Consider the following 72,089-nt stretch of genomic DNA (forward strand, 5'->3'; position numbering starts at 1 on the left):
AGTCGGCTTCTCCCTCTCCCTCTGCCCTTCTGCTTTCCTGTGCTCTCTCTCAAATAAATAAATAAAGTCTATTAAAAAAAGAAAGAAATTCTCCACCAATTGATATATAAATTTGATTTTATCTCAACCATAATCTGAGCAGACATGTTTGGAGAAATAGACCAGCTGATTCTAAACTTCATAAGCAATTAAAAGAACATAGAAGAGAGAGAGACATCTTTAATAAAATAGTAAAGTTGGGCTATTACACTGCCCATCTTACTGTGACACTACACTAATTGAGATGGTATAACATTGGCATAAAAATTGACCAGTAGATCACTGAAATGGAATTGAGAGTCCAGATATAGGATTACATTTGATTTTTGACAAAGGAACCAAAGGAAAGAAACCCATGGGGGAAAGAAGTGTTTTCTAAAGGCGGATCTGGAACTAGATACCCATACAAGGAAGAAGAAAGAGAAGAAAAAAGAGAAGAAAAATAAGAAAGACAAGAAGCAAGGAGGAGTAGTAACAGAAGAGGAGGAGGGGGAAAGAAGAAATAAATGTGAAAGAAGGAAGAGGAGGAGAGGTGGGGGAGGGGAAAGGATGGAAATGGGGTGATGGAGAGGGAAAGAAGGGAAGGGGGAAGAGAAATCTTTGATCTTTACGTAACAATACATAAAAAATGTCTGAGATGAGTTCTAGACCTAGATTTAAAAGCTAAAACAATAAAGAAACCATGAAACTATTTTATTTACTGGGGGTACTCTAAGGAATTTTAGGAAAAAAAAACACAATAATCATTAAAGAAAAAAGAATAAGTTAGGCTAAATCAAAATTAAAAGTTTCCATTCACAATAACTAAAAGGCAGAAAAAGCCCAAGTATGCATCAACAGATGAAGGGATAAATAAAATGTAGTATATATAAGACAATGTACTATTAGTCAAAGAAAAGATTGAAGTACTGATACATGCAACAACATGGATGAAACTCAAAGACATTATGCTAAGTAAAAGAAGCCAAGCACAAAGAGAGAAATATTGCATTATTCCTTTTATATTAAATATCCAGAAGAGATAAATCCATGGAGACAAAGGGCAGATTTTTGGCTGCCAGGAGCTATAGAGGGTGAGAAATAGGGGGTAACTGCTAAATGGGCATGGGATTTTCTTTTGGGAGTGATGAAAATGTTTTGAAACTAGATAGAAGCATAACATTGTGAATATACTGAATGTTACCCAATTGTACCCTTTAAAATGGATAATTTTATGTTATGTAAACCTAATCTCAGTTAGAAAGATGTAAAAAAAATAAAACCTTCTGTTCATCATGATGACATCGTTTAGAAAATCAAACCATTTTTTTTAAAGATTTTTATTTATTTATTTGACAGAGAGAGAGACAGCGAGAAGAGGAACACAAGCAGGGGGAGTGGGAGAGGGAGAAGCAGGCTTCCCGCAGAGCAGGGAGCCCGATGCGGGGCTCGATCCCAGGACCCTGGGACCATGACCTGAGCTGAAGGCAGACGCTTAATGACTGAGCCACCCAGGTGCCCAGAAAATCAAACCATTAAGTCAGAGTATTTCTATCCTAGATATACAAAGAACCTCTACAACAATTATCATTATTGTTATAAGAAGACAGACAACCTCCCCCCCCCAAAAAAACCTGGTAAAACATGTGAATAGACACTTCAGAAAAGGAAATGTACAATAGCCAAAAATTGTATGAAGAAATGGTCAAATGATTACTCACCAGAGAATTGCAAATTCAAACCACAAGGAGTTACCACAACATATCAATAAGCATGGCTAGAATTAAAAAAAAAATGAAAACACCAAACATTGGCAAGAACATGGAGTGATGTAACTTTCCATACACTCTCAATAAGAGTAAAAATGAACTAATACTATGCAAAATGACTGGCAGCTATTTAATAAAAAAATAAATATATACTCCCTATGGCTCATCCATTCCACACCTAGGTTTCAATCTAAGAAAATTAAATGCAGCACACAAAGAATGAGCAAGCAAGCAAACAAGCAAACACACAAACAAAAAAAAAACTTGACCAAGAATGTTCAGAGCAACTTTATTCATAATATCCTCAAACTGAAGAGAGCCCTGATACTTCTTGGGAAGAGAATTAGATAACCAAATATAAATATTGTATATTCACAAAATGGAATAACCACCAAGCAATAAAAATAACCAGTCTCCTAATACATACAATAACATGGATGAATCTCCAAATGATACACCATGTACAAAAAAAAAAAAAAAACTTTACTTAAAACAATATATACAATAGGATTCCCCTTTCTTTTTTTTTATGATTTTATTTATTTATTTGACAGAGAGAGAGAGCACAAGCAGAGGGAGCTGCAGAGGGAGAGGGAGAAGCAGGCTCCCCACTGAGCAGGGAGCCTGACCAATGGATGTGGGCTCCATCCCAGGACGCTGACATCATGACCTGAGCCAAAGGCAGATGCTTAACTGACTGAGCCACCCAGGCGCCCCCACTTCTATGAAATTCTAGAGCAGGCACAACTAATCTATGGCAAAGAAAAATTACAGCAATGGCTGCTTCTGTGGGGGTGGAGGTAACTGGGAAGAGGCAAGAGGGAACTTTCTGGGGTAATAATAAGGGTTTGTACCTAGAAGAGCTTTGGGTTACACAGGTTATGCATTTGTTAACCTGAGAACTCAAAGCTAGTAAGAATTTACATTGTCATAAACACTTTAAAATCCATATATATTATTTCATACTATTGAAGAAATGTGTATGCTTGACCCACTAATTAACTGCATTTCCAAATAGGTAACCATAATAAATACATCTTATATGCACCAGGATATATATATATATATACTAAAAAAAGCATTGTTTACAATTGCCTTAAATTGGAAACGACCTAAATTTAGGCCATCAGTAGTGGCATAGACAAATAAATTGTGGCATACAGTGAAATATATAACAATGTAAATGAATCATCTACAACTACACCCAACAATGTTGATGAGTCTTACAAATATAATTTTGAAAGAGAAAAGCAAAACACAAAATCCAATTACAGTGTGATTACATTTTTACAAGTCCTGGAAACAAGCAAACTAAGCCATATTATTTGAGGATACATTCGTAAATGCTAAAAATTCCTTTAAAGAAAGCAAGAACGTTATTGTAAAAATCAACACACTGGTGGGAGGTGATTGAGAAACAATACGGATTGCACAATACTGAACTGCAAGTAATGTCTTAATTATTCACGTTCTTGATATTTACTTTGGATTGGTGTTGTGTGTATAAAATCTTAATCTTTAACACTCATTTTAAAGTGAAAATCCTTGGTAAAATCTGTTATTATACCCCTTCATTACTTCCACAAATTTGTGTTAACTTACTGTCTGACAGAAACTGAATGGATATAATGTCAACATACTTATTTTTTTGAAAAAAACATAATTAAATAATAGCAATAGTTATGCCTATATTATATATATATAGGTTTATATATATTCCAGTGATCTATATCAACTGCTGAAATACAGATTACCATAAAACTGCAGAATAATACTTAAATAAGAAAATCAAATAAATACTTTACTATTCAGTGTGCTAATCTATGAGTCTTTTATGAATGAGATGAAAGATAGCTCTTTTTGCTTCCTCAGCAAATTTGTTTCCTCAGGTTATATACTAGTTATCACTTTATTCAAAATTAGCTGATAATTTTTAACACTTTTTTATGTATGTGTGTTAAAGCTCCTTTTAATATAGCTTCGTTAGTCTAGTTTTGTATACATGTGTCAGATAAGGTACTTTTAAATGTTAACTGGAAGAAATCAAGCATATTTTGAATGCTTCTGACTTCAAAACCAATGCTAAAATTGTAAACGGGATGGACTAAGGAGTTCTCTCCACTGTTGTTCTCTTTTCATAGGAAGAGGGCCTGAAAATAAACTACTTTCATATCTACTAGTTTGGCACCTCAATTCTATTCTTGAATTGATGGCTGTTTGACATTCCATGATGAATGGTATGTGGTCAGCTAGTTCAGATTTTTCCGTTACTAGAATTACATTTCTAATGTAAGGATGGGTTATTATTAGCTAAAGCTTTTATTTCCTGGGATTAGGTAAAATGAAAAGGGTTATTTCTGTTGATACACCCCATTTCACACTGCAATGCAACTATTCAACTGAAAACGTCCTTAGATTTCTATTTGAATGGTCAAGGAATGGCTGATTATGTGTTATTGGTCTTTAAAGGGCCAGTGTCACCAGTAGTCAAAACAAAGTTATTCACTAAATAATTCTATAGTCTTGAGAGTTATTTAAATTTTCTTTTCTCAAATTTTTCTTGCAGGAGTATTGAAAGATTTCAAGATTTTTTTTTTAAAATATGCAAAATAGAAACACTATACTATCTTTGGATTATGTCACATGAAATTTTATATTCATACGTAAAGACAATACTTGCTTACAACTAATCACCTATATTAAGAAATACTTATAAGCATTTGCCCTTACTCAGATGCATTACCTTATATAATAGCATGTTGCTTGCCACTGTTTGAGAAAGGATACAATAGATGCAGGAAGCAGCAAGGGATTTTTTATAGGACTAAAAATGTATCAGCATAGTTTATGGTGAAGATGGTTTATGAGAACAAGAGTTCTTCCTCTGTGAGTGGACAATGCTTTACTTCTATAACTGCCATACTTAGCACAGATAACTGGGCCCACATAATGCCAATACTATTAAAAATCATCACGTGCCTCCTGTTGTAAATAGTATTGCATGTGAAATAAAACATAAATTTCTGAAAAAAATGCGATAATCTCTCTGAATCACATGGCTATATAGAACATGGACACAGCAACATGGATATATAGAAACCACTACTCAGACTAGCACTTCAAAAGGAGGCAGTTACATCACTTAATGAAATGCCAACCTTGAATAACATTTAGACAGCAGGTTAAAAACATCATCAAATATGAAGAATAAAATCATAGGCATATAAGTAGTTGCTTTGAATATGCTTTATTCTTATATTTAAAATTAAATATTTTCTAAAAGTTGGGCAAATACATGAATGTGGCTAGAAAATATAATACCCAGAAACCATTCAGTAATCCTAAGTTTTCTGACAATAGCAATAAATTATTCAATAATAGCTAATCTGCATGTATAATGAATATAAAATAAGCTCAACTGCTACATTTCTTCTCATATTCAAAGTCATTAAAGATTAAACCAGGAAATATGCATCAATAATAGAAATTTAATGTAATGATACAAAAGTAACTTTTTAAACATCATCCTAAATGACTATAAGAGAAAGAGAAACCCAAGCCTTCATAAGCACAGGGACCATCTCATGATTCTTTCCTTTTTTCTGTTTTCATGTTAATCTGGACTCTGAAAGTGAGAGTTTAACATGAAAACAAGAGGGAGAAGTCTTTACAAGGACAAGAACGACTATATTTCTAACTTGCCTATCCAGTGCATTACGCATTACCTATCCTCCCGCTCCTTCAGATAACACGTGCTGGTTTCAGGCAGCTATTCTCCAAAGTGTGCTCTTTTAGCTCATGCAGAGGAAGAAAGGAAAAAAAAATTCCCTTTATAAGAAATGCCAACACCCCAGTCACCTTAGTTAGTCTAAGTCGATAACATGACTCCTCTGTTTTCCTTTTCAGTTTCTCCATATGAGCATGGCAACCTCAGAAGTCTGGGGAGGGTTTAGGTTTCAGCTAACCCACTGCAGACAAGTGAGTGACAACAGCGTCCTCTTAAATCTTTCTCTCTTCCCTCCCAATCAACCTCTCTGTGCCTCTCTCTCTGCTTCTCTCATTTCCTTTCTGAGTAGAAATTTGCTGGCCCAGGATTTTAAATACAGAAATGAGCATTTTTATAATATGAATTTTATGTTTCCCGGTGTTTTTTAATGATATGCTAATTTGAGGCTCTTGTATTACTTTGAAGGAGAGGCTACAGCTTTAATGCTGACCATATTCTTCTAATCTGTTCTTTAATTGAAGCCAAGACCAAAAAAACCTACATAGATGCTGAGGCAGCCCAGGAAAGGGAATTTCTTCTCTCCTTACATGGTGTTAATTTATTCATAGATTTAGATAGTACCCAGTCAATAAGCACATATGGGCTACTATTTGAACAGTATTTGGTAGTCTCTGAGGCTGATGGAGACTCCCCTCCTCCTCCTCCTCCGCAGACAGACAGACAGAAAGAAAGAAAGAAAGAAAGAAAGAAAGAAAGAAAGAAAGAGAAAAAGAAAGAAAAAGAAATTTAAGAACACCATCTCTACTTCCCTTGACAACAACATAGGAACAAAGCCAGGTAATAACTTTAAATATGCCTCCTCAGAACAAAATGAATGGATTCCAGGAATGGAGAAAAACAGAAGGGTGTAGAGGGGTGCACATGGGGTAATTCTATTCTTCTTAATGTCTTTATAATTTCTCCTTACTTTTTAAATTAGTTCATGTAAAGATCTAGCAATGGACAAAAACCATGTGCCTAACTGGCCTTCTCCATAACTGGCTGTACCCCCAATGACTATACTATTATCCATAACTGTGCCACAAGTATTATAAAAGAGATATTTTCCTCCATAATTATTACTCCAGAACTCATGCTCTCAAAAGTAAATAATCTAATAAACTTACTGAGTTATATGAAATTAAAACATACTGTTTCAAACTATGTTCAATATTGTTCTCTTTTTATTATATATTATTTTAAGGCTCCTACTCTTCTCAGAGCTACTTTAGGAAGAGGAAGGGCAATTTAAATGCAAAATGCCTTTTTTTTTCCAAAGAGGGTGTAAACCTATAAATGCATCATTGCACATGTGGATGAACCTTTCATAAAAATGGAAAGTGAGTAATGAGGTGCATCTATCTCCACAATATGATTACTTATGAAATTCTATGGCAGGCACATTCCTCTATGATTAGATAATTCTCAACAGTTCTCTGTCAAATTTTTTTAAAACTTACACACTACGGTTTTATTTGTGAATGTTTTTATACCAGATTCCATGAATTCAAAATTCCTCTTATCTCTCCCATGAATGAACTAAAATATGTCTCTTATCACTTCTTACAATTTACTTCTATAAGTAATAACTAATTTGGAGGCTGACGGTGCTCAAACATACTTCCTTATTTTGGAAGAGGTAGATGACGTTGGATTTTTAACATCCCCACCCCAGAAACAATTCATCACTTGAGATAAAAATATTCTTAAAATGTATATATGCTATACCTCACATCTTTATATTTATTTATCCAGATAGATCAATCTGTACTCAGAAAGTTCATGGACATGTTCTTTAGTCTTGAAGCATAGACTGGGCATGGCGATAGCAAAGTGTCCACTAGGGAGAGCTGCCTTCCAGCAGACGGACCAGAGCTACCAGCAAAGACACACTTGCTAGTTCTCCATCATCAGTAACAGTAATGGAAAACACAACGGTAGATTCCCCAACTATGTAAATTTAATAATAGCATCTTCCCAATACCCAATATCATTATGTGATTATATCTGTGATTCACAGGTATCTGGAACTGCACAAATCATCAATTTTGGACGTTACTACCATTTCACCATGGAACAAACCATGTTCCAAACCATTTTTACTTTCCAATTCTTCATTCCTCTTTGGCTGTGTAAAAGTAACTTTGTAACAATAATATCTTTGATTATAAGAAAAAATGGCTATGTGCATCACATTAAATATTGTAAAAAGTTGAGTTACTTAAGAAGAAAATAGATTTAGAGGAAAAGGAATAACTTTTAAAGGCAAAGCACTGTCTTCAAGTATTAAACATCTGTTGATAAGAAGACAACTCCAAAACTACATAGCTTCAATTGTAGAGCAGGGCAAATAAACTCTCCCACGATCTTTAAGAAAAGAGGGCATCTGTTTCAAAGATTATAATGCCATCCTTATAATCAAGGTTGGCACTTTCAAATCACTGTGTCCATGTTAAAGAAGAGAGAAAGTTTGTATTGGATTTTGTGTTTGAGGGTCATTTTAAGCACAAGTTGCTTTATCTCGAAAAAGGAATAACTAAGCCAAATCACTCAGTTTGGCTAGCAAAATAAAATTCCCCACCGAATATGCAGAATTTAGACATACCTCGTAAGACTGGATGTGTTTAAAAACATAGCATCACTGATTTTATCATGTCAAACCTCCTAAATTATAATATTTAAAAATATTACAACTTGAAATTATTTTGGTTGAATATATTACATCATTGGCCTCACTGGCATGTGCCTGTTGATCTGTGTACAACATTTACTAGTCCTTTTTTCTCGTTCTTTCTCTCTGGTTTTACTTATTACCCTTCCACATCATTTAGCTTTGGTTCTCGCCTGACAATTTTTCTATTTTGCAATCGAGTTTAAGGAGAAATGTTATTAAATCGGGGAATTCCATAAATATTGGTTAAAAGTTATAAATAGGCTGTCTTCGGTATTTGTCAACATCAAGTTCTTTCAATTAAAATATTTCCTGGCTACCACAGCGTGGAAGCTGCGGAAATTGGCTCCACATCCAGCTGGCTGATTCAGTAAGAAATCAGCTGGCCTCAATTTAGATTTCTTTTCTTTTAAAGCAGTGCCAAATTGAGGATTAGTACATTGTGGAGAGGGAGGCGGGCAGCTCCACCCCGATCAGCCATTCTTCATTCCCTAGAATGGGCTTGCCTTCCCAGCCCCAGCTGTGCACTGAATTAATCTACACAGGGAGCTTCTATATCTACACCGTTTTCAACATGCTCATCAAGGTCCTGCATCACTTCTGACAAAAGTAAAATGTGGCTCTGCTGCCTTGATTTGGGAGACTTGACTCAGGCTTAAATGTAAACAGCCGTATGCCCGCACACATGTGCGCTCACACGCACACGCACACACAGAACAGAACTGTAATTGCGTATTATGAAGATAGTCAACAGTTGACACCGAATCTTAGGAAAATCGAGTAAGAGAATGATAGACAAGGGCAGTTCTGAAGAAATAGGTCCATCTCAGGGAATGAGTGTGATTTTACTTTCCCAGAAATTATTCTTCCAAACTAAGTGTGTGATGATAGTTATGTTAGCGACTTGCCCGAGAAAGGACACTTATTCTTTCCGTGGTCATGTGCCAATATTTATGTTAGTAGCCCATCACTGCCCTCTTACCATAGCTTATACTCAAATCACCCAGGTCAATGTCTGTCTAGCACAGTAACATTTTCATGCTCTGCTTTGCAGCTTTTCAGACCCCATGAATCAACTAAGTGGCTTTTTGAACTAATCTCACTTTTACATCAATAAGGGTGATCACACGTATACAATTTTCTTGTGTGTTATTGTTCTTATAAACTGTGACATTTTGTACAAAATTCTTATTTCTTATTTTGGAAGTACTATTGATGATAAGGTCTAACAAAATTGTTATGCCCTCACTCAAACTGTGAGCCAAGTATCCCATCTTTGTTTAAGTTTAGTATTGTTTTATATAATCACCTATCTGTAGACTTTGAAAGTCATTTGTTGTCTCTATTTTTTATAAATAGCCACAAAAGTCACTCTATTCATATGAATTAAGATATTTTTAAAGGAAAGACAATAAAAAAGAATTTGGGCAGAGAGTGTCTTTATTTCAGCTCCTTTTCCTGATAGCTTAGGATTTACTTTTCAATCTGTGTAAGTGAAAAGAAAATCTACATCTAGAAGAGCTCTTGATTAGTCATCCTATGAGGACCTACAGCAATCATACTAGTGGAATTAATATCCTGATAAAAACATATTAATATAAAAAGATATTAATAATGACAAATATTTATAAGTATTTGCAGGCCTTGCTCATATGTGCCTATACCTACGAATACATTTCATATATTCCCTCAGTTCTGTTTCTTAATAACCACTGGTTCTTAAACCTGTTCCAGGGCCAACGTCAATAGCTACTGCTCTTTACCAGCAAAACTAAGTCACTGAAAGTTGTTTTAGCTTTCAGGTTTTTCTTGCGAATTCCACAGTTTTGTAATAATAGGTCATAAAGTTATCAAAACTTTATCTATGAAAAATTTATCTAAAGTGGTTGAAGAATGCCTGGGTGGCTCAGTTGGTTAAGCGTCTGCCTTTGGCTCAGGTCATGGTCTCAGGGTCCTGGGATTGAGCCCCGCATCGGGCTCCCTGCTCAGCAGGGAGCCTGCTTCTCCCTCTCCCACTCCCCTTGCTGTGGCTCTCTCTCTCAAATAAATAAATAATATCTTCAAAAAAAATAAAGTGGTTGAAAATAAACTGGAGATGCAGCTGAAAATGTCAGGTTATATGTATTGACATAAAATAAGAATTACATAAAGAAATGAAAAGTAGAATGTTAGTCATATTGTTGGTTTCCGCTTATCATTCCTGGCTGAAATAGAAACTTCAAATTAAAGAACTGACTCGTAAATGGGAATGTTAACTCAGTTTATACCAAAAGCATATTTGCCTCCCAACTCTTTTCAGAGGTGAATTCTTAAGTCTGTATTATATTTGCGTTTGGATAGAAACAAAAACAATAGCAAGAAAAAAACAGGAAAATAAATGTATCTATGGATCAAAAAGCAATTTCGATTGCAGTTGCTTCTGGGGAGATAAAATAGTTTCTGGTGCCAGACTAATAGTAGAAAAGAGTCATTTGGATCCTTTGCCACTGTGGTGTTGCATGTGATCCCATAGGAAAACAAAGGGAAGTGCTTTTCATTTTTGGCCAGAGTGCCTGAAAATATACAAGGAATGAGGGTGACATCAATGGTCATAAAAATGTGACCTTCACCTTGATAGAATAAGACAAATATAAAAGGTTTCCACAGCACCTGGCATTTAAACATTAAAGGAAGTTGTAAGGACAGCCTACTGTTTTACAATGGGCCCAAGTATTATTGTGTGTTTCCAAATATTCCTGATATTCACCTTTGTGAGTCACTGGACACTTAGCACGCCCCCTCAGAGAAAGACAAAACCCTCACAAGGGATATTGAACATGAGTCGTTGATGCCACTTTGGTTAAAAACACTATGAATTTGTATCGGATAACTCTGTCTCCCATTGGTAATAGTCTGGTCCTTCTGCCAAGTGCCTGTCCCACCAATAAGTGATGCTCAATACACCAGCTACCATCTCTCTGCCTGGAACAGAAACTTCCACACGGGATGAGAAAACTGGAGATCCTGGGGCTGATTTAATCTTAAGGAATTGTCCCTCGGTTTCTGCTACTGTGGACTCGGGATCCGTAGAGCTGTCCTGACTTCAGTACTTTTCAAATTTTCCCTTCACTCATGTTCATAACTTCCCTGTAAGTTTTTCTGTTTACTTAAGCTGTCCAGGGTTAACTTCTAAGACCAAAGAAGGAAAAGTGACACGAAGTAGGTAACTTTGTAAACATCGATAAAATGACAAGGACAGCTTTATTAAGTCAAAGAATAAGGTGTTAACTATACTATGAATCGAATGCCTTTATTCTATTTGAATTTAGTGCTCTCTTAGCAAATTCATAATAATAGTAATAGTAATCATAATAATAACAAAAAAAAAAAAGCTAGCATGTCCCTTTTTATGTGATCCCACTTTGGAAGAACACTTACCTAATTATATCCTCCTGACTTGTTCAGACAGAACAGGGTTTTGCTGGAGAAATTAAGAACTAGTAGCTTTTAAGGAAAGATGCTTTTATCTGGACGTAGACTAGCCCTCAGAGTTTTTTTTTTTTTATTAGAAGTGGTCTCATTATAATCTTTTCTTTACACTATATTTGAAATATGAGAAAATTAAAATTTGTCGGATCATGCTTAAGGAGAAAAAAAGGCATGCAACATACATATATATACATATGTACATATTTATATATAATTGAAAAATAGTTTCTATAAGTTTAGTCATTGGGAACAGTGTTAGTTACGTATGAGATAGATGAGCCCTGGGTGTTAGACGCTACTAACGAATCATTGAACACTACATCAAAAACTAACGATGTACTATATGTCGGCTAATTTAATTTAAATTTAAAAAAATTCACTTTTCCTTTTTACCAACATACTTTTTTGGGGGGTGAGTACATAGCAACATGCCCACATGAAAAATTTCATCTGACACCCCATCATTGTAGATGGAGTAGCCTTGTGACCAACTTCTTGCTTGTATCATGTTGATGGAAGTTTTAATTGGGGCTTCCAAGATAACTGCTGATAAAGGGATCTGACTCAATTAGTAGGTAGCTTTAGCCGATCTACTCCTATTTTTGTTTTTGGTCCTTCTTACTGCCTGGACTATGGATATAATTGCTTAGGCTTCAGCAGTCATCTTAGACCCACAGGTTGAGCATGAAAGTTTTAAGCACGAAGTATGTTGGGCTTCAAGTATGCTGGAGAGAAAAGACTGAAGGAGCTGAGAACATTCATGAGGCTCATCCAGAAAAGCTTCCATATATGTCCTGGATTCTCTACCTCTGTGCTTACTTTATGAAAGGGAAAACAACAAAACAAAACAACAATGTTCTATCTTGTTTAAGTCATTATTTTTTTCAAATCTCACGCTTGCAGCTGAATTCAATTTCTAGGAGACAGTGTCATGAACATGTTTTGTTCATTTTTAGTACTTTAGAACTAATGTTCCCTGAAATACATTTTGATAGCACTATTAAAAAATTTTAGGGCGCCTGGGTGGCTCAGTTGGTTAAGCGACTGCCTTCAGCTCAGGTCATGATCCTAGAGTCCTGGGATCGAGTCCCACATCGGGCTTCCTGCTCAGAAGGGAGTCTGCTTCTCCCTCTGACCCTCCTCCCTCTCGTGCTCTCTCTCATTCTCTCTCTCTCAAATAAATAAATAAAATCTTTAAAAAATAAAATTTTAGGTGTGTTTTTGGTAGCCATAGCCATAGAACTATAGTTAAGAAGTTAGATTTCACCTCAAACACTTTAAGTTCATACTCCAGCTCTTTTCCTGAGTAAGTTTGCATTATACAAATTTTCAAATTTTCTTAACCTCAGTTTCTTCTTCTGTAAATTGAAAAAAAAAAATTCTAGTATCTATACCAGAAGATATTCTGAGAATCAAAAGTGTTTTGCCCTTGGGCGCCTGGGTGGCTCAGTTGGTTAAGCGACTGCCTTCAGCTCAGGTCATGATCCTGGAGTCCCAGGATCAAGTCCCACATCGGGCTCCCTGCTCAGCAGGGAGTCTGCTTCTCCCTCTGACCCTCTTCCCTCTCGTGCTATCTCTCATTCTCTCTCTCTCAAATAAATAAAATCTTTAAAAAAAAAAGTGTTTTGCCCAGTGCCTGACAAACTATAAGTACTTAATGGATGATACTTATTATAATAAATTATATATATGCAAATGGTGGTACTGCCCCATAATGCGGGAAATGAAAGCTCCACTTTTCAGAAAAGGATGCTAGAATGTATTTATCTAAAAGCGCCGCATGGTCTAATCACTCTTGAATAATAACTATAATATTTTAGACATAAATAGGTATAATCAATTGTTAACCAGCAAAATATTAAAATTGTATGATAATCAAATTCCTGATTTTGGCCTTCATAATGTTGCATACTAATCAAGTGAGAGGGAATAAAAACATACCACCTTGAAAATCATGAAAACTGAGAATTGTGTCTCTTTCGAACTTCAATCATCTGCCTGTTTCATCTCTAAATATCTACCCACAAAAGTAAAGAATAATACAAATTGCCAATTGAGCAATAACAATTATCATTCAGCTCTAAGAAAAACAATATATGTATTTCCGTAAATTAAATGTATAAGTACTATTTCTTCTCAGATCTGTGTTTCTACTTCTGTTCTTTTCTTAAGTTAACCCCTAGTATATACACCCACTTATATCTCAGTGGCAAATAAGATCTTTTAAACACCTTTGGAGCTGTTTTTCAATTCTATTATTTACTTTCAGATCTTCCTAGTCCTTGCTTTGAAGAGATCAATCATACATCCTCATTTGCATATTATGGTGGCTCTCACAACCATCACTGGTATCGCCTACCACGTCAGTGTAATGAGGTCTTCAGAAAAAAGGACTTCCTAATAGAATTTCAGATGGCCAGGTATGTGGGCTGTGGATTTAAGCCTCATTTCCTGTGTAACTACCATTTATATAAAATTAATAATTAATTGATTTAATATTACTAAGGCAGCAAAATATTGCTAATTATTTGATTAGGGAAATTTGTTGTGTTTTATTATACCTAGAATGATTTGGAGCTACCATTGCACTTCTATTTCTTAGCCCCCTACCTGAGGTAGCTAGTAAACTCATTTTCTTAAATTCTCTCGTTTCAAGTATCACGTTTTTCTTCTCCCCTGGGCTCCTGTAAGATGGGTGTACTGTTAAGAAGGTCAAGAGTACCAGTGAAATTCCTGCTCCCTTTTTAAACAGACATCTGTGGAAGTAAGAAATTATCAACACTAGAGAGTCAAATTCTGCAGTTCATAGTTATTCTCATGTGAACCCTGCTAAAGTGGAAGTTTTCCAAAGGGGCCTAAAGTAAACAAAAATTTAGACTGGGGTAGGAAAAGAAATGAAAATTCTACTTTGGGGGAGACAAGACAAAACAGGATTTAGTGCACCATATTACTGTGAGATTTGTTTATTTAAATAGCTTATTATATTTGCATTTTGATGACTCTTACTTCCACACTCTGCTTTCCTAACACTTTCCTACAAATAAGAAAGTGTGTTTTTCTGCACCTCTACACTAATGATTCCTCACTCAGCAAGGCTTGCATTTATTAAAGCTTTTTATTGCCACTTTGCTTAAAGAGGTGTTTGAACTCTAGCAGTAGGCAAATCCAGAAGGGAAATTCATTTGAAAGTATTCATAATGGAATACAAGAATGAAAAACAAAATTATTGCTGTGGACTATATATATTTTTTTTGGTCTCTGCAGATAAATCAGATTTCTGCACTTTGACTCAAGAATATGAAATAGATCTTCTCTTAGGTTCAAATATCTAACAGCATGATAAATTCCTTCTCATTCATCATTGTATAAACATAAAAATTAAATTAAACTGCACTAGGTTATGACTGACCTATTGAAAACATAACAACATAGACTCATTATTTCTTTCTCTCCAATAAGAAAGTAATCTGAAGGAAATGCATGGTGCTAGTACAAATCAATTTTATCCTTTCAATAATGATTCAACCCATCTCGAATAATACTTTTTTATAATTATTTCTTATTGAGAAATATTTTATTTTCTATCGTGTTCTTGATGAAACTTAGTGGAACAATAGAAATAGTAGTGGACACCCTCATATTTTGCTCAATGTCTCCCTCTTCGAAATGTTTACCCTTCCCTGTCTATGACACCCTCATAGATGAACAAATATATTTAGATCTTTATACGAATAAGGACAACTCAATTTTATTTTAAGGTGAGTCCATGACTGTTCCAAAATCTTTGCATTATCTAAGCAGGAGATATCATGAGCCTCAAAATTCATTTTATGGCCTGGCTTCCTTAGTTATAGCATCCAATCATCATTTATTGCATGTGTCTTTTAAATGATAAAATGTTCTGGTACTTTAAAGAAGGAAGCATGTATGAAACCCTCTAGGATCATAGGTACCACGAACCTGAACAAGAGGTGATAGTGTTGCATTTTCAGGAAGAAGAAAGTACAGCGAGAGCACCTAGTTTGAGAGTGGGTACTAAGAAAGTCTTCACCAGCGACATTTTCAAGATGAACAGGAGATGGAGAAACAGCACTCAGTTCAAGAATGTGCAGAAAGAGAAGGCTCAAAGTACCTTCTTTTCAGGAAATCATGAGCTGTCTCTTTTAGCAATAAGCTAAGTTACCAGGGGATGATGAAGCAAAGGAGAAAATAAGAGAAGTTTATGAACAAGTTGTAAGTTTTTCTAAATGACTGTTACAAAGTTTTTATTTTTTATTTGTATGTTTGATTTGTATTTTAGTCAATGCACATTACAGTTAAGATCAGCTCAGGTGGTATTACAAAACCATTTTTCCATTTTAAGAGAGAAGTTCTATTTCTCCTTGTTTTATCTAAGAAGGCAAAGAAATATTTTCCATTCAAACAAGCTGTCATCTGCCCAACATCATTCATTATCAGAAAACTGCAAATCAAAACCACAATGGGATATCACCTCACATCTATCAGAATGGCTAGTATCAAAAGGACAAGAAATAATAAGTGTTGGCAAGAATGTAGAGAAAAGGGAACCCTCATGATCTGTTGGTGGAAATGCAAACAGGTGCAGCCACTGTGCAAAACAGTATGGAGGTTCCTCAAAAAATTGAAAACAGAATTACCATAGGAGCTAAAAATTCCATTACTGGGTATTTACCCCCCAAAAATGAAAGCACTAATTCAAAAAGACATATGCACACCTATGTTAATTGCAGCATTATTTACAATAGCCAAGATATGGAGCCACCAAGTGTCCATGATAGATGAATGGATAAAGAAGATGTGATACACACACACACACACACACACACACACACACACACACACACACACACTGGAACATTGCTCATCCATAAAAAAAGGATGAAATTTTACCCTTTACCACAACATGGATGGACCTAGAGGATATTATGCTAAGTGAAATAAGTCAGGCAGAGAAAGAAAAATACCATATAATTTCACTTATATGTAGAACCTAAAAAATAAAACAAACAAACAAAACAAGTGAAAAGTAGAAACAGACCCATAAATGCAGAGAACAAACTAATGGCGGCTAGAGAGGAAGGCGGAGGAAAGATGGTAAATGCGTAAAGGAAGTGGGAGGTACAGGCTTCCAGTTCTGGAATGAACATCACATTTATAAAAGGTACAGCATAGGGAATACAATCAGTGATACACTTGTATCAATACACTGCTACACTTGGGCTGTAGCACCTGTGAACTTTTTGAATCACTACGTTGTAAAACTAATGTAATATTGTGTGTCAACTATACTTCAATCTAAAAAAAAGATCTATTATCTCCTTATTATATTATATTATATCAAATATGACAACTCTTCTCTGGGTTGGGAAGTTCTTACTTCAGGATATTCTAATGCCTGAAATTTTGGAGTAGCAGTTGGAGTGATAATTTAGTCATTGGCTAACTATCCCAAGTCCACACAGGATTTTATATATCAGTCTCATATGGAGAGTTGTTCTTATGTGTAAATACATAGGGAATTGTGCAGGAAAGACATGTTAATACAGCCTAAGACTCTTTCCTACGTTAGCAAACCATGTAGGCAAGTAAGTTCTTTGGATCTTTGAGATCAGAACCATCCAGAATTTCTGCTATTTGAGTCCTACTAGACCACTTGGGGGCTCAGAGTTGTCTTTGCTTCATGGAGTAAAATGTATCTGTTGCTTTTACTTCCACACTGCTTTCTCTACACTTCGGTCCCAGTAGATAACTTACATAATACAAACAAAAATGGCTAATATCTTCTCTTCCACAAGGAGAGGAACTTTACCCCATCTCTACCCACCTCCACCTTGCCCTATTGTCTTAAATCTGGCTGATTTTATTCCTAGGCACCAAATGGTGAGACTTATAAACATTTCTCCCATTTTAGTCTTCAGTTGCTACTGTAGCCTTCTTAATACACTCTTCTAAGCATTATTCCCAATATTTTAGATCTCTGGTAACTTCTGGAAGATGGTATTCTGAATTCCAGTTCTCCCATTTAGTAGTAAACATTTGCTCTCCATTGTTTCCTGCCAACTTTCTCAATTACTCTATTTTCCTTCTGACCCATGGAGGTGCTTTTCAAATGCTAAAATAAACAGGAATCCTTCCTTCCCATCCCAGACATTCTCTCAATTTTACTTAGAGCTTTCTTCTTTTGCAGAAACCTACCATATGCAACATGGAATCCTTTGTACACATGGGCTCCTTAATCATGGAGGTAATACTTATTTACTTATTTATTTTTTAAGATTTTGTTTATTTATTAGATTATTTATTAGAGAGAGAGAGAACATGAGTGGGAGGGGGTGGGGGCAGAGGGTGAGAGAGAAGCAGACTCCCCACTGAGCAGAGAGCCCAACTCTGGGCTCATCCCAGGACCCAGGATCATGACCTGAGCCAAAAGCAGACACTTAAGACTGAGCCACACAGGCTTATTTAAATGTGTATTCCCAATGCTCCAGCACAACGTCAAACACTTAATAAATGCCCAGTAAATGCTTGCTGATTCAGTGGAAGGAGAAAGAAAGGAAGGCAGGCAGCCGGGAATGTGGGAAGGAAAGGAGGGAGGAAAGAAAGACAGGCAGGCATATTGACTCTACTAAATTTCTAGTGTTTAAAGTGGTATTTTCTGTTTTTCCCACAATGACAATATATTCTTAATAGATAAATTTATGTCCAACCTAGAAAGCATAGGACATAACATATATATGATAAAATATATTTTATAACAATATTTTCAAGAAAAATTGAGTGTTTTTAATGCATTCCATTCCATGGAATTCACCTAAGTTTTTCTAAAGCAAAGAACTTTTTCACATCTAAGATTGGAATAAATACTGACATTGCCCAAATTTTAGATTCTTTTCTTATATTTCCTAAAATTGGAAATTAAAATATCAGAAAATGAATTTTCCTTTCATAAGAGAAAAGAAATGTTGAACAGTCATTGAACGCTACTTTTACTACTGTAATTAGGAAAGGAATTTAGACCGATGACTCAACTTCTTGTTTGAAAATGTTTCTGGAAACAGAGTTGTTATTTTTGTAGCGTGAAGATACAAAATTCAATTCATGAACTGTTGTTCTTTCCACACTATTACACTAGACATGTCTGTTATTCTCTGGAAGGCTTGTCACTCTTAAGACTATTTAGAAACACTTTGAGGTCAAAGAAAGAGGTTGCATTTTGATGACTGTTTTGCCTCCTGTGGCCTCCTCCTTACTCTTGAAATATATTCCTTCCAACAAGGCCATCACCAAAAGGGGCATTTTCAAATGATGACAAGAATAAAATGTCTGACGAAATAGCTATTGGATTCGTCATATCTGTAAAGACAATAATTATAACTCTGACATTAATTTCAGCCCATCGGTGGCTTTTTCCTCCTGCCCTTGCCAATCGGCCCTAAATCCAGGCTTCAATTTCTTTTGCATTAACTCTGCCTCGAATATAATGATTACCATTTAACGTGGCGGTTACATAATCCTAGTGAAATTTTAATGTGGACATCTTGCATTAACTTTCTTTCCTTTAACAACAACAAAAAAGGAAAAGGTGGCCCCCTAAATAAATGAAACTCAATTTCACGGCACATTATCTCTCTCAATTCTTTTCTCACAGCCTTCATTTTCATTAAAATCACAGACAACCATAAATTAATAATTACTTCAGGTTGACTAAATGCAGGCCATACTATTTAGCTCTTGCTTTCCTACAGTGGCCCTTCTTGTTCATGCTGGAAAAATGTTAATTTAGATAATGTGGCTTGGTCCCTGTCTTAGAATTCTGTTTTGCAGTTTCACTGATCTATAATAGTCTGTTCTTATTAGAAAGTATTAACTTTATCTTTTGTTCAATCAAGCTTTACGCTTTGCTTGGAAGATAACTACTGCACACTCTCAGCTGAAATGTGTCATTATCTACATATCTATTATATTTCAATTTTTCTCGAAATGCTTTCTGTATTTACTAACTTACTTGTGATTCCATGCATTCATAAATGTATTGTCCATTAGCTTAAAGTGTGTGTTGGAGACACTTTCATGGAGAATAGAGAGAAATACATAAAATGCTAACCTTTGATAATTATGAGAATTTCAAATAAGCTATATTATTTTACATTTCAAAAGATTTAGGCTATAGTTATTTCATTTAAAGAAGTAGTAACTAAAAACTCAATCCAACTGCTTCTCTTGTTTTTCTGATATTTGAAAACTCTGATTAGCCTTAAGACAAGTTATTATGTTGTTTACTTAAAACCCTACTTCCTTAGACAGCTTTTTAAGATATGCATCTATTTTTATAGAGGTTCCAGAGGGAAAGCAGTTACACAATTGTACTTTAGTACCCTGAAAACAATAAAAGGCTGGAGCTGCCAGCTGAAATGGAAGTTAACAGTTTAGTCTCTGGCAATATTATTTTTGAGAATGCTTTCACTTTCTTAAGTTCAGGTTGAGCTGGTGGTTGATTTGACCTCAACAGAATTCCCTCAATGCTTTCAAGCTCATGCCACAGTGAATGCTGGTTTCAAATAAGTTAAATAAGCTTACCAAGTTCAACAAGTTTGAAGTAGGCTAATGCAAAAACAAAAACTCCTTGGTTAAAAATATACTCAGATTTCCCACTTTATTTCAAACTTTTGGAACATTAAGTAATTAATTGGTTGAAGATGTGATTAGAGGGATCTTATTTTTAGCCAAAATTATAAATCATTTACATCATCCAACACAACGGTTCTCTCAATGACATCTTTAAATAAATATTCCCACCTTCTGCCCTATGGGGCAAATATTTCTTCTCTCCTTTGGATTACTATAAATCAAGTCTTTATTTCTATCATCTAAATTGAAAACCACATACTGCATAAGTAGAAGACATCATAATCATTTCTGCTCAGTTATTGAAGGACACAATTTTTAAAAACAAATTATTTTTCAAGGAATATACCACCACAATTGATCAGGAGGCTAAACACATTCAGTAAGTACATTTTGACTCCATTCAGGTTATGGCAATTTTTAAAATAATAGCCCACGTTGACTTTCTTCAGTGTTACTCTGCATATGTAATTGCCACCAAATTATATAATTTGTACTGACTTTATTAAGTTATAGAGAAACATGGCATTTTCATTATTTGATTTTCCAATGAATATTTTCCTTAACTAATGATAAATCACACAAGCCATGTTTACTAATGATTATATCCTGAAAACGTCCATGTGTATTGAAGGCATAATTACCCTGAACCCCACAATCTGAAAAGTCCCAGAGGAGGCATTTGAAATGACTCAAACAATACAATAGTTTGAAATTGATCTGGGAATCTCATTTCCCCCTTTGTACCAAAGCTCAACTCTGTTTGCTATAAATATTATGATACTATTTTGCACGTATTAACATCACTCAGTGCTTTAGCTAAAACATAACTTGCCTAATAATACAAATTAATTTTACAGGCATTGTACTTGTAACCCCTCTATTCTGAAATTTATTTTTATAGTGGAGTCATAGAAGACTCTAAATGTATCATGATTTTTAAACTACTAATCTTTTGATATATTTCAATGTTTAAAGAAAAATGAACTAAGCATATTAGAGTTTCATCATTAAAGACAACTAGATTAAAGGAATGAAGTATTGGAATATTAACTTTTTTTTATGTTTAGTCTCAGGCTAAATGTTTATGTGTACATTTTGAATAACACCCTCCCCCAATGGAGAAATATCATATTCTCTAATCATTTCTTGTTGAGTCTATTTTGTAGTCATATATATTTTTATATTGTAATATATGACATCCATGTAAATCTTCAAAAACAGCAAGAAATGTTTTGTTTAAAGTGTTCATTTATTAGTTTCTTATGTGAAATTGAATGAATAGACTCTGTTGTCCCGTAGACTATATATCCCTGATCCATCATGTAGCCTTTCTTGGTGTTTTGACAAGCTACTTATATTTGAAACTCAATCTTTTTTTTTTTTTTTTTGGTAAAATGAGAGTATGCTTGCTTCATAGAATTATTTTGAAAATTAAAGAATAAAATATTTTAAAGTACTTGGCAGAAAAAAACCTCTAAATAATACTAGTCCCTTTATTTTCCTTTTCAAAATTATCAGCTAAGTGGAATGTAATATTTTATTAAGATTAAATAGCAGTTGATTACTTTGAAAATAGTTGATATATATTTTTCAATATGGAAGGACTGTTTGTATTTTTTCTCAAGATTACCATAAGAGAGAAAATATTATTCTGTAATGTAGAGTTGTAAGAAACATGGCTTAATGCCTGTCAGGCTGTGGCTAATGTAAATACATTTCAAGCAGCTATATTAGAACAGCTGCTGAAGAAGAACAGCAGCTGCTGAAGGACAGGAGAGTGGTTTGGGCAAGTATTTGATTCCTTGAAACCAAAGAGTGAGAAGGTCTGTATGGGTCTTCAAGAATAGAGACCAGCTTCTTGGGAATGCTGCTAGAACGCTGATGTCTATGGGTGAACTGGGAACTGGAAAGTCCCCACATCCAAGGGTGAACGTCCACTAGAGCCATTTAGTTGCAATAAATCATAGAAGCTTAGGCATGGAGCATGGGTAGACCATCAAACATAAACTGAAAAACCTATTTTCAGGACACTCCCAAAAATCTATTGAGATTGGTTAAGAGGGTCAAAGTCTTCCTTCTACTCCAAAAACTCACAAGATAACAGAAAATATATTTTAAAGAAGAATTCATCTGTTTGAAAAATTAGTGCATTTTCAGTGGTACACAAATACTGAAGAATTCTGAGGGTTAGAAAATACATGGGTAAAAATATAGAGAAATAAAACTGGAGGATACTTAAACCCTAAATGCATGCAGGCTGAAATATGACAGAGATGAAAATATATTGGGGCAGATCAGACCTTAAGTCAATCAGCAGTGTCATTGGTTTTGGAGGTGACAAACCAGGGAAATGCATTTGATGCAGCTAGGTGGGGCCCGGCTCTCCTTCTTTCCTAGATTGACCTAAACATTAGCAATAGCAATATTTATAGTAAAACTATAGCAGCGGACCCGGTGCTTGGAGAGAAAAAGGTAAGACCATACTGTAAGTAGCCACTAATCCCCAGAGAAGATCATCCATAATTCTACATTAGAGACTATTGGCCCCTATTAAGAATCTCCAAAATTTCAGAGAAACCAACCAACAACAATAATAGCTAACAAATATCAAAAACTTATGTAACAGGCATTATTCTAGATCCTTACACATTATCTGATTTAATCTCTAAAATAATTGATAATAAATATTGGTAGTTCAATTTTATTTTATTTTAGCTGGTGAGAAATTTTCTGCTTAAAAGACTAAATGATAACCTTCAGGTTATACAGCTAAGACGTAAGAGAACTAACTGCTATCTGATCCTAATTAATCTGCCCCCAGAGTGTGTGTTCTTGGCAGTCATGCATGACGGTGTGTCTAAATTCTGCATAAGTGCAGAATGATTCTGAAAGATGAATAGAAGGACAGCATGAGGGACCATTTACTCTAATATTTACCTCATAAAGGTTCCAAGAGAACTCTTACTGTACAGGGGCACCTGGGTGACTCAGTGGGTTAAGTACCTGACTCTTGATTTCAACTCAAATCATGATCTTGGGGTCATGGGATCGAGCCAGGTGTTGGGCCCCACGTTGGGCTCCATGCTCAGTGGGGAATCTGCTTGAGACTCTCTCTGCCCCTCTTCCCACTCACGCTCACTCTCTCTCTCTCTAAAATAAATAAAGAAAGAAATCTTTTAAAAAAGAATTCTTACTATACAACCCAGCAATTACCCAGGCATCCGAAGGAACTTTTTATTTTTTATTTGTATTTTCAAAAATATTTTAGGGGTGTCTGGGTGTCTCAGTCAGTTAAGTATCTGACTCTTGATTTTGGCTCAAGTCATGATCTCAGGGTTGTGAGATCAAGCCCTGAGTTGAGCTACATGCTTAGTGGGAAGTCTGCTTAAGATTCTCTCTCTCCCTCTCCTTCTGCCCCCCCTCCCCACCCACTCTCCCTCTCTCTAAAATAAATAAATAAAATAAAAATAAATAAAAAGTTCTAAAAGTGGATAAAAGAGAGTAGAAATAATCAAGGATGTAATAGAAGAAAATAGTTGAAAGCTAAAAACATAACTCTTTACATTGAAGGATGCACTAAATATTGTAGAGGATTAATAGAAAAGGCACAAAACTACACACAATAGTAAAGAAGGATACCATTTCTCTCCTCCTCAATCCAGTCATATTGACTGTATTGTTTTTTAAGGAATCATTAAATAATTATTGAGTAAAAATGAAATAAAAATTGAAATTGTTAAGTATTTTAAGTGTATGTACTAATACCTATATATTTAAAAAACCCTATATTATGTCACCAAACTATTGTATGTAATATATTAAGATATAAATGTATTAATCTAAAATTAAGATGGACTGAAAACAAAGGAATCCATCTACACTTCCAAAACTTAGAAGAATAACAGAAGCAAAAACAACTTTTAGAAATAGAGATAAAAACAAAAAGTAATCAGGGCACCTGGGTGGCTCAGTTGGTTGAGCATCTTGACTCTTGATTTCAGCTAGGGTCATGGTCTCAGGGTCCTGGGATCAAGCCCTGAGTCTAGGCTCCCCACTCAGTGGAGAGTCTGCTTGTCTTCCTCTCCCTCTGCCCCTCCTCCTGCTCTCTCTCTCTCTCTCTGAAATAAATAAATAAATCTTTAAAAAAAAATAGTAGCTTGTATTTTAAAAGATAATAGAGCAGAAAATAATAAGGAAATAAGTTTCACAGATATAACCAAAAGCGGTTCTTTGAAAAGATCAATAAAATAGACAAACTTTTTAAAATCTAAATAAGAGAGAATTGTAAAAAGGACAGAGATAACATTGAAACTAGAAAGGATGTGTAACAGAAGTTAAAACTTCAAGATAATACATTTTCATGCTGAAAATATTGGAATATCTAAATAAAATTTATAAGGTAAGAATAAGTCAGAGTTCATCAGAATAAAGAATTAACCCAATGACCTGGCACAGGCAAATGAATAAGTGAACACCACTTTAAGTAAATATTCTTTAAGTAGTTATTCAAAGTTCATCACAGGAAGTGAAAATCACTGAATCCTTTCCACACAGTAGGCACTATTCTAAGCCCCTTACATTGATAATCTAATTTAATCTTTACAAAAAACCTACTTTATCTACTATTACATAGCTAGTGTGCTGCACAGGCAAGATCCAAACCTAAGTTGTCTGGCTCCAGAGCCCACACCTATTTTCCCTGCTATTCTGTTCTTTAGGTGTATGACTCGTATGTAATAACTCCACAGTCCTCTTCTTCAGGTCTGGCCAAAACCAAACTTTACTATCATCAAAGCATAAGGAGCTATTTAAAAGTTACTGAATCTTCTATAACCATGATGGAACAAGGGGTTTATGATGTGGAGCACACAGCACTTCCTTAGCGAAATCTCCAACTACTTCCTTTGGGACTGTAGTTCTGATGTCTCTTGACTCTCTTCTTCTGTAGCCCTTTACCTTCCCAGGAAGCTCCTGGTATCCTCTTATTGATGCCCTAAAGTTTTTATGTGAATCTCTCTCCACGTATAACAGAGAGCATTGTGGTTTTCTCAACATTTATCTCAATACCTAGATATCCTATTCTCCTCATTAATAATTTCTTAAAGCATGGCAAAAGCCTTCATACCAAAATAAAAAGTTTGTTTGCTACCCAAAAAACAATTACCTCTCAGGAGGATCCACACTTCTTTGGATGTATTGTGTGTATGACATGAATAATTTAAAACTAAGAAATGTATTACATGCACTGTTTAGAAGCATAACAAATTCAAATTATATCAGTTGTACAGGATTCACTCTTGGAAAATGGAATTAATAGCATATAAATATATATATTTATGTTAGTGATGTTGTATCACCCTAAAGAGATTACACTACATTTGGAAATCTCTCCTATTTGACTTTTAATCCTTCTCTCTCCCTCTTGGTCACTTAGGCTTATAAGGATAACAAAAGTAAACTAAGGACTTATGAACAAGGATGACTATAAATCTTCAACTCTGCATATTTGTAAAATAAAATATTTTTATTAAAACAAGTTATTTTCCATAACCAAGAAATAGCAAAACATCAAAATTAAAAGTACAAAAATCTAGATACAGGCTGCTTGGTGTGAATCTTGACTCAGCCACCCACTGGCTGTGTGACCAGAGGGAAGTTTCTTGGGCCATTTGAGCTCCCAGTTTCTCCTCTATAAAGGGATAACCATAGCCCCACTTCAGAGGAATGTTGGTGAGATTAAGTGAGATAATATGCCATAACACATAAGCATTAAAAAGAGGGAACTACAATTATTTTTCAGCTTTTTGAATTCTGCTTATATGTGTGAATGTGTGAAATACAGCTTTTGATTTTCTTTTCTGTTGATTTTTTTGTTTGTTTTCTAGAATTCTAAATGTACAGTACTTTTGAAATTTTTTGTTTCCTATACATTTGATTTTTGGGTCATTCCACCCACTGTGAGAGTTTCAATGATCATTTCTTTGTAGATATTACATAATGAAGTGCCTCAGACCTGCCTAGATCTTCAGCCCAAACCCAAAACAATCTCCAGTGTTTTAATAGATAAAAGCACATAGGTACCCCATTCTCACCTCAAGTTGAATATATCCCCCTACAAAATATCATCTTAATAGATAAAATCACATCAGTACCCCATTCTCACATCAAATTGAATATATCCAACATAAAATATCATCTTCTCAAACATTTATCTCTTTTTTTTTCTTTTTCCCTCATGGCCACCTCTGCTCTTTCAATTCTAACAGCCCAAATTTTATTATTTAATTAATGTCTCCCCCTATTCTAGCTACAAAAAATACTTAGCAAGTTTTATAGTCCCATAGATTCTACCTCCCCTAATATTCCTCACATCTGTCTGCTTGTTAATATCCTCCTGCCTCAACTCTTATATAATAGTGTTCTATCTAGATTTGTTTCCTCCAGTCTCTTTCTTTTCCATCTTATATTTTACCTAAGAAATTATGATTTATCTTGATAAATCATGATGACTTCACTCTTCCTGTCAATGAACTACAGTGGATATCACCTACCTGATGAATGACAAACTCCTCAACCTAAACTTACTTTTTTTCTACTCTTTCTATATCACTACCTCACTGTGAACACTACAACTCCAACATTAGCAGTTCCTTGAATAATTCTTCAGCTTTTCAACTTCCAGGTTCTAGGTTATTTTCAACTTTCTATATATAGCGCCGTCTCCTACATGCTAAAGAAATCCTACCAGTATCAAGTACCACCACTTCTATGAACTACTTGAGATCAAACAAGTAGATTTGGGTTTTTCCCCCTCAATTCTTGTGGCATTTTGTTTACAATTATAATGGCAAGTTTCCCCAAAATACTGTTTGAGGCTTCATAGTATTTCATAGGCTTCAGACAAGAATTTGAATATACTGAATCTCTTCTGGAAAATTACTAAAGCTTTTGAAGGTTTTTGGAAAATGACTAAACTAAACTCTATATCTTTCTATTGTGGGGAAAATACTTCACATAAAACAGCATAACAACTTAAAGTGCAGAAAAGAGGACCAGGCATATAGTAAGTTCCCAATAAAAAGTAATTTTCTTATATAGCCACTAGTAATCAAAAATATTCTCCTAACATCTTAAAATACCCCTTTAAAATTATCAGTTTCTTGAGTACAAGGATATCAATTTTGCTATTTTTTTTAAATTTTATTTATTTATTTGACAGAGAGAGACACAGCGAGAGAGGGAACACAAGCAGGGGAAGTGAGAGAGGGAGAAGCAGGCTTCCCGCTGAGCAGGGAGCCTGATGCAGGGCTCAATTCCAGGACCCTGGGATCATGACCTGAGCTAAAGGCAGACATTTAACGACTGAGCCACCTAGGTGCCCCAATTTTGCTATTTCTATATATCTCTTATCGTTGTAGTCTCTGTGCAGGTCCTTATGCAGAGATGGCATTTAATAGAATTTATTAAGTTGAATTCTTTTGTTCAATAATCATCACCATAATTGTCATAAATTCAAATGAATCCTTAAAAATGTTTTTTTTTTTCACAAGGAGTCTCTTGAACTTAATTCAAGCTCTGATTTTGACCAGTATTCATGACATGAGAGGATAGGAATGCCTGACCTGTCAGTTCTGAGGTTAACATTGTACATGAGAACTACTGTTCATGGAAAAGTGCAGGATTTTTCTTGAAAACAATTCCAGGAAATATATTGCTATATAGATTGGGTTATATCCATCCAGAATAGTATTGAATGTCTGCTATATCCATTGCTTTGTCCAAATTTAGACTATGAGTAATAGAGTCATACAAAGTTTACTAACAGGAAAAAGTAATTGTTTAGACAATGTTCCTCCTCATTGTATCAAAATATTTCACACATAGTTACCAAGGGGAGGTATAATAAAGCAAGGTGGTTTTGAAAGCATCTTTCAGAATGTTAATATGCACCAGAAAAATTTTGCAATATGACTTTAATTTACTATTAAAAATCTTCTCCATGGTATACATTTTTTTCTATTGTCTATTTTGTGGGGTGCTATGTAGTTTTTGTGCTAGGAAACAATCATATTTCAAAGATATATTAGAAAGTTACATAAGTATGAAGGAAGTGTAAAGATGGTCAAGTTGGGTAAATAATTAAATGTTAGAATCTAATATGCTTTTATCACTGCTGTTTCTCCTATAAAGTTATGAGGTTATTTTTAATTCTAGAAAATAAATTTTGAGTAGTCAAAGTTGAAAAAAACATATTACTTACGTCAGCTCAGCATTGAAGTGAGAATAATGAGGAATGCGAGATACAGGTACCATGCCATCATTTTACTGGCCACAACCAGATAGCACAAATCAGTGAAACCCTAGTAATTGCCTATTTCACATGTTGTCCTTGCAAAGTGGGTATAAAATAACTTAAACGTAGAGTAGACCTAAAGTTAGTGAAATCTATATTAAATTTCCCCATAATTTTCTTCTCTACACCCTTTTCCCTTTTCCTCACTGAAGCCCAGAAAAATATACTTGGCAAATTATATGCCAAAAATGTAAACCAAAAGGTAGCATGACAAATAAATCATCAATGATAAAATATTAAAAATTAATAAGAGTTTCAAGGATGACTAAGATGGACTAAACTTATCAGAGCCTATCTTCCCCTTTGATCACAATAAAACTTCTGGACAGATTACAAAGAATGACTACGTGACTATTGAAAGTAAATAATAGCAGATGATTTCTGAGGGAAGTCAAACTTGAAAAAGAAAGAAAATGCCACGACTTTATTTTTTTTTCCCCTCTCTCCTTTATCTCCTGGCTTTTACCTAAGAGTATAAGAAGTGGACAATGAAAACTGGAAAGAAAATTATGTTTTTCAAGACAAAAGACAGGACAATAGGACATCTATCAGCCAGAGAATGGATTGGGAGGAAGATCTTTTTTCCTTTTCTATATCACACCTGTCCCAAGAAAGGGTTTATAAAATCTCAGGTAAAACCCCTCCCTCTGGAATCAAGAAAGGGACCCCAATGTCCCAAAGAGTGTGGGGGAGATCCATGTTATTTTGTCTCTTTTCTCTCTTAGCTTTGTCCGAGGGTGGCCACAGTAATGCAAAACTGTGCATCAGCACAAAGGGTTAAACCATGAGAAACTCTGGCTTACAAACCAGAAGACTGGGAAAAAGGGTCACAGGGGACCAAAAAGTGGCTGAAAGATTGGGAAGGTGAGAGATGGAGAAGGGGGTATCTAAAAACTCTATCTGAACTGACAAAAATCTTGGCTAACCCTAATCTGTGCACAAGAACTGATACCGATAAGCATGATAAAAGCTTTGAGAACTGGATTATTGTTGACACCAACACCTAAGTCCTAGACAAAGCCTTGAATGAACAGGCACAAGGAAACTAAAATAGCAGAGTATAGTCTTTGAAACCCGAACTGACTTCGGAAGCACTGCCTACAGAAGGCAAATTGAAAATTTTGATCTGAACCTGTGTCCACTGCCTGCTCAAACAAACAAGAGAAAAGAAAATGTACAGTAAATCTTCAAATAATTTTAACAGGACTCAGATTTTTACAACATAACATGAAAAATACCCAAGAAATCCAAAATCACTTGACATTGAAAGAACTGGGAAAATCTGCCCAACATTGGGAAAAAAATAATAATAAAAATGTTAATCCCAAGATGAATCAGATGTTAACATCATCTGACAGACTTAAAGCAATTCATCACCAAGTTCCATGAGCCAAAGTTGATCACTCTAAAAATTAATAGAAATTTTCAGCAGAGAAATAGAAAGTGTATTATAAAATCAGGCACCAAGTGGAAATAAATATAACTGAAAAATACAACATATGAGATCAAAGCTTCACTGCATGGCCTTCATAGTAGATGTGGAAAGGGTATAGAAGAGCCTCAGTGAACTTAAAGATAGATCAGTAGAAATTTTTGAATCTTAACAATAAAAGAAAAAAAAGATTGAAAATATAAGCAGAGCTCAGGCACCTATGGGACAATATCGGAAGGTATGGTAATCATTTCATTAGCATTCTAGAAAGAAAAGCCAAAGTAATTGGTGCAGAATGAGAAAATATTTGAGGAACTGATGGTCTAAAAACCATCTTCCAAAATTTTAACAGAGTTTGATCTTTCTCTTCATTTCAAGTAAAAGTCTGCTAGTCATCCATCCAGTCTTTCCTTAGGAATGAAACTCAAATGTTGTATCTGGCAAAAGTGAAGAAATCCTTTATCAGTTTCATTTGTACCAGATGTGACTATGTGCTGGCCAATGGGATATAAATAAACATGATTTGATTTACTTTTAGGTGGTGCCCTAGCAATAAAATATGTGTTTCCTTTCTCCTTTTCTCTTTCTCTTTGCCTGAAATATGAATCTTTTACATCTAATATTGAATGCTTACTGACATGAGGATTAAGACAAGGTCCTGGGGGTGGGAGTGTGAGGATGGAGAAAAGCCAAAATACAGAAAAAAAATGGACCTCAACCACATGGACTATGAATCCAAAGACTGTTACATTACTGAGAAAAAATGGTTTAAACTTCAGTTGGGACTTTGTTATAGGAGCTGTACATTTATCCTAAATTATATAAGATCTTAGCCCAATTATAATTCAGACATTCCCTATCAAAAATAGCCCCTCCCACACATTTTCTATCACATTATTTTACTTTATTATCTTCATAGGACCCATTAGCATCTCAATTATCTTTTTAATATATTTATCTGTAGATTATTTTCTCTGTATAGTATTTGGATTTTCCCAAGCATGTATGTATGAATTTATTTTACTAATTTTAAAATATTGAAGACTGAATGAATCAGCATGATTTTAAGGTTTTCCTTCAATGGAATTATTCTATTGGCTTGCTATAATATTAAATCCAAAGAAATGATGGAGAATATCTGAACTTAAATATTAGTCAGTTCTTTTATTATTAATAGCTTAAGTAATTTAATACATTTTAAAATTTAAATATCACACAACTTAAATGTTGAAATTTGTTAAAAAAAAAAAAACAACAACACATGAGCCAAAAACCAAAAAGTCACAATATTTAACTCCAAGAAAACTGGGCTAAGTATTTGCATTTGCCATTTCTACAAAGCATAATGGAAAACAGCTCACATTTTATTTAGTTTTCCAACAGATGGAAGAAAATCAGTGTCACTAAGTGAGAGGTGGGAGACATTCCAAAATTAACTACAGAGAATATAAGCAGTTCATTCCATGTCGTTTCCAACTTAAAAACAAAAAACAAAAAATAAGCAACAACAACAAACTCTTGCATTTTTTGAAACTGTAAAGTTGTTAAAATGAGTATGGCCTGGTGTAAATTAGCAATTTGAGGAGTCATTGTGAATGGTGAAAATTGAGCTACTGGTTCTTTGTACTTCATTTCAATATTGGTATTTTGCTACCTTGTAAATTTTATTTTAAATTTAAAATTCTATTAGGACTGTGATTTTACCTGTTTTTGTTATTATTGATGCTTTCTGATTTGCTTTATTTTTTTGTTCATTTGTCAAAGGCAAATATGCATTAGTTTGCCTAAATGACCAGGTTTACATAAAAAATTGCTTGCTAACTCTAAAACCATCTCATTTTATCTCTTACTCATAAAAGTTTAGAGGAATGTAAATCCTTTAAAGCAATCATATTTTATCAATAACCTTGAATCCTTCCTCATGTACAAAACTATTCTTTGAAACTTGGGTATTTTAATTACTAGCAGTAACTAAACAATGATGAGCCACTTCACCTAAAAGTGAAACACCAATACACTGAGATACTTATTTAACACTAATAAAATAACTATGCATTCTGCAATAAGTACACTTCATGAGATAATCCTTATGGGTGGGAGAAGGAGGTCTGTAGTGAGTAATAGTTGCCCCTATTATGACTTCATTGGCTGCATGAAATGGGATACAAGACCATGCTAGATCAACAAGTAGTGTTAGCTGCTTCTCATATGACAAGAAGTCTAGAGTAGAGTCCAAGAATACCTAAATAATTTAATTGTGTCAACCATATCCGTATTTCCATCTTTCTGTGTCACTTCTTTTAGCTTGTAATATTCATTCTCATGTCTGTATTCTCCAAGTGTAGCTTAAGCCATTATAAATACATGATTGCTCAATATTCCAGACAGCATGACAATACTTTAAGCAAGAAGGGAAGTGTATAAGAAGAAGGGGGCAAAATTTTTTCTAGAAATGTATCAAAGAACCAGTTCTGTCTTTAAGGGAAGTTGGAAAATATAATTATTTGGCTGGTTACATTGCACACACACACAAAAAAAAACACTGCACTTTTATTTTTAATGAGGAAAATTTCATATTATCTAGGCAACTAAATCATGGCTATATTTTTCCAAATGTCTTTTCCCTGCAGGAAACAAGCCTGTAGAGAGTCAGATAATTTGGGGAACACACTCAGCCACTTACATAAGTCTTCTTCCTTTGAAACAAAATACTGAAAGTTAAAAGCATACATTCTAGTGTCTCATTCTCCCAAGTTTCACTGAATGTATAAAGATAGCTTCCATATTGCCCATGCTACTCATTCCAGGATCAAGAAATTATAAACATTAAACATAAGTTTACCAGACCTGAGGACCTGTTTTAAAGCTACAGCAATCAAAACAGTTTGGTACTGCACCAGGATAAACAGATAGACCAATGTAACAGAATAAATAATGTAGAAATAGATCCATATATTTATGGTCACTTGATTTAACTCACATGTGAAAAATGTAATGTTATGAAGAAATCACAGACTTTTTAATAAGTGAAACTCTGTTAACTGAACATCCATACTGGAAAAAAAGGCGAATCTTGACCTCACATCATTCATAAAAGTCAATCCCAGGTGGTTTATGGACTTGAACAGCAAAGGTAACACAATACAGTGGTAAACATAATAGTATATCTCCAAGGCCATGGGCTTAAAAATGATTTCTTAAATAATATACAAAATGTGCTAATCATAAAGAAGCAAAACATTGACAAAATTAACTTCATCAATATTAAAAAATTTTGTTCATCAAAGACACTATTGGAAACATTAGATTAATGAAAAAAAGCAAGCTGCAGAAAAGGAAAAAATACTTGCATTACATATATCTGACAGAACACTTATATCCGATATACAAATTAATCCTATAAATCAATAAGAAAAAGAAAGGCATAATGAATTCAGTGAAGTTTCAGGATACAAACTCAACACACAAAAATCAGTTTCATTTCTAACACTAACAAAAAACTATCTGAAAAAGAAATTAAGAAAACAATCCCATTTATAATAGCATCAAAAAGAATAAAATACTTAGGAATAAATTTAACCAAGGAAGTGAAAAATCTGTACAATGAAAACTATGAGACATTGATGAAAGAAATTGAAGGACACCAATAAGGGCAAAGATGTCTGTGTTTATAGTTTGGAAGAATCAAAATTATTAAAAGTACACATTACCCAAAGAAAACTACAGATTCCATGAAATTGTTATCAAAATTCCAGTGGCATTTTTCACAGAAATAGAAAAAGCAACCCTAAAATTTGTATGAAACCACAAAGACCCCAAATAGCCAAAGCAATCCTGAGAACAAACAAAGCTGGAGGCATTAGGCATCCTGATTTCAAACTATATTTCAAAGCTATAGTAATTAAAATAGTGTGGCACTGGCATGAAAACAGACACATAGACCAGTGGAGTGGAATAGAGAGCCCAGAAATAAGCCCACACATTTATGGTCAACTATCTCTGACAAGGAAGCCAAGAAAACACAATAGGGAAAGGATAGTCTCTTCAATAAATGGTGCTGGGAAAACTAGATATTTCCAGCAAAAGAATAAAATTATACTCTTGTCTCGTACCATATAAAATACCACTCAAAATGGATTAAAAGAATAAAGAATAAGATTAAATTTATAGAAAGAATAAAAAGAATAAATTTATACTCCTGTCTTGTACCATATCAATGGTACGAGAATAAAATTATACTCGTCTCGTACCATATAAAATACCACCCAAAATGGATTAAAGATTTAAACACATGACCTGAAACAGTAAAACCCCTAGAGGAAAATAGAGGAAAAAGCTCCCTGACATTGACCTTGGCAATGATTTTTTGTATATAACCCCAAAAGCTTAGGTAACATAAGCAAAAGTAAACAAGTGGGACTATATCAAACCAAAAAGCTTCTGCATAGCAAAAGAAATAATAAATGAAAAGGCAACCCATGAAATGGGAGAAAATATTTGCAAACCATATATATCAGATATAGGTGTTTGCATATACTGTGTTAATATCCAGAATATATAACCAATTCATACAACTCAATAGCAAAACACACAAATAACCCAGTTTAAAAATAGGCAAAGAAATAGAATAAGACACATTTCCAAAGAAGACATACAAAGATCAACAGGTACATGAAAAGGTGCTCAGTATGACTAATCAGAAAAATGCAAATCACAACCAAGTGACATACCACCTGATACCTGTTAGGATGGTTATTATCAAAAAGACAAAAGATAACAAATGCTGGCAAGAATGTGGAGAGAAGGAAACGGTCGTGCACTGTATAAATACATACAGTATATAGGTGTGTACATATACACTGCACATATATATCTACACACATATACATATATATGCATATATAGGAATATACATATATATACATATATATGGTGAAATATTGTTCAGCCATGAAAAATAATGGAATCCTGCCATTTGTAATAAAATGTATGAACCTGCAGGGCATTATATTAATGAGTTAAGCCAGACAGAAAATAAGTACTACATGAACTCATTTATATATGTAGTCTAAGTAAGTTGAACTTATAGAACAAGAGAGTACCACAGGGGTTAGCAGGGGCTGAGGGTTGGGGGGAATGGGGAGATTTTAGTCCAAGAGTATAAACTTCCAGTTATAAGATGACTAAATTCTGGGAATATAATGTACATCAGGGTGATTATAGTTAAGAATAATGTATTTTTTTTAAGAATAATGTATTTTATACTTGAAATTTGCTAAAAGAGTCACTCTTAAGTGTACTCACCACACACACAGGTATACACACAAAAGATTCACTTTGTGAGATGATCACTGTGTTAATTAATTTGATTATGGTAATCATTTCAAAATATATACATATCAAACCATCATATTGTATACCTTAAATGTATATAATTTTATTAGTGATTTATATATTTATTCCTCATTATAGATGGGGGGAAAAAAGAGAAAGAGAGGTCTCACAATAGAATGTGGGCCAAAGGACTTGAACACACGCTTCAAGGAGTAGTTATCTAAATGAACAAAAAGTGCTTGTCTTTTTTTCATCATAGGGGAAATGAAAGTTGAACCCACAATGAAATATCACTACATAAACACTTGAATTGCTAAAATGAAAAAGACAAAAAATATACCAAGTATTGGAAAGAATGTGTACCAACTATACTCCCATACATAGTCAATGGGTGTTAAAATTTGAAAACTGCTTTAAAAACTGTTTACTAAGATCTATAAAAGCTGAGCAAATGCATACCTCATAACAAAGAAATTGCACTCTTAGGTACATAGCCAACAGAAATATGTGCATATGTTCAGTAAAAGAAATATGCAGAATGTTCACAGCAGCTCTCTTTGTAATAGCCAAAAACTGAAACAATCCAAATGTCCTTTAGCATTTGAATGGATAATGCAAATTATTTTCACAGAACTGAATATTATACAACATGAAGATTAAATAAATTTTTGCTAAAAATTCAAATATGTAATAACACAAAGAGCTAAATCAAGCACACATACTGGAACATCTCATTTATGGAAGTTCAAAATCAGGCAAAAGTAATCAGTGGTATTAAAAATCAGGACTGTGGTTAGCATTTGGGAGGTATTGTCTAGGATGGGACAAGAGAGAGGCTTCTGGGGTGCTAGTAATGTTCCATTTCTTGATCCAGGTACTGAATAGATGAGCATATTCATGCTTTGTACAAATTCAACAAGCTGAAAACTTATAGTTCATGCATTTTTATGTATGTATGTTACAATTTAATGAAAAAATGAAAATCTAAATACATAATTGGTAAATATCTCCTCATAAAATAAATGTAGCAATCGATAAGTTTGTAAAATAAAAATAAAAATTTATAAAAATTTCTCAGCAAATTCCTTCTTCTAACACTTTAATACTCCCCACCTCAAAAGCAATCATTTTAATAGTATGGTGTAGAAGAGACCATTATCTTCATAGATCTAAATGTATGTAGAGATCTCTATATTGGAGATATTTTTACATCAATACTTATAAATCTAATTTATTCAGTTTAGCATCTACATAAATTTATACAGTACGGTTACAATTACCCATGTTTCACTTGCAGATACTGAATTTGTTTCCTAGTCTGCTATTTTACACAAGGAGTCAGGTGTATTTATATATATGGGTGCAGGTACTTTAAAAAGATTTTCTAGATTTAGAATTGACAATCTGAATTTTACATATTGATATGTGCTACCAAATTGTTCCCTCTATGGATAAAATACACATTTTATGGTATTAATTTAGATAAAATTAATTATACCTTTAACTATAGAAAATTATCACATTAACGAGTGATAAAAATTTAAATATTATTTACCCTTATAGAATTAATCCATTTATGGACACAAAAATTACTTAATATATGAAAACAAAAATCAGCATCATTCAAAGATGACAAAGAAGAAAGTCTGAGTCATAAAATAGCTAATCCTTTATGCAGCATATGGGGTTGTTAGCAAGGATTCCCAAAATAAAATATGGTACTCTTAAATCAGTGTATTTAGGAAGAATGAAAGTCTAAGGAATCATTTATAGAAATTACTGCAGATCTTGATTCTCTTGGGTGTCATTCCAACAACTGATGTATTCAATATTCTTCTGGAGAATAGGAATTCTCATGTTTCCTGAAGAGAGTAAGCCTGCCAAATCCGACAGTCCCTCTCTCATAGACACTTCCCACTGGTATAGAACCTGATCCAAAGGAGTCAATCTAGTTAGAAGTGTTTTATAAGAAGATTCTCTCTAATAGGAACTGTGAAGATTAATGGAACCATTATCTCTCAAATGGAGTTGTCATCAAAACAAGAGAGCTAACCAACTGGTATAATAGGAATGAACACCAAGGTACATGGAGATGGATAAAGGGAAAGAAAGTAGCTGAGTTTCAATTAATGTTAGAAGACCAGAGACAGAACCAAAGGGCACTGGCTTCTGAAGGAAGAACTACTATCTTCCTAGTTTAGTCACCTGAATTATTGACAGATTCTTAATGTAATAGAGGTTCATGAATAAAGTTCTAAGCTTTGGCTGAGATGGCTGTCTTCTTTACTCCTTCTCATACCCTTATATAAAACCACTTATTAAGGCTATAAAGTAATACAGAGGGTACGTTTAGTAATACGTAAAGATTTCGTGGTGAAAATACATGCTGTTGGTGATTAAAGAGTTTCTGAAACAACTGAAAAGTAGTCATAGTGATGAGAATGTTACTATTGGGAAAAATAATTGGAAAGTGATTTTAAGCAAAACATTTAACCCAAATAAGTTAAATTTTCTTTTTCTTTTTTTATTATGTTATGTTAGTCACCCTACAGTTCATCATTAGTTTTTGATGTAGTATTCCATGATTCATTATTTGCATATAACACCCAGTGCTCATTACAATACATGTCCTCCTTAATACCCATCACTGGTCATTAGCCATCAGGGAAATTGAAATCAAAACCACATTGAGATGCCACCTTACACCAGTTAGAATGGCAAAAATTAACAAGGCAGGAAACAACAAATGTTGAAGAGGATGTGGAAAAAGGGGAACCTTCTTACATTGTTGGTGGGAATGCAAGCTAGTAGAGCCACTCCAGAAAACGGTATGGATGTTCCTCAAGAAATGAAAAATAGAGCTACCCTATGACCCAGCAATTGCACTACTGGGTATTTACACCAAAGATACAGATGCAGTGAAAAGAAGGGCCATCTTCACCCCAATGTTCATACCAGCAATGTCCACAATAGCCAAATTGTGGAAGGAGCTGAGATGCCCTTCAACAGACAAATGGATAAATCAGATGTGGTACATGTAAACAATGAAATATTACTCAGCCATCAGAAAGGATGAATACCCACCATTTGCATTGACATGGATGGAACTGGAGGGGATTATGCTAAGTGAAGTAAGTCAAGCAGAGAAAGACAATTATCATATGGTTTCACTCATATGTGGAACATAGAGAATAAGTTAAATTTTCTGATGAAGGAGACAACAGAAGGCTAACAAACTGTATGACACCTGTAAAATAGAAGGTAATGTTAGGCTTTCTCTAATGCTTCCAGCAAACAGATTTATTTGTTGTATAGACAAAAGATACCAGACTACAGATAACAGAGTTTGGGAAAAAACAAATATGATGGTTACTTACATCACAGATTGAAGGGGCAAGAAACTGTCAATTAATGTTAAAAAATACCAATCTATAATTGATGTAGCTTTAACATATATTTTAATAGCTAGAGTATTAGTTATATGTTAAAATTCTCACAATTCTTCTCTAATGTTTATTTTTACATATACTTTTTTTAATTTTTCATTGTTATGTTAATCAACATACATTACATCATTAGTTTTAATATAGTGTTCCATGACTCATTGTGCATAACACCCAGTGCTCCACGCAGAACGTGCCCTCTTCAATACCCATCACCAGGCTAACCCATCCCCCCACCCACCTCCTCTCTAGAACCCTCAGTTTGTTTTTCAGAGTCCATCATCTCTCCCGGTTCGTCCCCCTCTCCGATTTCCCCCCCTTCATTCTTCGCCTCTTGCTATCTTCTTCTTTTTTTTTTTCTTAACATATACTGCATTATTTGTTTCAGAGGTACAGAACTGTGATTCAACAGTCTTGCACAATTCACAGCACTCACCATAGCACATACCCTCCCCAATGTCTATCACCCAGCCACCTCCTCCCTCCCACCCCCAGCACTCCAGCAACCCTCAGTTTCTTTCCTGAGATTAAGAATTCCTCATATCAGTGAGGTCATATGATACATGTCTTTCTCTGATTGACTTATTTCACTCAGCATAATACCCTCCAGTTCCATCCACGTCGTTGCAAACGGCAAGATCTCATTCCTTCTAATGGCTGCATAATATTCCATTGTGTATATATACCACCTCTTCTTTATCCATTCATCTGTCGATGGCCATCTTGGCTCTTTCCACAGATTGGCTATTGTGGACATTGCTGCTATTAAACATTGGGGTGCACATACCCCTTCGGATCCCTACATTTGTATCTTTGGGGTAAATACCAGGTAGTGCAATTGCTGGATCCTATGGTAGCTCTATTTTCAACTTTTTGAGGAACCTCCATACTGTTTTCCAGAGTGGTTGCACCAGCTTACAATCCCACCGACAGTGTAGGAGGGTTCCCCTTTCTCCGCATCCCTGCCAACATCTGTCATTTCCTGACTTGTTAATTTTAGCCATTCTGACTGGTGTGAGGTGGTATCTCATTGAGGTTTTGATTTGGATTTCCCTGATCCCGAGCGATGTTGAGCACTTTTTCATGTGTCTGTTGGCCATTTGGATGTCTTCTTTGGAAAAATGTCTGCTCATGTCTTCTGCCCATTTCTTGATTGGATTATTTGTTCTTTGGGTGTTGACTTTGATAAATTCTTTATAGATTTTTGGATACTAGCCCTTTATCTGATATGTCATTTGCAAATATTTTCTCCCATTCTGTCGGTTGTCTTTTGGTTTTGTGGACTGTTTCTTTTGCTGTGCAAAAGCTTTTTATCTTGATGAAATCCCAATAGTTCATTTTTGCCCTTGCTTCCCTTGCCTTTGGTGATGTTTCTAGGAAGAAGTTGCTGCGACTGAGGTCGAAGAGGTTGCTGCCTGTGTTCTCCTTTACGATGTTGATGGACTCCTGTCTCACATCTAGGTCTTTCAACCATTTGGAGTCTATTTTTGTGAGTGGTGTAAGGAAATGGTCCAGTTTCATTCTTCTACATGTGGCTGTCCAATTTTCCCAACACCATTTGTTGAAGAGACTGTCTTTTTTCCATTGGACATTCTTTCCTGCTTTGTCAAAGATGAGCTGACCATAGAGTTGAGGGTCCATTTCTGGGCTCTCTATTCTGTTCCATTGATCTATGTGTCTGTTTTTGTGCCAGTACCATATTGCCTTGATGATGACAGCTTTGTAATAGAGCTGGAAGTCTGGAATTTGATGCCGCCAGCTTTGCTTTTCTTTTTCTACATTCCTCTGGCGATTCGGGGTCTCTTCTGGTTCCATACAAATTTTAGGATGATTTGTTCCATTTCTTTGAAAAAAGTGGTTGGTATTTTGATGGGGATTGCATTGAATGTGTAGATTGCTCTAGGTAGCACTGACATCTTCACAATGTTTGTTCTTCCAATCCATGAGTATGGAACGTTTTTCCATTTCTTTGTGTCTTCCTCAATTTCTTTCATGAGTATTTTATAGTTTTCTGACTACAGATCCTTTGCCTCTTTGGTTAGATTTATTCCTAGGTATCTTATGGTTTTGGGTGCAACTGTAAATGGGATCGACTCCTTAATTTCTGTCTCTTCTCTCTTGTTGTTGGTGTATAGGAATGCCACTGATTTCTGTGCATTGATTTTATATCCTGCCACTTTACTGAATTCCTGTATGAGTTCTAGCAGTTTTGGGGTGGAGTCTTTTGGGTTTTCCACATAAAGTATCATATCATCGGCAAAGAGTGACTTCCTCCTTACCGATTTGGATGCCTTTGATTTCTTTTTGTGGTCTGATTGCTGTGGCTAGGATTTCTAATACTATGTTGAATAGCAGTGGTGATAGTGGACATCCCTGCCGCATTCCTCACCTTAGGGGGAAAGCTCTCAGTTTTTCCACATTGAGAATGATATTCACTGTAGGTTTTTCATAGATGGCTTTTATGATATTGAGTTAGGTACCTCTATCCCTATACTCTGAAGAGTTTTGATCAAGAAAGGATGCTGTACTTTGTCAAATGCTTTCTCTGCATCTATTGAGAGGATCATATGATTCTTGTTCTTTCTTTTGTTAATGTATTGTATCACGTTGATTGATTTGCGGATGTTGAACCAACCTTGCAGCCCAGGGATAAATCCCACTTGGTCATGGTGAATAATCCTTTTAATGTACTGTTGGATCCTATTGGCTAGTATTTTGGTGAGAATTTTTGCATCCATGTTCATCAAGGATATTGGTCTGTAATTCTCCTTTTTGATGGCGTCTTTGGTTTGGAGATCAAGGTAATGGTGGCCTCATAAAATGAGTTTGGAAGTTTTCCTTCCATTTCTAATTTTTGGAACAGTTTCAAGAGAATAGGTATTAATTCTTCTTAAATGTTTGGTAGAATTCCCCTGGGAAGCCATCTGGTCCTGGGCTTTTGTTTGTTGGGAGATTTTTGATGACTGCTTCAATTTCCTTAGTGGTTATAGGTCTGTTCAGGTTTTCTATTTCTTCCTGGTTCAATTTTGGTAGTTGATACATCTCTTGGAATGCACCCATTTCTTCCAGGTTATCTAATTTGCTGGCATAGAGTTTCTCAAAATATGTTCTTATAATTGTTTGTATTTCTTTGGTGTTGGTTGTGATCTCTCCTCTTTCATTCATGATTTTGTTGATTTGGGTCATTTCTCTTTTCTTTTCTGGCCAGATAAGTCTGGCCAGGGGTTTATCAAATCTTGTTAATTCTTTCAAAGAACCAGCTCCTAGTTTCGTTGATCTGTTCTACTGTGCTTTTGGTTTCTATTTCATTGATTTCTGCTCTGATCTTTATGATTTCTCTTCTCCTGCTGGGTTTAGGCTTTATTTGCTGTTCTTTCTCCAACTCCTTTAGGTGTAGGGTTAGGTTGTGTATTTGAGACCTTTCTTGTTTCTTGAGAAAGGCTTGTATTGCTATATACTTTCCTCTCAGGACTGCTTTTGCTGCATCCCAAAGATTTTGAACAGTTGTGTTTTCATTTTCATTGGTTTCCATGAATTTTTTTAATTCTTCTTTAATTTCCTGGTTGACCCATTCATTCTTTAGTAGGATGCTCTTTAGCCTCCATGTATTTGAGTTCTTTCTGACTTTCCTCTTGTGATTGAGTTCTAGTTTCAAAGCATTGTGGTCTGAAAATATGCAGGGCATAATCCCGATCTTTTGGTACCGGTTGAGACCTGATTTGTGACCTAGGATGTGATCTATTCTGGAGAATGTTCCATGGGCCCTAGAGAAGAATGTGTATTTCATTGCTTTGGGATGGAATGTTCTGAATATGTCTGTGAAATCCATTTGGTCCAATGTGTCATTTAAAGTCTTTATTTCCTTGTTGATCTTTTGCTTAGATGATCATTTCAGTGAGGGGGGTGTTAAAGTCCCCCACTATTATTGTATTGTTGTCAATGTGTTTCTTTGCTTTTGTTATTAATTGGCTTATATAATTGGCTGCTCCCATGTTAGGGGCATAGATATTTACAATTGTTAGACCTTCTTGTCAGATAGACCCTTTAAGTAGGATATAGTGTCCTTCCTCATCTCTTCTTACAGTCTTTGTTTTAAAATCTAATTTGTCTGATATAAGGATTGCTACCCCAGCTTTCTTTTGGTGTCCATTAGCATGGTAAATGCTTTTCCACCCCCTCACTTTCAATGTGTGGGTGTCTTTGGGTCTAAAATGAGTCTCTTGCAGACAGCATATCGATGGGTCTTATTTTTTAATCCAATCTGATAGCCTGTGTCTTTTGATTGGGGCATTTAGCCCATTTATATTCAGGGTAACTATTGAAAGATATGAATATAGTGCCATTGTATTGCCTGTAAGGTGACTGTGACTGTATATTGTCTGTGTTCCTTTCTGGTCTATGTTGCTTTTAGGTCCTCTCTTTGCTTAGAGGACCCCTTTCAATATTTCTTGGAGGGCTGGTTTCGTGTTTGCAAATTCCTTTAGTTTTTGTTTGTCCTGGAAGCTTTTTATCTCTCCTTCAGTTTTCAATGACAGCCTAGCTGGATATAGTATTCTTGGCTACATATTTTTCTCGTTTAGTGCTCTGAAGATATCATGCCAGTCCTTTCCGGCCTGCCAGGTCTCTGTGGATAGGTCTATTGCCAATCTAATGTTTCTACCATGATAGGTTACATATCTCTTCTCTCGAGCTGCTTTCAGGATTTTCTCTTTGTCTCTGAGACTCGTAAGTTTTACTATTAGATGTTGGGGTGTTGATCTATTTTTATTGATTTTGAGAGGGGTTCTCTGTGCCTCCTGGATTTTAATGCCTGTTTCCTTCCCCACACTAGGGAAGTTCTCTGCTCTAATTTGCTCCAATATACCTTCTGCCCCTCTCTCTCTTTCTTCTTCTTCTGGGATCCCAATTATTCTAATGTTGTTTCGTCTTCTCATATCACTTATCTCTCGAAATCTGCCCTCGTGATGCAGTAGTTGTTTCTCTCTCTTTTTCTCAGCCTCTTTATTTTCCATCATTTGGTCTTCTATATCGCTGATTCTCTCTTCTGCCTCATTTATCCTAGCAGTTAGTGCCCCCATTTTTTTTTTTGAAGGCAGAGTGATTTTTTATTGTCATGTTAATCACCATACATTATATCATTAGTTTTTGATGTAGTGTTCCATGATTCATTGTTTGTGCATAACACCCAGTGCTCCACGCAGAACATGCCCTCTTTAATACCCATCACCAGGCTCACCCATCCCCTCCTCCCCTCTAGAACGCTCAGTTTGTTTTTCAGAGTCCATCGTCTCTCATGGTTCATCTCCCCCTCCGATTTATTCCCCTTCATTCTTCCCCTCCTGCTATCTTCTTTTTTTTTTCTTAACATATATTGCATTTGTTTCAGAGGTACAGATCTGTGATTCAACAGTCTTAGTGCCCCCATTTTTTATTGCACCTCATTAATAGCCTTTTTAATTTCGTCTTGGTTAGATTTTAGTTCTTTTATTTCTCCAGAATGGGTTTCTCTAATAACTTCCATGCTTTTTTCAAGCCCAGCTAGTATCTTTAAAGTCATGATTCTGAACTCTAGGTCCGACATCGCACTAATGTCTGTATTGAGTAGCTCCCTGGTAGACGGAACTACCTCTTGTTCTTTTTGTTGAGGTGATTTTTTTCGTCTTGTCATTTTGTCCAGAGGAGAATAGATGAATGAGAGAACAAAATGCTAACAGCTACACAACATCTCCAGAAAATATACTCTAATCAAATCAGAAAAGACCTGAAACCAGGGGAAAAGAAAGGGAAAGGAAGAAAAAAGAAAGTGAAAAAAAAAAAGAAAAAGATATAAACAAACAAAAACAGAACAAAACAAACAAACAAACAAAAACAGAATATGCTCAAATATGATCAGGCTGTTGCATAGATCAGTGCCACACCCTAGATTTTGGGTGTATCTTAGTCTGTTAGAAGAAAGTGCCTCCTAAAATTTTAAAGAAAGTAAGACTTATATATGTACAAAATAAGGGTTGATACGATAAAGGGATGGAATATGACTGTAAAGATGAAAATTATGAAAAATTTTTAAAAAGGAATTGATAAGAAGATGTCTGAAAAAAGAAAGAAGAGGATTAAAAAAGGAAAGAAAGAAAGAAAAAAAAGGGGGGGAGAGAATGTGATCAGGCAGGAGACTAGAACAAAGCCATACACTAGAGATTTAGGGTATATTTTGATATTTTAGAAGAAACTGTATCTCAAAATTTTAAAGAGAGAACAACTTATATATATCTGCCAAAAATAAGGGTAACTACTATGAAGGGATAGAATATGACTCTAAAAATGAAAAATAATTTTTTTCCAAAAAGGGATTGATAAGATGTTAGTTGAAAAAGGGAAAAAGAAAAATTCAAAAAAAAAAAAAAACAGTTACAAAAAATTAACTTTGAAAGACTAATGAATCATGGTAAAAAAGCCATGAATTCTATGTGCAGCATTCCCCTAGCGCTGGAGTTCTGCCGTTCTCATTGATCTGTAAACTTGGTCTTGGCTTGCTGGCTGTTCTTGCTGATCTTCTGGGGGAGGGGCCTGTTGCCGTGGTTCCCAAATGTCTTTGCCGGAGGCGGAATTGCCCCGCTCTTGCCAGTCCGGGCTAAGCTATCCGCTCGGGTTTGCTCTCAGGCGATTTTGTTCCCTGCAAGCTTTCCGTACAGATTTGGAGGATGACAGTGAAAATGGCGGCCTTCCAATCTCTGCCCCGGAGGAGCCGAGAACTCGGGGCCCCGCTCCTCAGTGCACCTCCAGAGAAAAGCAGTCACTCCCGTCTCCTCGGTCTCTGGCCGCACTCCGTGCTCACCCGGCCTGTGACCGAGCGTTTCTATCTCCGGCACCCGACCCCGTGTGGAATCTCCAAACCCAGCAGATCCCTGCGGTGCGCTCCCGCGCCGCTCCTCCTGGGGGAGGAAGGGGAGTCTCCCCGGCTCTGCCACTTGTTGGGTCCCTGCTGGAGGAGCAGTGGCCCGACTGGGCCGCGGATCACAGTTTATGGCAACCCCGAGCTGAGAGCCCGCGCCTCGGCTCTGTCTCTGCAGCCGGCTTCCCTGCTCCGATACCTGGGAGCTCTGCCGCACTCAGGCATCCCCGGTCTTTCTGTGACCCCGAGGGTCCTGAGACCACACTGTCCCGCGAGGGTTCCACCCCCCGCTTAGCCACTGGAGCGACGTCCCTCCGCGGAGCCGACTTCTAAAAGTTCCGATTTTGTGCTCTGCAGCTCTATCACTTGCCAGAAGCGGCCGATGGAGGCCCCCTCCCCCCCCGTCTATCCTCCCGAATATCGCCTCGGATTCACTTCTCCGCACGTCCTACCTTCCAGTAAGTGGTCACTTTTCTGTTCAGAGAGTTGTTGTTATTCTTTTCTTCGCTCTCCTGTTGAGTTCGTAGGTGTTCAGAATGGTTTGATCCCTATCCAGCTGAATTCCTGAGACCAGATGAAATCCAGGTCTCCTACTCCTCCACCATCTTGCTCCGCCTCCTACATATACTTTTTAAATAGATTGTTTTTCAAGAGATGCTACTGGACTGTAATTAATATTGTATTAATTAGAGATATTAATAGCTTCACAATATTGAGTGTTTATTAAAATCTTCTGTATTAAAATCCCTTGGTAGAATTTTAAAGTTTTTATTTAAATAGCACTTACACATTTCTTGTTGTAGTTTTTGTTTTTCTGAGATGTTGTACATATGTCTTTGTTCCTACGAATAAAAACTTTTCTTCATTTACATTTTATCTTATTTTGGGGGTATATATGATTGCTTTCTCACCAGCCACCATACTTATTTCTCTTTCTGTCTTTCTGTCTTTGGCTAAAAGCATAAAATATCATTATCAACAAAATATTGCCTGCTCCTTTAAAATCTTTATATGTTTTGTTATTCTTTGTGGACTAATTATTTTGATTCCTACTGTCAGAATAATTTTATTTTGTTTTATTTTATTTTTTAAAGATTTTTTATTTATTTATTTGACAGAGGGGGGGAGAGAGAGAGAGAGAGAGAGAGAGAGAGAGAGCGCAGGAACACAAACAGGGGGAGTGGGAGAGAGAAGCAAGCTTCCGGCAGAGCAGGGAGGCCAATGCAGGGCTCGATCCCAGGACCCTAGTATCGTGACCTGAGCCGAAGACAGAAGTTTAAGGATTGAGCCACACAGGTGCCCCCCAGAATAATTTTAAATAATAATGATTCAGTTGGCCTCTGTCCTGGTCTTGACTTCAGATGGAAGATTTCAAGCTAACTCTTCCTATGAGAAATATGAAAAGAGTTTTATGTCATCTTATAGAGGCAACAATCTAGTCTACTTTTAAGATTCACTCAATAATCATATATTGATCTTCAATTTTATCAAATGTCTTATTGGCATCTATAGAAATGATCTTGTTTCTTTGTCATATTGACATGTTAAATTGTAGGTTGATAGATTTTTCTAATTTTGAACTACACCTCTGTCCCTGGTAAAAATCTTTTTATACATGTTAACCTTCTTCTAAAATATTCTAGCTTATATATCTATAATTGAGATAGGCCTATTTTGTGTTGTTAGGATTGCTAGCTGTGGATGTCAGTAGCATACTGTGCTTGTAAAAAACCTTTAGAGAGTCTTTCTTCCTTCGTTCTCCATATATTTAAAATTTTTCAATATGAGGTTCTGTTCTTTAAAGTTTATATGGTTAATCTACAAAAATGTTTGGTTCTAGTGTACATTTGTAGATAGCTACTTTAAAACGTATCCATTTTTTGAGTAATAAATTTGCTCAGGTTTTTTAATTTCCTATGAACCACATTTAAAATTTATATTTTTGGGAAAATAAATCATGTATTTCATAGAACTCTTTTATAGTTATTTGCCTGAAGTTAAGCAAATGATCTCTTAAATCTAATAATAATGATTTCATGTATTAGTTTTATATTTGTCAATAAATTATTGACATCTGAAATTTTGACTATTGTTTCTTTTGCTTTTCTAAAATATTTATTAATATCTTATTAGAGAACTTCTAATAATTAGAGCCATTTCATTTAATGTACTCATAATGAAGAAATCCTGAAAATCTAGATGTATAAGTGATTTATCAAGAACTATATAACTGCTTATGGATACCCTTCAATCCTTGTCTAGAGTTTTCCTCTATCGAGCAAACACAGTAGGACCCATTATAAGATGTACAGCTTAGAAAAACGTATTGGATTCTTACCCTAGGACCCTTGTGACCTCGGACAAATTGCTTAACCTCTCTGTCCTTCAGTTTTTCACCTTTTAAACAAGGTAAATTATGTACTGCCTGCCTTGTAGTGTTGTTAGCAGTGTTTGGTAAATAATCCATTTAAAAAATCCTTTCTCTTCTGAAAAAAGATGGATCACAAACCTGTGCTTTAAAACTACTCTGTATTTCATATTACTTTATTTTTTATATTTAAACTTTACTGTCCTTGAGTTGACGTTTATAGCAAAATCCACATTTGGATTTTTTTAAATTTCATTTTATTATGTTATGTTAATCACCATACATTGCATCATTAGTTTTTGATGTAGTTTTCCATGATTCATTGTTTGCATATAACACCCAATGCTCCATTCAATACGTGCCCTCTTTAATACCCATCACCAGGCTGACCCTTCTCCCCACTCCCCTCTCCTCTAGAACCCTTAGTTTGTTTCTCAGAGTCCATAGTCTCTCATGGTTCATCTCCCCCTCCGATTCCTCCCCCCTTCATTTTTCCCTTACTACTCTCTTCTTTTTTTTTTTTTTAACATATAATGTATTATTTGTTTCGGAGGGACAGGTCTGTGACTGAACAGTCTTACACAATTCACAGCGCTCATCATAGCCCATACCCATTTGGATTTTAAAGAGCTTTAAATAAGAATTTTCATATCTAATCTAAAATACCAAGTACGAGATATATAAATGTATATTACATTTGTATTATTTCATGTATTTTAATCTACTACTTTATTATTGAAATCAGGCCTATCATTTGAGATTGTTTGTCAAGTATCCTTTATGAATATTCAGTTTTTCTTTTCTCTTTAAAGTCTCTGTTTAAAAAAATAATAATAACTCTAGTCTTTTCCTGGGTTCTTTCCTTTGAACAAACACTATCTTTGTTCCAGTCCAGTGTTCATTACCACATCAATAAGCCTGTTTGGTTTGCTTTCCATCTTAATATGACTGTTTATATATTTTTCTGTTGCTTTTACTAACTATTCTGCTTGCCAATTGTGCTCTGTTTGAAGTATACATATCCTCCATCTGCTGTAACATTTTGTACCCATGTCCCAGCTGTACTAATTCTATTAATTGCATACTACTTATTGAACTTTGTTACCCAGAATTAATCTTATGTGTTAAAAAAAAAAAACCTGAATTACTTACGAACAAAATTGTTCTAGATTCAATATTTTGTTCTTAGAGTTCACTTGTAAAATAAAACATTTGTGCTTTTAGTTTTCTTTGAATTGTGACCCTTAAATGAATCTAATAAAATATGTGATCCATTCATCTTGCCACAAATAGTTTTCTTTTGTGTGTGAGAAAAATACACTATCCTCTCACTCTCTTTGAAAATAGTGCATTGATGATGATTTTGAAGTGCATTGTATAGATTCTGGCAAAAGTAGAGTCCAGAATCTATAGCTAAGAGCTTTAGTTCACTATCTGCCTCTTAATAGGTCTAATAGCATTAGACCTATCATTAAACCTCTCTGAGTCTCAATTTTCTACTTTGTAACTTTTAAAATTGACATTTAAAAAACCATTCACATAGAATGGCTTAAACAATACTGACTTTAAGTGGACTAACATGCATGCAACAAAGTTCTTGCACAGTGCCTGAAACTGTTTCTCCTTTCATAGAATAAAGGAATTAGACTGGAAGGCAGTAGGTCCTTTTCTCTTGTAATCCTCACTGGTCCTGGTGTACACTTCACATGTTATAATATGAATACATTTATGTTTCCTATCTGTGCACTGTTTCTCCTGTCCCCCCAACACTTTGCTTTCCAGAGCTTCACCTTTCAGTCAAAAGTCCTCACAGCCTCGTTAATATTGAGGATAAAACTTTGACTGAAACAGACAGAATTTTGATGTTTCTGATCCAGCTATAAAAAGTTAAGTCATTTCTTCATCTCCCACAAATGATGATGATTCTTGTAAAGCACAGAGCTCTGGCACTTGAAGCCAGAACTGGGTTTGAATCCTGGATCTACTTAATATTTCAGCAACCTAGGACAACTCACTTAAACTCTCTGAAATGTTATTTTCTCTGAAAAGAAAATAATATGATACTTCTTTCCTTACCTTCCAGATTCCTGAGAGAATCAAATATAATAATGCTCTATATTTTGTACATTAAAAATGCCAAGAAACTATTAGTTGTATTATTTATATGGCATTATGAATTACTTGTCAATTATTCTAAAAGCTGAAGAACCACGTCATGGAGACTGTCCCTCTTTTGTGAGGATGCTTGGAAAGAAAAATAACCTGGAATCCTTGGCCACATTGTCTATATGCCAGTGTAGTCAGAGAATGAGGCAAGAAAATTGTCCCTTGGGCAGGAAGAAAAGAAGAGAGGCCCCACAGCTCCTGAGCTCAAGTACCCTGTGTTTTGCACGTGTCCAGCCAGGCTCTGGAGAGCCCTATTCTAGTTAACAGATTTTCAAGGGTTATTAGTGCTTAGTCTCTGATGCAGTCAGCCAACTCAAGCTACAAAGACTTGTCTGGAAATTATTACAAGGGATGTTCTGGGAGCTACCAGTCATCAAGTTAAAGGTAGCAAAAACTCACATAATTTATCTAAACATGTATCTATGGGTACCCTCTCTCAACTTCTCTCCTTTCCCTGACTCAACTCTACCTAGATGTAGGGGAAGTAAACTCATCCAGAACAGAAACAAGCGCAAGTTTAAGACACGAGCATTGCCAAAGCCTGGGGCATGCATACTAGGACAAGGTATCAAGGACAGTGTGGAGCTGCAGCAGGGGAGAGCTTATGTCAAGTCCCAACACATGCCTGTAAGTTAGGGGGTAGGGGTTTTTATGCAAGGCCAGAAATTTACCTCATCTAACTTAAGCAAGGTCTTAGTAGATCTTAATTTATTGAGAGTGAAGTCTGGGGTTCACAAAAATTAACAAAAGACTGAAAAACTAGATTTAGAAAGTGGGCAGGAAAAAAAGATGGCTGGAAACAGGAACCATAGCAAACTCCACTTAAATTCTACTGACCTCATAGAAAGAAGAGGCTGCAATAATTATGGCATCTCAACATCATGTTCTCATGTCAATCACTTAAGATTCAAATTTGCAGGAGATAGAGTATGATAGACTGAGCCTAAACCAACTTAATGAGCTCTGACGGGGCAGGAGAGGGACAGTGAAGATATAACTCTTACAGCTTTCAGACTGAGGGTGGCCACTCTTCCTACCAGAATTATACACAATTGAGAATTGCCTAGAGGGGAGAATTTTTTTGCTAGTAAAAGGATCCAAGAATGACAAATTCCACTTCACTGACCTAAATCATGGTCTCCCATGGTCCAAATGAAGCATGCTTATTCTTGGTAAAGGTTTTTAAACTTTTTCTTAAAATCATGACCAATAAATCAACAAAACCAGTAGAGCCATGTAACAAAGCACAGCTCTGCAGGAGTACATTTTGCCAGTACCATGGACAGGGGGATCTACAACCAGCTAAGTGACTGCCAAAGATGGTGTTCAGTCCCTTCTACATAGCAGGTAATGGGCATTCATCTCAGCACTCAGCTACAGGCAATATAAGAGATTTGAGTCAGCTATTGGGTGAAATTTTGCCTGCGTATAGATTCCTACCAGAAACCAAAATACCACTTGCTGGTTATCCACTTAAGAGTTTTGACAGGCACTATTATCTATTTACCCAAAAGCAATTCACAGCCCAACCCCTCTTCTTTGCTGGTACATCTTACCTTTTCATTTAGAAACTAAAAGTGTCAAATACTCATTTCCCTTGTCCCCTCTTTCATCTAGGGGATGGACAAATGACTCAATTGTTGCTACTAAAATTTCACAGTAAGTCACCTGGGTAGAAATCTGACAAAAAAAAAAAAAAAAGTGTGCAAAGGGGGGAAAATCTTTAATTCTTTTTTGATATTATAATCTGAGGCTGTGCTACACAGATTTGCTATGGACATTCAAGTACCTTAAGAAGACAGGGACATTAATTTTAGAGAAGTTAACTAAGCAAGCCTTGAGATCACCTCTCTCTGGAATTTTTGATATGTAGAAAATTGGTCCAGTTTTTAAGCATTTTTATACAAGTTTTCTGTTATTGCAACCAAAAGCATATTAACTCATAAGTAATTTGAGAATGGGAAGTGGGTGGGTACAGTTAAGAGTTCCTAAAATAAGGAATTGGCAGAGCAGAGGATACAGAATGGAGAACTGAGCCATCACAAGCTGGAAAGCTGGAGGTCATCATGAAGCAGTAAATACGTGATTAAATAGTCTCCTGATACACCACAGAATATTAAATAGCCCTTGAGTCTTCAATGTTATGGGAAATGGCAGGAAAATTCAGAATGTTGGTATTTGTTGTTTATTACTTGTGGCTTTTTGTGAGGTCCTATATAAAAGAAGAACGTAGTCCAAAATCAGCTGGTCTGGAAGAAAGCAAAGAAGGAAATATGGTCCTCTAGTAGTGGCGGGTCCCACCTCATGCCTTAACTTCTGCTGTGCTAGTGAGTCTGAGCCTATTTGAAGGATTGACATTTAGGCCTGTTTCTATATGGCAATAGTGTCCCAACTATTTTCTGACTAACAGCTAGCCCCACTGCTATTCAGAGCAATGCTGCCTTCCAAATTCTTGCTTGTAGTAGAGATACCATTTATGCCTGCCTTTTAGGGCTTCCTAAAATATCTACATATTTTTTCTTTGAGGAAAAAACTTGAATTTGTTATACAAGCATGCCCTGGGTTTAATACAAATTAAGCTATACACTGAGACCACAAACTATTTATCGCATTTACAAAATGTATGGCTTTGGGGCGCCTGGGTGGCTCAGTCAGGTAAGCATCTGCCTTCTGCTCAGGTCATGATACCAGGGTCCAAGGATTGAGCCCCCTCAGGCTCCCTGCTCAGCGGGGGGTCTGCTTCTCCCTCTCCCTCTGCCCCTCCCCCCTGCTCGTGTTCGCTCTCTCACTCTCTCTTTCTCTCAAATAAATAGTTTTTAAAATGTATGCCTTTAACAAAGAATTCAAACATTGGTACCATTAAATAGGAGTTCAAGTAATAGAGTGCCTCACAGCAATCATATGCAATATGAGATAATATACGTTTGCATAAAAAAAATGCAAGGGTGATTATTTACTAAATAAAGAATGTATCACTTACAAAAGAGATTATACAACCTCTAAAGGACTTCTAACATTTTGATATGATTTTTAGAAATTTGAGTTGCATGTCATTGGTAACATATATATGGTTACAAAGTAAGCTACTTCTGTGTGTTTTTCTTTAAATCAACAATTATTTAAACCAGAGATTGGAAAACTATGACCTTCAGACTAGATGCTTGTTCTGTAAATAAAGCTTGTTGGAACATAGCCATGTCATTTGTTTCAAACTGTCTATGGCTACTCTGGGATACAATGGCAGAGTTGAGTGACTGAGGCCCATAGTATTTAGGCAAGTCGGAAATAGTATTTTCAAGGGCCAACCCCCTAAGAAAAAACGTATGCCAATAAGCTACCCCCTGCTCTATTTTTTAAAATAAATTGATACCTGTATTAAGATGTGAAAATGGGTTTTTCTAGGGATCAACTAAAACTTGGACTTTAAGTTCTGTTGATCCCAATCTAAAGATTAGAAGCACAAAACTTAAACTGTGATTTTAAAGGAATTATAACAATTGGAGTGTTTTTGGTCTCTTTCCAAATGGTGCCCCCCGCCCTGTTTTCTTTCTCCAACCAATTATGGCAATCGATATGGACATACTTGTGGCCAAGTCAGGCAAGATGCACACCAGGACTGGCGTGGACAAGACAAGATTTCCCAGCCTCACTTACAGTTAGTTTAGGGCCTTATGACTGGGTTCTGTCCAATAGAACCGATCTATGCCCTTCCAGGCCTATTCATAAAATGTCCCATGTTATCCTCTAGTCTCTCAATCTCCCATTCACCTGGCTGAAAGCTCAGGATGCTGATATGGCCCAGACACTAATGCAACGACCCTCAAGTCGCTATAGGAGAGCCACCCAATAGATCCTTCCAGACCATATTGAACTGCGGTGAAACTAAAAGTAAAGGTTTTTATAGTATCAAGCAAATAAAATGTGAAGTTCTTTGTTAAAACAACTAATACACATTATCTTGACTAATATAATACTAAACAAAGGTTTTGATAATTTTATAATCCTCTTTTTATTTTTATTTTTTTAAGAGTTTATTTATTTGACAGAAAGAGAGACAGCAAGAGAGGGCACACAAGCAGGGGGAGTGGGAGAGGGAGAAGCAGGCTTCCAGCCAAGCAAGGAGCCCAATGCAGGGCTCAATCCCAGGACCCTGGGACCATGACCTGAGCCGAAGGCAGACGCTTAACGACTGAGCCACCCAGGTGCCCCTATAATCCTCTTTTTAAATTTTTAAACAAATTTGGTTATTTTCTGTCCATTTTCTGGTACCAATGATGTTTGTGAATGTCTAAGCACATGCAATCTTATGTCCATCTCTTGTTCTATTTCCTACTTTTGCTAAACTTGATCTGATTTCCATTTTGCCTTTGGAAGACATTCTCCTCTTTCTACAAGGATTCAGTTATGGAAAACAACCTATTTTCTGTAATTATTTGAGAATAAACATATCACTCATACAACCTTTACTGAATATTTTGAGAGAATGAATTCTATTATCATGAGGTAAACACATAAATGATGAGCATTAGGCAAACTTCTGACAAGTCCTTTAGTCTCTACCACTTCCAAGAATTTCTCCTTGATGCAGATTTCCCTCACCTGTTTCCACCTGTTTCTTCTTCCTCTCATTCTCTTCTCCCCCCCGCAAAAAAAAACTCCTTTTAACTTTTCCTGCAGACGTGTTTTCTTTGCCTAGTTTGAGTTCATTGAAGATCATACTAATAGGCACATTCATTAGAATGTGCTCATTTTTAAAAAGTTATTCACTTGACAAAAACTCTGTAAATACCACTTAAAATAACCTTTTTCTCCTCACCATGAGGAAACCTTTCATCTTTAAAGTCCCACCTCCCCCACTACCCCCACCTCCATCCCCCATGATCAGAAGAGATTCTCCAAGGGGATTCTGATCTACATTTTTAGGAACATGTTTCAATACATAGGCCAGAAACTTGTGGTTCAGAAAATACGGGAGGCTTACACACATGAGGGATCCAGGCCTCTGAATCTCTGGTTATTCTGTGACCCTTCACTGAGGTAGTCATACAAGGAATGCTGCTGTTCTTCCCAGAACATCTCTCAGATTCTACATGCAGTTTAATACCAGCTAATTCTTAAAACCAAGCTTATTAAGATCAAACCATGCCATTGACTTTCTTATGTAGTGGCCGAATTCAGATCCCTGGATGACTAGTGTCATCCAGGATGGAAAGTGTGTCTTGAGCAACAGTAGGAAACATCTCAGATTTCTTCTGCATTACACAAAAATTGTGAGCTCTAGCTATTAGAAACGGCAAGAAAAAAAAATTAGAGAAGAGACAATAGAATGAAATTGGCAGAACAGTGGTTTTTGCAGCCAAGGCTTACAAAACAAAAAGAAAGCTAAACCTAAATAAACCCAAGCCTTACAAATATTTGTTAGAGCAGTGGGCAGGGGCATGTGTAAAAAGTACTGACAGAGCCATATTAGAGTTCCCTCTCCGATTCTTATGCACCCTGGCATAAAGTTACCACTAATTGCTTGAGGGCTATATAACCCTTTTTTTTATTGAGTTTATTGAAAAGAGTGTTTGAGAAATGCCTATCCAACTCTGGTGAGCTGAGTAGGTAAATAAAGCTTAAACAAAGCTTTTTCCATCTCAAGCATCCAAGTTACTTGGCATTTTCGGAATCATAGTGAGACCCCAGAGACAAGAGTCGACAAAACTAGGCCATAAAATCAGGAAGGCATTGAATGTTCGGATTCAGGACTACACACAGGGAAAATGAAAAGAATGCCTTTAAAATGTGCACTCTCTGCAACAAAGCAAAACCAATTTACGAGCATTTCTTTGAGATTGCAGAGGAGGGGTACTGTGTTTTCAGAAAGTAAAACAAACCTAAAGTATTTGCAAATCCTTTACAGTGTCCATGTTTTCTAAGGCTTCCCATACCTATTTCTAACAAATTGTTAATCTAAGTCTTAAATAGTATTGGGGTTCCTCTTTAATCACGTGGCCGAATGAAAACATTGCTAGGGCAATTTCCACTTGCTAAGTGTCTTTGTCAGTGAAAGACCCAGAATCTCCATCTTACTAACTTCATACCAAATTTGCCTTTCTATTTCTTAGAAAGTTTCATGTTTTTGACCAAGAATTCTCCTATCCGAAGTTTGCAAGAAATGCCAAGTTTGAGGCAAGCACATATTTCTGTTCCATTTTCAGAAATTCGTAATAAATATTTGATGCTGTCACTTTCAAATTCTTCTATTTGGGTCAATATTAAACCTGCATATATCTCTTATTATATTCACTCTAAATATAACATTATACATGTCACTTCCTTAAATGATTGATTCAAACATTTTTATTCCAGATTTCCTTTTTTTCTCCAGCTCCCACCCTCTATTTTCTTCTAATTTTGAAGCATATTATATACATATTATTCTAATTTGCATCATCTCTATTTTTAAAATTATAATTTTCTGATCTGTATTGACAAGCTGATACTTTGTTAACTTCATAGATATTAAATGTTATGTTTCAAAAACAATCTTGGCAGTCACATGTACACCAAGTTATTATTTTAAAAATATATCATACTAAATATTATAATGATTGCCACTTTTTCTTTTCCCTTTCTTTCTCATTTCATGGACTTACAAATATGGACTAGTTCCTTATCAATTTATAAAGTGAGTCTGAAATACTGATTTATTTAGATAGATTTTTCTCAACATCAATCAAAAACAGTAAATGCATACAGTCATGTACCCACATAAATTAGCTGATACTTTAAAAAGCATTTTATTAAAAAAGATTTTAATTCTTAAACTTTTTAAAAATCAAATTCTTAAAAATGCTACTCTAAGATTCTGTAGATTTTTCTCCTGTATTTTCTCCTAAAGGTGTTTTTTGTTGTTGTTGTTGTTCTTTTTATTCTTTGTTTGTTTTAGTTTTAACTCATGTTAGTTCTATAATTAATTTTTAATTAATTTTTTGTGAGTGCTATGAATTAAGAGCTTAATTTTAAAGTTAATACTCAGTTTTTCCAGCACCATGGGATTAAAGTACTATACTTTCCCCTTTGAATCAACTTGACACTTTAGTTTAAAATCAATCAAAATGGGGCAACTGGCTGGCTCGGTCATAAAGCATGTGACTCTTAATCTCAGGTTGGGAGTTCAAGCCCCATGTTGGGTGTGGAGTCTACTTAAAAAGTGTCAATCAAACATTTCCACGTGGGTCTATTTCTGTCTATTTAGCCTGCTCCTTTCATCGTCAGTCAGTTTAGGTAAGTTTTGTGTTTTTAGGAATTTGTACATTTTATCTAGTTACCTAATTTATTGGTGTATAAATGTTCATTGTGTTCTCTTACAACCTTTTTATTTCTGTAGGGTCAGTAGTAATGTCCCAACTTTCACTTCTGATTTTATTTATTTGTGATTTCTCTCATAGTTCATCTAACTAAAAAATTTTTAATTTTGTTGATCTTTTTAAGGAATCAACTTTTGGTTTCATTGATTCTATTGTTTTTCTGGTCTCTATTTTAGTCACCACCACTCTAACCTTTTTGTTTTTTTTTTAATTTTCTTTCTTCTGCTAGCTTTAGATTTGGTTCACTCTTGTCTACGGCCATACCACCCTGAACGTGCCCGATCTCGTCTGATTTCAGAAGCTAAGCAGGGTCGGGCCTGGTTAGTACTTGGATGGGAGATTTGGTTCACTCTTCTTTTTCTCCTTCCTCAAAGTATAAAATTAGCTTATTGATTTAATTTGTTTTAAGTGTAGGCATTCACAGTTTTAAATTTTTTTCTGAGCACTGCCCAAGTTTATCATAGTTTACTGAATTTGGATGTGTAGAGTCATGTCTTTCATCAATTTAGGGGGTACTGTTTGACAATTATTTCTTCAAATATTCTTTCTACCTCTTTTTTGCTTCATCTCATTTTGGTACTCCCATAATGTATATGTTGATTCATTTGATGGTATCCCACATGTCTTTCAGGTTCTGTTCACTTTTGTTCATCCCTCTTTCTTTCTGCCCAACTCAGTAATTTCAACTATTCTATCTATGAGTTCATTGATTCTTCTACCTGCTTGAATTTGCTGTCAAATGCCTCTAGTGAAGTCTTCATTTCAGTTACTGTACTTTTTATCCCCAGAATTTGTTTTTTTCATGTTTATAACTTCAATCTCTTGGTTGATACTCTAATTTTATTCACTCATCATTTTCCTGATTTCTTGTAGTTCTTTATCTATGAATTCCTTTAGCTATTTGAGCTATTACTTGAGCTATTTAGCTCTTTGAGTTGTTTTAAAGTTTTCACCTAGTAAGTCTGACCTTCTTTGTTTTCTGTCAATTTACTTTGTTCCTTACATATATTTCCTGTTTCTTTCTATGCCTTGATGTATGTTTATTGAAAACCAGGCATTTAAAACTTAAACTACGATAACTCTGGAAATCAGATTTTCTGCCTTCCCCAGGTTCAGCTGACTTTTCAGGTGTTGAAGACAACAGTAGTCTCCCTGTCCAGTGACCTCAAATTATTCCCACAAAGACTGCATTCCTTGTCATAGACAGCCACCAAAATCTCTGCTTCCCAGCTTGTATTCAGCTAAAGTTTTGACACAGATATCCTTGAATATTAGGAACCAGCAATTAAAAAGGAATCAGTCTTTCCATATTGGCTCTGTGCTAGGTCACTCATTCCATACTTAGTGGTTTGCACTGAACCTATAGATCAGCCCAAAGTGAAAGCTTGGAGTATTCTCAAGTTTTCTCTGAGCATGTGTCTTGGCCAGGGCCTGTGCATGCCTTTCTCAATTCCCCAATATAGATGCTGCTTTTGAGTGTTCTCATTTCCCAAAGAAACTCCTCTGTTTATGCTCCTGGGCCTCAGGTGCTCTATTGTTTGTTTTTATTGTAACCCTTTTCCTCATGCATTGAAAATTGTTAATCTGGCTTGTAGTGTTATTGAGCAATGTCCACCACTAGAGTTCCCAGTATGGTGACAGAGACACAAGATAAGTGCTTACCATCAGTCCTTCAGGCAGCCCTCAGACACATTAGAACAAATGTACACTATAATTTGCAAATAGTTCTGCTTTGTTCTCTCTGAAATAAGTGGGTTTCCCCTGAAAATGCAAAGATCTCCACAGCCGTGGCGAAGGGTGGAACAAAGGCAAATAAAAACACCAAAAAACTTTCCTATCTCTTTAAATTTACCTTTTGCTTGACGCAGCATTTGCTTGACTGGTATAAATGTTTTGACTATTTTCCAGAGTTCTGACAAATTTGTTTCTGACAATTTCTCTTTGTTTTTTCAATATTTCCATGGGAGGAGGAAAACTAGTAGCTGCCTTCCACAATTTTACTGTCACCTCCTTTATGCCCATTCTTGAAGTGACCATTTGAAATGTTGTGTTGAGAAGGATTATGAGGCTAAGTCAAGCGGGAGGAAATGTCAAGATCGAGTAGTTATGTCTGTTATAGCAGAGAAAAAAAAAGTGTAACAGCAAATAGTCCACAAACTTACCAACTTTGCACAAACCCGAATAAATACTACATGACTAGGTCAACTACAGTCCAGAATAGAACCATGATTACTGAATTACTACTCTCACACTGACTGGAAGTATTTGAAACTATACATGCACATATACATTCTCATGAGGGGGCATGGTACTAACTCACAAAGATACCCCTCTCTCCAAGGAGGGAATGCTCTTAACAATGTGATGTGGTGAATCAAGAGGAAAACTTGGCATCAGATACACCTAGATTTAAATGATAGCTCTACCTTTACTAGTGTGAATTTAAGCAATTGGTTTAATTCTTGGCTTAAGTAAGCTTATTTCTAAAATTGTTTATTGAATTTGTTTTTAACTTTTTTTTGAAATTAGCAAACAAGATATCTGTGAACATGCTTTGATCTACTAATATTGATGATGACGATTATGACTGCTAGAGTAACTCTAGCCCCAGTCATAGGCTACTGAGAAGGTAAATAACAGGAGGTAGTGGAGTTGCTCATAACTAAGATATCAGTGCTCATGTATCTTTATTTACCCAAGAGGATCCCAGCTTATACCTATTATTCCAGATATAAATACTTTCCTCTTTCAATGTTAAAGTATCCTGTTTGGATAAATTAGAAAGTTGCCCTAGCTATGATGTAATAGATATCATACCATAGTACATTGATCTCCTAGAAAGAGTACCAGCAATAATTTCCTAATGATTTACCAGAGAAGAAAAGAGCAGTATCTTTGTACTAGAGAATTCCTAATAAATATATTCCTTCTTTTTTATCTCTCCTTCCCCCTCTCATTTTTCTCTATGAGTTGCCTACCGCAACCACCACTCTTTTCTTCTTCCCTAATAGGAGAAACTCAATTTTCAGTTGGACATCTTGCTACCTAGAATAAAAGACAAAATTCCTAAATCTCTTAGAGCTTTGTCAACCAAATAACTATGTTCTGAACAATGGTACATGAGTGTTGGGTATAGTAAAGTTATTAAGCAAGATGATTCAAATCAGAGGAACAACAACAACAAAGGTGTGTATGGGGGAGCGGTGCTTCTCCGTTTGTCAGCTCCATTCAATAGTTTCCCTCTTGTGGTTTGTCATGTAGACATGATGATCAGAACTGCAGCAGACTCAAGTGAACTTAGGGATAAGTACCATTCATTGGAATGGTATACAATAGAGATAGAGACCAAGCTTCCTGAAGGCAGCAGGTTCTTACCCACCAGCCCTGGACTACTTAGACTATCATAGAGAGAAATAAATTCATGTGATGCTTAAACAACTACTCTCTGGGTCTCTTACTCTCAGTCTCTCACAATCTTAATTGATACAGAATTTGTTACATGGGCATGAAACATTAAAATATTGGAATCTGAAATGTGTCCCTTTTAAAGAATACAATTCAACTGAGGAAATTTTGAAGATCTTATTGGCTTTATGTAGCAGTTCATGACTTGAGCAGCATCCAATCTAGCAGTAGAAAGGAACTGTACATGGCAAGGGACTTTTGAAGCAAAAGAAAACAGGAACAAGAAAGTTCTACTGGGCATTTGCTGATTGGTTAAAACAGCATTATTTACTTTACTTGTATGAAAGGAAAGTCCTGGAGCTGGGTCAGGTAACGGGCTGAACAGACAAGTACTGATTGGTTGATCTAGGTCTTCCTTATTTGGAAGAATCAAGCATAGGACCTTCGTTAAGTTTTGGTTCAGTGACATGGGGCTTAGCATGAGTGTTTCCATTTGGGGCATAATCTGGTTACTCTAACACCCCTGATATTATAGGCTGGGAAACTGGCAACACTTATAATTCAATGCTAAAACATTTGGTCAGACTGCTGCCTGCCTCTCCTTGGAAAGCAGACAAAAGGCTGTCTGGAAAGCAGACTAAATGGCCTTAAGGGAAAGTGTGGGAAAATTAGAATGTTGTCTGTGCTGGCTGCTTTTTGCTGCTTTCAACTAAGTTCCAGGATTGATGAACTTAGACTCAATCCAGTTTATCTGCAGGCAGAGATGTCAAGGTGTTCTCTCTCTGTGGCCTACAATCTAAATGCATTAAATACGGAGCCTTTTAGCATTAAAAAAAAGAAGAAGAAGGGCGCCTGGGTGGCTCAGTTGGTTAAGCGGCTGCCTTCGGCTCAGGTCATGATCCCAGGGTCCTGGGATCGAGCCCCATGTCCGGCTCCCTGCTCAGCAGAGAGCCTGCTTCTCCCTCTCCCTCTGCCTGCCACTCTGCCTACTTGTGCTCTCTATCTCTCTGTCAAATAAATAAATAAAATCTTTAAAAAAAAAAAGAAGAAGAAGAAGAAAGAAAAAAGAAAAAAAAAAAAAAAGAAGAAGAAGACAACTGCTCTATGCTCCAAACCAAAGCACTTATAAGTCTACTCTGAAGAGGCGTTTTACCAGGAGATAAATCACTGCCCCAAAGCTTTTAAAAAGGCCTTCCATTAATAGTTCTCTGTCAGACAATGGGAGGCAGGCTAGCAGCAAAGATCAGATTAAGTATGTTGTCTTCCCACCCAAGCCTATTCTTTTAAGTGGTCTCAAGGTAGAATCAGGCTTAAAAACTACCAGATCTGGAAGCCAAACGAAACTATAAACCTGGATGACAGCTGTCTGTTACTGTTAAAACTTTCATACCTGAACCTCTATGGGAAGGAAATGGGCTTTAGAATCTTTGCAGGCTCCACGAAAAGACACCCTCCACTGCCTAGATTAGAAAGAGTCATTGAGGGTTATGGGGAAGGAATAACCCCTTCAGAAGTTGAGGTCTAGAACCAAGGACCAGAGAGGACAATGGCACGAGAGTTTCTCCAGAAAGCAGAAATTGAACAAACAGATAATATAACCAAGGAACCCATTCTACCACCAGGTTAAGGGACTTCACTATTTGGAACTAGCAGGATTCCAACATTTTGATGAGCTGATGATGCCAGTGTTTTCTACTCTACATTTGCTCTAAATGGAATTTTTATGCCATTCTCCCTGTTCCTTCTCTTTTGGGTGTGTATCAAGAAGATAAGGTGTTTTTTTAGCTTGGTAAGTCACCAAACAATAAAGAGCTACTGGATCTAATAGAGAATCAGCAATCATCAAGAGACTTTACACATTGAGCTAGATGCATAACTGGATAAGCTTCCTTGAAACTATCTGTGGCCATATGACAAAGTTCCAGGTAAAAAGTTATAAATGATTTAGTACTTAAGTGATTTTCTTCAAAAACATGTAGCCCTTTCTCCTCTTCTTATTCTATCTTTAATAACTGGGCTACAGATGGGATGGCTAAAGCTTCAGCAGCCACCTTAGATCAATTAGGGCCATAACTAACGATGGCCAAAGAAGTAGAAGACAACAGGGGTTGCCATACCAGCTCCGGATTACTCACATCAGATTTACTTTATTTGAAAAAAAAAATCAGCTTCTCTTAAGTCATCATTAGTTAGTGTTTTGTGTTTGTGTGTGTGTTTACTGTGATCATCTTAATCCAAAGAATATATTCTCTTACGTGTATAAAAGAGAGATTGGATGTTAGGATAATTTTTCATTGAATTTCCACACACACACACACACCCCCGCCCAAGATTAAAACAAAGAGGCAAGGGAAAGATTCATAGGTACCCTGAGAAGCTATATTCCAAGGACTTTCAGTGCAATGGTCTAATTCAGAGAGATTGCCTTGATCATTCCTACATGTTCTTACTGTTCTAAAGGTATTTATTTTACCCAATGGCAAATATATAGTTGTTTAGTGTATATGATCAAATAAGTTTTATATTTGTCTTTTAAATTTCCAGCATTTTAAATGGATATTTAATCACATTGCCCTCATGCAAAACACAGTTGCCTATGTCTATTCTTTTCTTAGTCTCTCAGAAACTTCCAGAGACAGCATTTTTACAGTTTTTTTTTATTACTATATTTTATGGCAAATCATGGGTAATGAATGCCGTGTAATGCTGTACAGATTTCTCTCCCGAAAGATCAAGGTATTTTTTAGCCCCAAAACATGGCTTTTTGGAAATGTTGTCCTGGACATAGTGGGAGGGGCTACAGAAGGCCTCCCTTGAACTCTTCTGACAACATTGAGTTCAATGAACTAATCCATTGTTTTCCAGTACTGACTTCTTCTCCCAAGGTTGTTATGCAGGGATAAGACTATAGTAAGGACATCTGCAGGAGCCCCTTTATGAACAAGAGTCTTCAATGTTGAATCTGTGCTTTGGGGATGACAGTCAATGGTCTAGGCACCTGGCTGTATTCATTCATCTATCTATCCATTCATCCATTTTCTTTCTTCATTCATTCATTGTTCACTGACTTCTACTCTATGTTGGGTCCTTTAGTGGTTTCTGGAGACATCTGAATGAATTTAACAGGACCTCTACTTTGGATATTTAGTCTAGCAAGTATACCATGAAGCTGTTGCCAATCTTGGAGCCTAGAAAGAAGCCCAAGAAAGCAATATGGTACACTTTGATCCTCCATGGAGATAGCTGCTGTACCTAGACTGGCCACAGCTGCTCATATTTACTCCCACTTTGTGATGTCAAGTGAAGAAAGAGCTTCATCTCTGGGGGACCAAATCCAAATGGGAGATTCTCAGATATGCACCCCATAGATCTGGCATCTGGGTGTTTGGAGGCACTGGCCAGTCAGAAAATTAAAATAGTCTATAGGTCCTAAATTCTGAAACCAGAACCTGGACCATGTTAGAGACGACCAGACTCCTCTACTCTCCATGGCCCAAATCACTCCACACATCATCAGAAGCCCTTAGAAACCGACTGTATGTCTTTGGTGGAGGAGAGTGAGACACCCAGCCCCTGAAGGATTGAAGTTATGTGTGTTTGATGCAAATTCTATGATTTCAGCCAAAGATCCATTAAAAAAAAAAAGAAATTTCTTGGGATAATCATATTTTGACAGTAGGGACAAAGCTCTTCATCCATGGGGGCTCATGAGGTGAAAAATTCTATGATGACCTCCACTGCTCTGGTGAAAGTGACATGGAATTGTAGAAGCTGAGTCCCACTGGGACATTCCTATAGGTTGTACCACACAATTAGGTGTGGTTGTGGAGAAACGTGTATATCACTGGAAAAACAGCTCTCATAAGAGCCCTGCACACATTATACCAGCATTACACAAACAAGCATCACTGAACCCTGCTTAAATTTGACAGCTGTCCCCTCTCCCAAACTACTGGACTAACCCATGTGTATCACTCCAAGGCTAGTGACGTCTATATCTGTGAAAGAAGAGTAAATTCCTGTCACTGTCAGCTGTGAAACTGAGAAAGGTGATTTTGCTGACAAACCAGGGCTGTGACCCACATGAGGAAAATCAGATTGGTACAAATCTCTGTTTTGTGTTTGGTGGGATAAAGAAGAGGAAATCTATAATGATCACATTATGACTATAGTTGACTAATAAGACCTATATTTTATTAAAGAAAAAATAAAAGCCTTAGTAAAAAGAGCTGCCTCACCCAAGGTTACAAATCTCTTCCCTAAGGCAATCCTCATCCAGTGAGTAATCAAAGTTGTGGTACAAAGCCTTGGCCCCCTTCCTTAAATTTGGAATAATCCTGAAGAGCCATCACAGCTTTAGTTCCCTATGTGTGTCCCGCTGAGACCCTGCACCAATCACATCACAGTTTAACTTCTCCTACTACCCAGTCCTGCTTTCCTTCCTCCCTCACATGCATTAATCCCAAGAACACTTCCCAATAAACTTCCTGCATGCAAACCTCTGGCTCTGAGTCTGCGTCCCTGAAAACACTAAATTAGATATTACTTAAATGTTCAGATTAATGTAATTATATATCTTTGTCAAATTTGTAACTACAGGGTATATTTCTTGTTATAGGGAATGGGATCAGAATGTGTTAGTTTAGCATTATGTGAGTTTTCAGTCATTGACATAAACCCTCAAGACTAGTACATAAGAAAGAACCAGAGAAGATCAGACTATCAGATATATATATTGCTGTATATAGCAAAGCACCCTAAATTTATTGATTTTAAAGAGCAATCATTTTATTTATCATGATTCTCTGGCTGGGCAGTCCTTCTGCTGGCCTCATCTGGGCAAACCCTTGTGGTTGTCTTTAGTAAGGCAAGTAGTATCTGAGCTCCAGCTGGGATGGCTGGACTTCTCTCTCCATGTAGCCTCAAGGAGGCTAGACTAGTCTTTACATGGTGCTTTTAGGAAAACATCCCAACAAGGTAACCCCCATGCCAAAGCACTTATCAAAATAGACTTGGTTCACCTCTGCTGGTATCCCATTGGTCAAAGCAAGTAACATGGCCAACCCCAGATTCAGTGTGGAAGGGGATTGCACAAAGACACACATCTAGTGAGGTCTGGTTGTGTGTGCTGTCTCTCTCCGTGTGTGTATGTGTGTGTGTGTGTGTGTTCATGTGTGTGTACACATGTTAACTTTTATACAGTGTTTATTAGGTGGCTTTGCTGTTTTTAAGTTATACAGACACATTCACATGCACTCATTTGGTAACCAAATACAACATTGTGAAGTTGAAACTATTATTATCCCTGATTTACTGATGAAGAAATTAAGGTATGTGGAAGTAAGCAACTTGCTCTGGGCATAGAGCTAAGCAGAGGAGAAAATGGGATTTGAATCCTAGTAGATTCACTCTAAAGATCATGTACCAAAAAAATAAATAAATAAATAAAATAATAATAAATAAATTAATAAATAAAGATCATGTACTCCTCTACACTGCAGTTTTCTCCCTCTGTTCCATATCTTTCTCCCCCCTGCGGGTGGGGTGGAAAGAGTAGTAGTATACTGTCAGGTAGGAAGATGGACAGAATTTTAGAGATTATCAAGCACTTTGCTTTTTAGATAATTCTGGGACCTGGAAATATGAAATAATTTTCCTTGAAGCATGAAACTATTAAAAGTAAAGTCTTTTACATTATGTGGCACAACCTTTCCATCTAGGTCAGCATATTGTAAAAGGTTTGGAAGATTCAATTTTATAAATCTACAGATGAGCCCACATGGATTCAAACTCTGCCGAATCATGAAAGGTAAAGATGGATTCCTTTCACCAAATTAAAGGGCACCAGGACTAGAGGATGCCCAGTGCAGCATAAAAGATAAAAGGAATTTATGCTTTGTACTTTACACAGTTGGTAGTAAACATATGCAAGTCATTACCCCAGAAGGTTATACAGTCTGAAAATATAAATAGGTTCAGGAAAGGCTTAGATAAATTCATGAACTGAGTTTATAATGGGTTACCAAACGGAAGTTAGGGATCACAGACTCCCTGAGGTTCGGCTGTGGAGGGCAACTAGCATGTTTTCCTGAAAAACATCAAAGAAACTATGCTGGATCCCTAGAGTTGATATGACTCATTATGACAGTTATATTCTCATATTCTTCCTATATGATCTCTGACCCACGTAATGGTATTTATCTAAAGACACAGTTAGTCTTCATTCATTTATTGTACAAACATTTCAGAAAAATTATTCCTTTCCGCTTCCATCAACAAACTAACAATGCCATTTCTTTCATAGATTCTTCATATCATGCAAATTTACTTTCTCTTCTGTTTTCTGACTTCTTTCTACTATCCCATTTTTTTTATATCAAACTCTTTGCTCTTTTTCCTCTTTCAGCTCTCTTAAAATTGTTTCCTTTACCTCCCTTTCATCTTTATTATTTTCCTCTTTCCAACCCTTTCATCTCTATCTAACCATTTACCTTCAACCCTTTCTTTAAACTTTATGATACAGGAGATACATGTCAGTGATCTGTTTTTGACTAACTCACATCCTTTATTATTATGAAATAAGAACATGATCCAGTCAAATCTCAAAGGGAATAAAAATAACCTTAGAAAAAAATTGTAAATATCATAATAAAATAAATACAAGAGAACAACAGCAAGCACATATGCCAATCCTCCATTAGCATAAGCAGTCTCTACTGAGATAACATAAAAAAAAATGTTCCAAAAACAGTAGATCTAAAGTGATAGTTATCTTAAGTGATGTTTAAAGTAAATCCTTGTATAAAATGCTGGTTTTGTTTATTTAGAAAGAGACGTTTGCATGATGAAATGTATCTAACAGTGTCTGTGCTTCCAGAATATGTAAATCAGTGAGAGACACCCTGGTTTTGCATCAAAATTGCCACTCTGAAGACAGTTTATTTTCTTTTCAAAATATATTAGTAATTTGAAGTGCATACTAGACTAAAGTTGTTTATTATAACTTTTAAAACAATATTTATAATAATTTGATACATTTAATTTCTAGAAAGTATACTCAAAGGTCTATTTTCTATCTATACTACTTTGTATCACTTATATATGTGTGATACATCTTAAAATATTATGCAAAGAAAATCAAGGATTTGGAAAATTTGAGTCTGATTCCAAGTAGTCCAAAAAATACTTCACCATTATGCTGGAAGTATTAAAATTCTATTGATAAGCTATTAACTAGTTTATTTTGTCATTAATTTTCCATTGCTACTATAATTGCTGTAATATGTGCTGGTGACATATGCAAAAAATCTTCTAAATCTTGGTTTCCATATGGGATGACTGCTTTTTATTCATACACACTTTTTGGGTTTTTTTTAAATCATATATATTTGGAATATTTTATAGGTATTACCATTCTTTAATTATTCTGCAAACATTTAGTGTCTACTATATATTCTACATTGCCCTTTCCTGCAATGGCTACATAAGTTAGATATTAAATTCCAATATCACAGCCACTGATGTCAACATTCTGTTTTACTAGTCCTATCAATTTCCTATATCTCCTCTTCAAGCCTATCAGGGAGGACATTTGGATTTCCCCTACCTAATTGTTTCATGCTTTGTCAAATTCAAAAAGCAAACACTCTCTGGCAACTGAGACACAGGCATGATACCTAAACTCTGTAAAATCAGAAGTACCATGAAGGAACGGTGCTGCCTAGAATCTATTCTATTGAGTATGCTGGCAGAGGAATCTGGCTTTTCCACAGCTAAATGACAGAGTCTTAAGGAGCTGTGTGTAGTGCCCCGCATCATCAATGCTGTCTGCAGTCTGCGACAAAAACCATGCGATCGGGTTTCTGCTGAAGCCATTCTTCAATATAATTTATGTCTTTCTGATAGGGTAGCCCTCAAGTCTGATTTTCTGGCTCTGAAAGAGGTCTGTGAATTTTCTAATAAACATTATTATATTATTTCCTTCTTATACTAGCTAAAATGGATTTTACTCTTTGAAGGTAAGGATTTTATCTAATAAACTGATCAATAACTTAAGTCCTTATAAGGATGATATGAGTATTTTCTGGATATCCTTTCTCTTCAAAGACTACAGTCTATCAACTATTCATCTCAATTGCATCCTTACTCTACTTTTATACTCACTGTGTAAATCCAAACCATGAATCAATCTAAGCATCTGACTTCTCCACTCAAAGCCTGGGGAGATGAACATGGCCAAAGAACTCAATCATTTGGAACTGTTTGTATTTAAAAAGGGAAACAAAAAAAGTGGAGCTAAACTATCCAAGTTACATGGTTGTGCGAACAAAGCTAGTTGCCACAGATGTAGGTAGATAGATAGATGGATAGCTAGATAATAGATGGTTTTTTGTTTTTTTTTTTATCACCCACTCATGCCTCTTTCAGGAGAATTCAATAGAGGCTGGCAAGTACATTTTTCAGACTTTGATGCCATTGGCTTTCAGATGTGGTTGAAGTTCCACTGATGAAATACATTTGCTCAGAATGAGAGGAGGGAAGAGAGAATATGAGGGGAATAATGTTAGTTTGCTGACACGTATTGTTGCTGAGCCTTCCTAAATTAGAGGCAGGGGCTTCCCCAATCGTACAGAAGCAGTGACATTGCAAGAAATTGAAGCTGTTTGTGGAGCCCATCTTTCTAGTCCCTCAAAAAATTCCAGGCAATAATTTATCTTTTAAGTAGGTAAAGTGCTTTCTATAGCATGGAACTGAACCCTAGCCAGTATTGTATGGTCATGTTTGTGTGAAGTACAGTGTTCTGGAGTCCTAGGCATCTACTGGCGTTTCCTTGGGGGCTGGTGACAAACATAATATCCAATTGGAGAAGTTCTGCTCTGTATTTATTCTGACAATCCATTAGATTATTTTTTAAACGAATTGTCCTATTACTAAAGGAAAGAATGAAGTATAAAAATCACTGGCATTCTTGTGGTTAATTTTTGCAGATTGAATAAATAATTATCTTAATTACCATATAAATTCCACTAAAGTAGCAGTAAAATGATTATTTAAAAAGTGTAAATGTGCAAGCCCAGAAAAGAACGGAAGAGACACAAACAGTTAAGAAATTTCAATATTCTGGAAAATGGAGAGTGGGAGAGTATGTGAATGAATGGCAACTGATTCTAACAAAGGAAGCTGGTGCATAAGCAACAAGTTGCACCATGATTTATACTGCAAAATCCTGAAAGGCCCAGGTGTTGCCGATAGCAGGTGTCTGTGAAGGTAGAGATTAAGGACTGAATCAAACGGGGCGGGTGGGGGGGCCACCAGTCTGAACAAACCTCCACCAGGGGGTCCTCCCTTACTTAGAATAGCAAGATGACTACCTGGGAGAATGATTCCTGGGGAAGTTAAATCAAAGCTCAGATTATAGGAAAACCAGGCAAAGTCGAACCCAAGAGTGAGGTATGATACTGAAAACAAAGGTGCTAAGGGAAATTATACTCATCAAATAGTGAAATCTTGGCTTCCTATTCCCAGTCAATATCCAGAAAGCTAGATGCTACAAGCTAGACATATTATGCCACGCATGCCGGAGTCTAAGAATTCCAACTGATGAATCTGCCAGGTCCAGGAGAAAAGTTTGACAGGTATGTCATGGAAGATTCCCCAGGAAAATATTCCACCTCTTGTCCTTATGATGAAGCCCACCATTCAACAATCCCACTCCATACATGATCTAGCAATCATCTGCTTAGATGAAGACCAAAATAAACAAGAAACAAACGAAGAAAAAAGGTAATGCGAGAACAAAACTCTTTACTAATTACAAAGTCTTAAGAAGGATAAGAGATGTAAATATAAACAAGAAGTTACTATAAAGGGCGCCTGGGTGGCTCAGAGGGTTAAGCGTCTGCCTTCGGCTCAGGTCATGATCCTAGGGTCCTGGGATCGAGTCCCGCGTCGGGCTCCCTGCTCCGTCGGGCTCCCTGCTCCTTGGGAGCCTGCTTCTCCCTCTGCCTCTCCCTCTCTCTCTCTGTCTCTCATGAATGAATAAATAAAATCTTTAAAAAAAAATAAAGAAGTTACTATAAAAAGAAAAAAAAGCATGTATTCAAGGAGAGACTCTTGGCAATTAGAGAATATAATCATAGAGTAATACTTTGAAAAATTCAACTGAAGTTTTAAAAGAAAATTTTATTTTTCCCAAAATGGTAAAAAATAATTTCAAGAAAGTAAAAAGACAGGAATACCTGAAACAGCTGAAAACCTGGTTGGAGGAACATTGTCAAAAATAATGCAAAAAAAAATTTCTAAAGCACAAGATTTATAATTTGGAAAGGCTCACTGAGTAGCCAGACCAAATAATGGAAAAAATCCATATTAAGGCATAGCATTGAGAAGTACTACAGCAATGACAACAACAAAAGTAGAATCAAAAAGATTCCACGATTAAGGAGTGGGTAGGGCAAATAAAAACAAATAGACAAAAAAATGACAAATTTTCAATAATCAAATTGCATTACACTCATTAATTGCAACTTGGCAGCTAAAAGACAATGAAAAATGCCTTTGATATATCTGCAGAGAATTATCTCTAATAACAGAAAAATTATCATTCAAATATGAGGTTAAAAATTATTTTCAAGCAAGTTCTCAAAACAAGACCTCAAAATTCTAATACGGTCTTTTCAAGAAGCTTGAGGGCGTATTTCTCTAAAACAAGAGGTAAACAAAGCAAGAAGAAACAAAGGATCCAATCAGGACAGAGGCAACAGGATTTTCTAGTGAAAGAGATGCCTGGAAAGATAGCTGACACGCTCTTGCCAGCGCACTTGGAGAGCAGCAGACGTAGGGGAAAACATCATGCACGGACATACAGACACACAAGGCAGTAACAAATATCTTATGTGCTTTATCATGGCACTAGGACTTTTTCAGTTCTTTTGTATAATGTAAGGATGAATTATTAATGTTTCAGAAGACCATCAAAGTCTAGAATGAGGCACTTGTTAACT

Source organism: Eumetopias jubatus, unplaced genomic scaffold, assembly GCF_037043125.1.
Source record: "Eumetopias jubatus isolate StellerSeaLion01/CBP00866 unplaced genomic scaffold, mEumJub1_p1.0 scaffold_3, whole genome shotgun sequence".
NCBI lineage: Eukaryota > Metazoa > Chordata > Mammalia > Carnivora > Otariidae > Eumetopias > Eumetopias jubatus.